This window comes from Notolepis coatsorum (genome assembly GCF_963971535.1).
Source record: "Notolepis coatsorum genome assembly, chromosome: 4".
NCBI classification, from domain to species: Eukaryota; Metazoa; Chordata; class Actinopteri; order Aulopiformes; family Paralepididae; genus Notolepis; species Notolepis coatsorum.
In genome coordinates, this window is record NC_140168.1 from 144,133,885 (window position 1) to 144,205,973 (window position 72,089).

A 72,089-nucleotide genomic window follows, 5' to 3' on the forward strand; every position below is an offset into this window, starting at 1 on the left:
AAGGCGTCTGACTTCGAATCAGAAGATTGAGGGTTCGAGTCCCTTCGTGGTTGATGTTCGATTTGGCTGATTCTTGGTCAAGTCCCAAAGTTTCTGTCTGTCATTGACTCATACACCGAAGAGCCCAATCTCAGCTTCCAATAGTTTGAAAGTTAGAAAAGAAACTGCATGCATGTTTTGAGAACCATGATGTAATTTCAGTTTCCATACAGGTGAAACAGTTCCTTATGTGCATGAAAGGCATCTTTCCAAAAGCCAGGAAATAGGTGATAGTAAGTGTTGAACCCCCCCCCCCCCCCCCCCCCCCCAAAACATGTGCCCATCGGTCCGAATTCATATAAATCCGGTAATATTGAAAAAGGATAGACTCTGGCAAAAAAACAAACAGCATTTGCTACTCACAGGACCACGTGGCCTGATGGATAAGGCGTCTGACTTCGAATCAGAAGATTGAGGGTTTGAGTCCCTTTGTGGTTGATGTTCGATTTGGCTGATCCTTGGTCAAGTCCCAAAGTTTCTGTCTGTCATTGACTTATACACCAAAGAGCCCAATCTCAGCCTCCAATAGTTTGAAAGTTAGAAAAGAAACTGCATGCATGTTTTGAGAACCATGATGTAATTTCAGTTTCCATACAGGAGCAACAGTTCCTCTTCCACAGAAATGTGCATGAAAGGCATCTTTCCAAAAGCCGGGAAATAGTTGATAGTAAGTGTTGAACCCCCCCCCAAAACATGTGCCCACCGGTCTGAATTCATATAAATCCAGTAATATTGAAAAAGGATAGACTCTGGCAAAAAACAAACAGCATTTGCTACTCACAGGACCACGTGGCCTAATGGATAAGGCGTCTGACTTTGAATCAGAAGTTTGAGGGTTCGAGTCCCTTCATGGTTGATGTTCGATTTGGCTGATTCTTGGTCAAGTCCCAAAGCTTCTGTCTGTCATTGACTCATACACCGAAGAGCCGAATCTCAGCTTCCAATAGTTTGAAAGTTAGAAAAGAAACTGCATGCATGTTTTGAGAACCATGATGTAATTTCAGTTTCCATACAGGAGCAACAGTTCCTCTTCCACAGAAATGTGCATGAAAGGCATCTTTCCAAAAGCCGGGAAATAGGTGATAGTAAGTGTTGAACCCCCCCCCCCCCCCCCCCTAAAACATGTGCCCTTCGGTCTGAATTCATATAAATCCAGTAATATTGAAAAAGGATAGACTCTGGCAAAAAAACAAACAGCATTTGCTACTCACAGGACCACGTGGCCTAATGGATAAGGCGTCTGACTTCGAATCAGAAGATTTAGGGTTCGAGTCCCTTCGTGGTTGATGTTGGATTTGGCTGATTCTTGGTCAAGTCCCAAAGTTTCTGTCTGTCATTGACTCATACACCGAAGAGCCCAATCTCAGCTTCCAATAGTTTGAAAGTTAGAAAAGTAACTGCATGCATGTTTTGAGAACCATGATGTAATTTCAGTTTCCATACAGGTGAAACAGTTCCTTATGTGCATGAAAGGCATCTTTCCAAAAGCCAGGAAATAGGTGATAGTAAGTGTTGAACCCCCTCCCCCAAACATGTGCCCATCGTTCCGAATTCATATACATCCGGTAATATTGAAAAAGGATAGACTCTGGCAAAAAAAACGCTACTCACAGGACCACGTGGCCTAATGGATAAGGCGTCTGACTTCGAATCAGAAGATTGAGGGCTCGAGTCCCTTCGTGGTTGATGTTTGATTTGGCAGATTTTTGGTCAAGTCCCAAAGTTTCTGTCTGTCATTGACTCATACACCAAAGAGCCCAATCTCAGCTTCCAATAGTTTGAAAGTTAGAAAAGAAACTGCATGCATGTTTTGAGAACCATGATGTAATTTCAGTTTCCATACAGGAGCAACAGTTCCTCTTCCACAGAAATGTGCATGAAAGGCATCTTTCCAAAAGCCGGGAAATAGTTGATAGTAAGTGTTGAACCCCCCCCCCCCCCCCCCAAAACATGTGCCCACCGGTCTGAATTCATATAAATCCAGTAATATTGAAAAAGGATAGACTCTGGCAAAAAACAAACAGCATTTGCCACTCACAGGACCGCGTGGCCTAATGGATAAGGCGTCTGACTTCGAATCAGAAGATTGAGGGTTCGAGTCCCTTTGTGGTTGATGTTCGATTTGGCTGATTCTTGGTCAAGTCCCAAAGTTTCTGTCTGTCATTGACTCATACACCGAAGAGCCCAATCTCAGCTTCCAATAGTTTGAAAGTTAGAAAAGAAACTGCATGCATGTTTTGAGAACCATGATGTAATTTCAGTTTCCATACAGGTGAAACAGTTCCTTATGTGCATGAAAGGCATCTTTCCAAAAGCCAGGAAATAGGTGATAGTAAGTGTTGAACCCCCCCCCCCCCCCCCAAAACATGTGCCCATCGGTCCGAATTCATATAAATCCGGTAATATTGAAAAAGGATAGACTCTGGCAAAAAAACAAACAGCATTTGCTACTCACAGGACCACGTGGCCTGATGGATAAGGCGTCTGACTTCGAATCAGAAGATTGAGGGTTCGAGTCCCTTTGTGGTTGATGTTCGATTTGGCTGATCCTTGGTCAAGTCCCAAAGTTTCTGTCTGTCATTGACTTATACACCAAAGAGCCCAATCTCAGCCTCCAATAGTTTGAAAGTTAGAAAAGAAACTGCATGCATGTTTTGAGAACCATGATGTAATTTCAGTTTCCATACAGGAGCAACAGTTCCTCTTCCACAGAAATGTGCATGAAAGGCATCTTTCCAAAAGCCGGGAAATAGTTGATAGTAAGTGTTGAACCCCCCCCCCCCCCCCCAAAACATGTGCCCACCGGTCTGAATTCATATAAATCCAGTAATATTGAAAAAGGATAGACTCTGGCAAAAAACAAACAGCATTTGCTACTCACAGGACCACGTGGCCTAATGGATAAGGCGTCTGACTTTGAATCAGAAGTTTGAGGGTTCTAGTCCCTTCATGGTTGATGTTCGATTTGGCTGATTCTTGGTCAAGTCCCAAAGCTTCTGTCTGTCATTGACTCATACACCGAAGAGCCGAATCTCAGCTTCCAATAGTTTGAAAGTTAGAAAAGAAACTGCATGCATGTTTTGAGAACCATGATGTAATTTCAGTTTCCATACAGGAGCAACAGTTCCTCTTCCACAGAAATGTGCATGAAAGGCATCTTTCCAAAAGCCGGGAAATAGGTGATAGTAAGTGTTGAACCCCCCCCCCCCCCCCCCCTAAAACATGTGCCCTTCGGTCTGAATTCATATAAATCCAGTAATATTGAAAAAGGATAGACTCTGGCAAAAAAACAAACAGCATTTGCTACTCACAGGACCACGTGGCCTAATGGATAAGGCGTCTGACTTCGAATCAGAAGATTTAGGGTTCGAGTCCCTTCGTGGTTGATGTTGGATTTGGCTGATTCTTGGTCAAGTCCCAAAGTTTCTGTCTGTCATTGACTCATACACCGAAGAGCCCAATCTCAGCTTCCAATAGTTTGAAAGTTAGAAAAGTAACTGCATGCATGTTTTGAGAACCATGATGTAATTTCAGTTTCCATACAGGTGAAACAGTTCCTTATGTGCATGAAAGGCATCTTTCCAAAAGCCAGGAAATAGGTGATAGTAAGTGTTGAACCCCCTCCCCCAAACATGTGCCCATCGGTCCGAATTCATATACATCCGGTAATATTGAAAAAGGATAGACTCTGGCAAAAAAACAAACAGCATTTGCTACTCACAGGACCACGTGGCCTAATGGATAAGGCGTCTGACTTCGAATCAGAAGATTGAGGGTTTGAGTCCTTTCGTGGTTGATGTTCGATTTGGCTGATTCTTGGTCAAGTCCCAAAGTTTCTGTCTGTCATTGACTCATACACCAAAGAGCCCAATCTCAGCCTCCAATAGTTTGAAAGTTAGAAAAGAAACTGCATGCATGTTTTGAGAACCATGATGTAATTTCAGTTTCCATACAGGGGCAACAGTTCCTCTTCCACAGAAATGTGCATGAAAGGCATCTTTCCAAAAGCCGGGGTAATAGTTGATAGTAAGTGTTGAACCCCCCCCCCCCCCCAAAACATGTGCCCACCGGTCTGAATTCATATAAATCCAGTAATATTGAAAAAGGATAGACTCTGGCAAAAAACAAACAGCATTTGCTACTCACAGGACCACGTGGCCTAATGGATAAGGCGTCTGACTTCGAATCAGAAGATTGAGGGTTTGAGTCTCTTCGTGGTTGATGTTCAATTTGGCTGATTCTTGGTCAAGTCCCAAAGTTTCTGTCTGTCATTGACTCATACACCGAAGAGCCCAATCTCAGCTTCCAACAGTTTGAAAGTTAGAAAAGAAACTGCATGCATGTTTTGAGAACCATGATGTAATTTCAGTTTCCATACAGGTGAAACAGTTCCTTATGTGCATGAAAGGCATCTTTCCAAAAGCCAGGAAATAGGTGATAGTAAGTGTTGAACCCCCCCCAAAACATGTGCCCATCGGTCCGAATTCATATAAATCCGGTAATATTGAAAAAGGATATACTCTGGCAAAAAAACAAACAGCATTTGCTACTCACAGGACCATGTGGCCTGATGGATAAGGCGTCTGACTTCGAATCAGAAGATTGAGGGTTCGAGTCCCTTCGTTGTTGATGTTCGATTTGGCTGATTCTTGGTCAAGTCCCAAAGTTTCTGTCTGTCATTGACTTATACACCAAAGAGCCCAATCTCAGCCTCCAATAGTTTGAAAGTTAGAAAAGAAACTGCATGCATGTTTTGAGAACCATGATGTAATTTCAGTTTCCATACAGGAGCAACAGTTCCTCTTCCACAGAAATGTGCATGAAAGGCATCTTTCCAAAAGCCGGGAAATAGTTGATAGTAAGTGTTGAACCCCCCCCCCCCCCCCCAAAACATGTGCCCACCGGTCTGAATTCATATAAATCCAGTAATATTGAAAAAGGATAGACTCTGGCAAAAAACAAACAGCATTTGCTACTCACAGGAACACGTGGCCTAATGGATAAGGCGTCTGACTTTGAATCAGAAGATTGAGGGTTCGAGTCTCCTTGTGGTTGATGTTCAATTTGGCTGATTCTTGGTCAAGTCCCAAAGTTTCTGTCTGTCATTGACTCATACACCAAAGAGCCCAATCTCAGCCTCCAATAGTTTGAAAGTTAGAAAAGAAACTGCATGCATGTTTTGAGAACCATGATGTAATTTCAGTTTCCATACAGGAGCAACAGTTCCTCTTCCACAGAAATGTGCATGAAAGGCATCTTTCCAAAAGTCGGGAAATAGTTGATAGTAAGTGTTGAACCCCCCCCCCCAAAACATGTGCCCACTGGTCTGAATTCATATAAATCCAGTAATATTGAAAAAGGGTAGACTCTGGCAAAAAACAAACAGCATTTGCTACTCACAGGAACACGTGGCCTAATGGATAAGGCGTCTGACTTCGAATCAGAAGATTGAGGGTTCGAGTCCCTTCGTGGTTGATGTTCGATTTGGCTGATTCTTGGTAAAGTCCCAAAGTTTCTGTCTGTCATTGACTCATACACCGAAGAGCCCAATCTCAGCTTCCAATAGTTTGAAAGTTAGAAAAGAAACTGCATGCATGTTTTGAGAACCATGATGTAATTTCAGTTTCCATACAGGTGAAACAGTTCCTTATGTGCATGAAAGGCATCTTTCCAAAAGCCAGGAAATAGGTGATAGTAAGTGTTGAACCCCCCCCCCCCCCCCCAAACATGTGCCCATCGGTCCGAATTCATATAAATCCGGTAATATTGAAAAAGGATAGACTCTGGCAAAAAAACAAACAGCATTTGCTACTCACAGGACCACGTGGCCTAATGGATAAGCGGATAAGGCGTCTGACTTCGAATCAGAAGATTGAGGGTTCGAGTCCCTTTGTGGTTGATGTTCGATTTGGCTGATTCTTGGTCAAGTCCGAAAGTTTCTGTCTGTCATTGACTCATACACCAAAGAGCCCAATCTCAGCCTCCAATAGTTTGAAAGTTAGAAAAGAAACTGCATGCATGTTTTGAGAACCATGATGTAGTTTCAGTTTCCATACAGGAGCAACAGTTCCTCTTCCACAGAAATGTGCATGAAAGGCATCTTTCCAAAAGCCGGGAAATAGTTGATAGTAAGTGTTGAACCCCCCCCCCCCCAAAACATGTGCTCACCGGTCTGAATTCATATAAATCCAGTAATATTGAAAAAGGATAGACTCTGGCAAAAAACAAACACCATTTGCTACTCACAGGACCACGTGGCCTAATGGATAAGGCGTCTGACTTCGAATCAGAAGTTTGAGTGTTCGAGTCCCTTCATGGTTGATGTTCGATTTGGCTGATTCTTGGTCAAGTCCCAAAGCTTCTGTCTGTCATTGACTCATACACCGAAGAGCCGAATCTCAGCTTCCAATAGTTTGAAAGTTAGAAAAGAAACTGCATGCATGTTTTGAGAACCATGATGTAATTTCAGTTTCCATACAGGAGCAACAGTTCCTCTTCCACAGAAATGTGCATGAAAGGCATTGTTGTATACTCATCTGGTTATTTAGTATAACATATAATAATGAGGAGACACGAGACACGGGTAAATTCCAGTTGACAGCTCTTTAGTGGAAAACTCAACACAGGTGATTACAATCACGGCAGTACTTATTAGCAGGGGGCGTAACGTTATCTAATAAGGGGCAAACTTAGAATGTCAATACACAACATATCCCTCCCCCTTAACTTTGAAGGTTCCCCTAAAAAGTAAGTACTTAAACATTAACAAAAAAACACTAAGTGTCACTGTGGTTTGGTATCCCTCATTCTATAATTAACTTAACAAATCATATTTAAACTTAAACTTTCATTGGCTAGTAACCTTTGCCTGAACTAGGGAAAGAGGGTAGACTACCTCAATTCCCAGACTGAACCCTGGGGATTATTCTGCCCCAATTGTAAGGGTTAGTCTATCAGGAGGGCGTCTGACTCTACTGGGGTAACGACCTGTAGGCAAGTCAGTTTCATTGTCTTTTGGGGAGGACTGTAGGAGTCCGGGTCTGGGAGAAGTGATGGCTGGGATAGGCCTAGGTGTGCCTGGGACAGGGGCCACTCTTGCAGGTTGCGTCTGGGGCTCTTCTGGTGATGAATGCTGCTCCTGGTAGGTCTCCTGCTCTGGAACAAAGGATGGCGGCTGAGGTGAGTCATCATGGAAACCAGCCGTGTGGAGCAGTTGATCGATGTGTCTTCTCCAGATGAGATTATCCCTGGTTTCTACTGTATATGACACAGGACCTGTTTTTGCAACAACTGTTGCAGGCATCCATTTGACCCCTTTTGTATAGTTCCGGGCGAGAACCCGGTCTCCAGCTGTGAAGCTCAGAAACTTTGCTTTCGCTCGCCTCTCCACTTGAGCTCTCTGTTGCATATGCACAATCTCCCTCGTCTTTTGGGGTCTCAGGAGGTCAAGTCGAGTGCGGAGTTGTCTCTTGAGCATAGCCGAGGCAGGCGAGACCTTTGTCGTAGCATGAGGTGTGTTTCGGTATGACAGCAGGAAAGCACTGAGGCGCCTGTTGATGGACTGTGTACCTTGAGAGGACTTAAGAGCTTGCTTCATGGTCTGTACGAACCTTTCAGCGAGCCCATTGGTAGCAGGGTGATAGGGTGCAGACTTGATGTGCTGAATACCATTCTCCTCCATGAATGTCTTGAACTCTTCAGACACTAGTTGTGGGCCATTATCACTAACCAGCTGTTGTGGTAGACCAAAGCGGCTGAAGATAGACCTTAGCTCTTCGATGGTCCTCATAGAGGAGGTGCCCGTCATGACGACAACCTCAGGCCATTTGCTATGAGCGTCGACTACGATTAAGAACATGTGGTTCTCCAATGGTCCAGCAAAGTCTATGTGGACTCTTTGCCATGGTTCTTCAGGCCAGTCCCACGGATGTAATGGAGCCAGCTGTGGGAGGTTTCTCACTCTCTGGCAGGCAGAACATGACTTTGCTTTCTCCTCTATAGCTGCATCCAGGCCTGGCCACCAGAAATAGCTGCGTGCAATTTCCTTCATACGCACGACCCCACAGTGTCCAGAGTGGAGCTCGTCAAGCACTTTCCCTCTCAGTGGTGCGGGAATAATGACACGATAGCCCCACAATAGGCATCCAGACTGGACCGACAACTCGTTTCGTCTCACCAGGTAAGGCTTCAAGCTTGGTGTCATCTCCCCTCCCCGTCCACGAGTGACGATGTCCATAACCTCAGACATGACCGGGTCCGTGTGTGTGTGTTTCTTCACATGAGTTGAGGTCACTGGAGCAGCGGTCACTTCCTTGAAGTAGAAGATCTCCGCTTGTGGTGTCCGATTATGTGTGACAGGCAACGGGAGCCTCGAGAGCCCGTCAGCATTCCCGTGCTGATCCGACTTCCTATACCTAATGTCATACCGGTGGGCAGACAGCAACAAAGCCCATCGCTGCATACGACTGGCCGCAAGCGATGGAATGCCTGTATGAGGACCGAAGATAGAGGTGAGAGGTCGATGGTCTGTCAGTAGCGTGAATTTCCTGCCGTAGAGATATTGATGACATTTCTTTATTCCAAACACTATAGACAGTGCTTCACGCTCAATCTGCGCATAATTGCTTTCCGCTTTGCTCAGCGTCCGTGATGCAAAGGCGATAGGTCTCTCTTCCCCTGATGGCATGATGTGCGATACTACTGCACCCACACCATAAGGTGAGGCGTCACACGCCAGCTGAAGTGACAAGGCGGGGTCAAAGTGGGTGAGGGCTTCAGACTGAGAGAGGGCTGTCTTTGCTCCTTTGAAAGCTGCCTCACATTTGTCTGTCCAATTCCATGTTTGGGCTTTGTGTAGCAGCTCATGGAGCGGTTTCAGCCTATTGGCAAGGTCAGGCACAAACTTCGCATAGTATGTCAGCAGGCCAAGGAATGATCTCAACTGACTCACATTCGTCGGAGATGGAGCCTCCACAATAGCCTTCACCTTTGACGGTGCTTTGTGGAGTCCAGTGCTGTCAATCACGTGCCCCAGGTACTCGACAGAAGGTTGGAAAAACTCGCATTTGTCTTCCCGGACTCTAAGACCATATTCCTCCAGTCTTTGCAGTGTGGCCCCCAGGTTCCTTAAGTGCGACTGCTCATCCGGTCCTGTGATAAGCAGGTCATCCAGGTAACACTGGACCCCTCGTAGCCCACTTAGGATCTGGTCCATTGCTCTTTGGAAAAGTGCTGGAGCAGAAGTAATCCCAAAAGGAAGCCTCTGGTACCTGAATAGCCCCTTGTGTGTCACTATGGTCAACAGTTCCTGTGACTCTGGATCTACATGCATCTGGAGATATGCCTGACACAAGTCTATCTTACTAAACTTCTGTCCCCCAGCTAAACCAGAAAAGAGTTCATCAATGAGGGGTAGTGGATACTGTTCTGCAATCAAGACAGGGTTCACAGTGACTTTAAAATCACCACAGAGTCTTAGACCCCCATCCTTCTTCATGACTGGAACAATCGGCGTGGCCCATTCACTGGTGCTCACTGGCGCCAATACCCCACTCTCCACCAATCTGTCTAGTTCTGCATCTACCCTGGGTTTGATGGCATACGGAACAGGTCTAGCCTTTAAACACCTCGGTGTGCTTCCTGGTTTGACTGTCAGCTTAACAGTAATGTCCTTCATGCTACCAAGGTCTCCACCAAAAACTTTGGAGTGCTTCTTCAAAATCTCCTGTAGGGGGCCTGTGTCTCCATCCTTAACCATGAACACTTCTTGCCAGTTCAGTCTGAGTTTCTCAAGCCATCGCCGTCCTAGCAGAGCTGGACGGTTTCCACGAATGATGTACAGTGGAAGAGTCTTCTTCCGCTTGTTGTGTTCCACTGTCACATTCACAACTCCTACCACTGGAACAGCCTCTCCAGTGTAGGTCCTTAACTTCAATTTGCTCACTCGAAGAGTCAGGTGCTGCAGCTTCTCTCTGAAAACAGCCTCTGATACCATGGACACACGTGTGAATAAGATGGAGCACGAACAGGACGAGCAGAGTGACTGTGAGTCTGATGATGATGATGATGATACTGTACATGTGTTATCTGTGCTGGACAGTGATGATGGATACTGGGTCACACCACTGTTGGACAATAAAGCAGTGCGGATGCAAGTGGAAAACTCAACACAGGTGATTACAATCACGGCAGTACTTATTAGCAGGGGGCGTAACGTTATCTAATAAGGGGCAAACTTAGAATGTCAATACACAACATATCCCTCCCCCTTAATCCCATCCTCGTCGCCAGTTTTGTTGTATACTCATCTGGTTATTTAGTATAACATATAATAATGAGGAGACACGAGACACGGGTAAATTCCAGTTGACAGCTCTTTAGTGGAAAACTCAACACAGGTGATTACAATCACGGCAGTACTTATTAGCAGGGGGCGTAACGTTATCTAATAAGGGGCAAACTTAGAATGTCAATACACAACAGGCATCTTTCCAAAAGCCGGGGTAATAGTTGATAGTAAGTGTTGAACCCCCCCCCCAAACATGTGCCCACCGGTCTGAATTCATATAAATCCAGTAATATTGAAAAAGGATAGACTCTGGCAAAAAAAAACAGCATTTGCTACTCACAGGACCACATGGCCTAATGGATAAGGCGTCTGACTTCGAATCATTAGATTGAGGGTTTGAGTCCTTTCGTGGTTGATGTTAGATTTGGCTGATTCTTGGTCAAGTCCCAAAGTTTCTGTCTGTCATTGACTTATACAACAAAGAGCCCAATCTCAGCCTCCAATAGTTTGAAAGTTAGAAAAGAAACTGCATGCATGTTTTGAGAACCATGATGTAATTTCAGTTTCCATACAGGAGCAACAGTTCCTCTTCCACAGAAATGTGCATGAAAGGCATCTTTCCAAAAGCCGGGAAATAGTTGATAGTAAGTGTTGAACCCCCCCCCCCCCCCCCCAAAACATGTGCCCACCGGTCTGAATTCATATAAATCCAGTAATATTGAAAAAGGATAGACTCTGGAAAAAAACAAACAGCATTTGCTACTCACAGGACCACGTGGCCTAATGGATAAGGCGTCTGACTTTGAATCAGAAGATTGAGGGTTCGAGTCTCCTTGTGGTTGATGTTCAATTTGGCTGATTCTTGGTCAAGTTCCAAAGTTTCTGTCTGTCATTGACTCATACACCAAAGAGCCCAATCTCAGCCTCCAATAGTTTGAAAGTTAGAAAAGAAACTGCATGCATGTTTTGAGAACCATGATGTAATTTCAGTTTCCATACAGGAGCAACAGTTCCTCTTCCACAGAAATGTGCATGAAAGGCATCTTTCCAAAAGTCGGGAAATAGTTGATAGTAAGTGTTGAACCCCCCCCCCCCAAAACATGTGCCCACCGGTCTGAATTCATATAAATCCAGTAATATTGAAAAAGGATAGACTCTGGCAAAAAACCAACAGCATTTGCTACTCACAGGAACACGTGGCCTAATGGATAAGGCGTCTGACTTCGAATCAGAAGATTGAGGGTTCGAGTCCCTTCGTGGTTGATGTTCGATTTGGCTGATTCTTGGTAAAGTCCCAAAGTTTCTGTCTGTCATTGACTCATACACCGAAGAGCCCAATCTCAGCTTCCAATAGTTTGAAAGTTAGAAAAGAAACTGCATGCATGTTTTGAGAACCATGATGTAATTTCAGTTTCCATACAGGTGAAACAGTTCCTTATGTGCATGAAAGGCATCTTTCCAAAAGCCAGGAAATAGGTGATAGTAAGTGTTGAACCCCCCCCCCCCCCAAACATGTGCCCATCGGTCCGAATTCATATAAATCCGGTAATATTGAAAAAGGATAGACTCTGGCAAAAAAACAAACAGCATTTGCTACTCACAGGACCACGTGGCCTAATGGATAAGGCGTCTGACTTCGAATCAGAAGATTGAGGGTTCGAGTCCCTTCGTGGTTGATGTTCGATTTGGCTGATTCTTGGTCAAGTCCCAAAGTTTCTGTCTGTCATTGACTCATACACCAAAGAGCCCAATCTCAGCCTCCAATAGTTTGAAAGTTAGAAAAGAAACTGCATGCATGTTTTGAGAACCATGATGTAATTTCAGTTTCCATACAGGAGCAACAGTTCCTCTTCCACAGAAATGTGCATGAAAGCCATCTTTCCAAAAGCCGGGAAATAGTTGATAGTAAGTGTTGAACCCCCCCCCCCCCCCCCCCCCCCAAACATGTGCCCATCGGTCCGAATTCATATAAATCCGGTAATATTGAAAAAGGATAGACTCTGGCAAAAAAACAAACAGCATTTGCTACTCACAGGACCACATGGCCTAATGGATAAGGCGTCTGACTTCGAATCAGAAGATTGAGGGTTCGAGTCCCTTTGTGGTTGATGTTCGATTTGGCTGATTCTTGGTCAAGTCCCAAAGTTTCTGTCTGTCATTGACTCATACACCAAAGAGCCCAATATCAGCCTCCAATAGTTTGAAAGTTAGAAAAGAAACTGCATGCATGTTTTGAGAACCATGATGTAATTTCAGTTTCCATACAGGAGCAACAGTTCCTCTTCCACAGAAATGTGCATGAAAGCCATCTTTCCAAAAGCCGGGAAATAGTTGATAGTAAGTGTTGAACCCCCCCCCCCCCCCCCCCAAACATGTGCCCATCGGTCCGAATTCATATAAATCCGGTAATATTGAAAAAGGATAGACTCTGGCAAAAAAACAAACAGCATTTGCTACTCACAGGACCACATGGCCTAATGGATAAGGCGTCTGACTTCGAATCAGAAGATTGAGGGTTCGAGTCCCTTTGTGGTTGATGTTCGATTTGGCTGATTCTTGGTCAAGTCCCAAAGTTTCTGTCTGTCATTGACTCATACACCAAAGAGCCCAATATCAGCCTCCAATAGTTTGAAAGTTAGAAAAGAAACTGCATGCATGTTTTGAGAACCATGATGTAATTTCAGTTTCCATACAGGAGCAACAGTTCCTCTTCCACAGAAATGTGCATGAAAGGCATCTTTCCAAAAGCCGGGAAATAGTTGATAGTAAGTGTTGAACCCCCCCCCCCCCCCCCAAAACATGTGCCCACCGGTCTGAATTCATATAAATCCGGTAATATTGAAAAAGGATAGACTCTGGCAAAAAACTAACAGCGTTTGCTACTCACAGGACCACGTGGCCTAATGGATAAGGTGTCTGACTTCGAATCAGAAGATTGAGAGGGTTCGAGTCCCTTCGTGGTTGATGTTCGATTTGGCTGATTCTTGGTCAAGTCCCAAAGCTTCTGTCTGTCATTGACTCATACACCGAAGAGCCGAATCTCAGCTTCCAATAGTTTGAAAGTTAGAAAAGAAACTGCATGCATGTTTTGAGAACCATGATGTAATTTCAGTTTCCATACAGGAGCAACAGTTCCTCTTCCACAGAAATGTGCATGAAAGGCATCTTTCCAAAAGCCGGGGTAATAGTTGATAGTAAGTGTTGAACCCCCCCCTCCCCAAACATGTGCCCACCGGTCTGAATTCATATAAATCCAGTAATATTGAAAAAGGATAGACTCTGGCAAAAAAAAACAGCATTTGCTACTCACAGGACCACATGGCCTAATGGATAAGGCGTCTGACTTCGAATCAGAAGATTGAGGGTTTGAGTCCTTTCGTGGTTGATGTTAGATTTGGCTGATTCTTGGTCAAGTCCCAAAGTTTCTGTCTGTCATTGACTCATACACCAAAGAGCCCAATCTCAGCCTCCAATAGTTTGAAAGTTAGAAAAGAAACTGCATGCATGTTTTGAGAACCATGATGTAATTTCAGTTTCCATACAGGAGCAACAGTTCCTCTTCCACAGAAATGTGCATGAAAGCCATCTTTCCAAAAGCCGGGAAATAGTTGATAGTAAGTGTTGAACCCCCCCCCCCCCCCCCCCCAAACATGTGCCCATCGGTCCGAATTCATATAAATCCGGTAATATTGAAAAAGGATAGACTCTGGCAAAAAAACAAACAGCATTTGCTACTCACAGGACCACATGGCCTAATGGATAAGGCGTCTGACTTCGAATCAGAAGATTGAGGGTTCGAGTCCCTTTGTGGTTGATGTTCGATTTGGCTGATTCTTGGTCAAGTCCCAAAGTTTCTGTCTGTCATTGACTCATACACCAAAGAGCCCAATATCAGCCTCCAATAGTTTGAAAGTTAGAAAAGAAACTGCATGCATGTTTTGAGAACCATGATGTAATTTCAGTTTCCATACAGGAGCAACAGTTCCTCTTCCACAGAAATGTGCATGAAAGGCATCTTTCCAAAAGCCGGGAAATAGTTGATAGTAAGTGTTGAACCCCCCCCCCCCCCCCCAAAACATGTGCCCACCGGTCTGAATTCATATAAATCCGGTAATATTGAAAAAGGATAGACTCTGGCAAAAAACTAACAGCGTTTGCTACTCACAGGACCACGTGGCCTAATGGATAAGGTGTCTGACTTCGAATCAGAAGATTGAGAGGGTTCGAGTCCCTTCGTGGTTGATGTTCGATTTGGCTGATTCTTGGTCAAGTCCCAAAGCTTCTGTCTGTCATTGACTCATACACCGAAGAGCCGAATCTCAGCTTCCAATAGTTTGAAAGTTAGAAAAGAAACTGCATGCATGTTTTGAGAACCATGATGTAATTTCAGTTTCCATACAGGAGCAACAGTTCCTCTTCCACAGAAATGTGCATGAAAGGCATCTTTCCAAAAGCCGGGGTAATAGTTGATAGTAAGTGTTGAACCCCCCCCCCCCCAAACATGTGCCCACCGGTCTGAATTCATATAAATCCAGTAATATTGAAAAAGGATAGACTCTGGCAAAAAAAAACAGCATTTGCTACTCACAGGACCACATGGCCTAATGGATAAGGCGTCTGACTTCGAATCAGAAGATTGAGGGTTTGAGTCCTTTCGTGGTTGATGTTAGATTTGGCTGATTCTTGGTCAAGTCCCAAAGTTTCTGTCTGTCATTGACTCATACACCAAAGAGCCCAATCTCAGCCTCCAATAGTTTGAAAGTTAGAAAAGAAACTGCATGCATGTTTTGAGAACCATGATGTAATTTCAGTTTCCATACAGGAGCAACAGTTCCTCTTCCACAGAAATGTGCATGAAAGGCATCTTTCCAAAAGCCGGGGTAATAGTTGATAGTAAGTGTTGAACCCCCCCCCCCAAACATGTGCCCACCGGTCTGAATTCATATAAATCCAGTAATATTGAAAAAGGATAGACTCTGGCAAAAAACTAACAGTGTTTGCTACTCACAGGTCCACGTGGCCTAATGGATAAGGCGTCTGACTTCGAATCAAAAGATTGAGGGTTCGAGTCCCTTCGTGGTTGATGTTCGATTTGGCTGATTCTTGGTCAAGTCCCAAAGCTTCTGTCTGTCATTGACTCATACACCGAAGAGCCGATTCTCAGCCTCCAATAGTTTGAAAGTTAGAAAAGAAACTGCATGCATGTTTTGAGAACCATCATGTAATTTCAGTTTCGATACAGGAGCAACAGTTCCTCTTCCACAGAAATGTGCATGAAAGGCATCTTTCCAAAAGTCGGGAAATAGTTGATAGTAAGTGTTGAATTCCCCCCCCCAAAACATGTGCCCACCGGTCTGAATTCATATAAATCCAGTAATATTGAAAAAGGATAGACTCTGGCAAAAAAAAAACAGCATTTGCTACTCACAGGACCACATGGCCTAATGGATAAGGCGTCTGACTTCGAATCAGAAGTTTGAGGGTTTGAGTCCTTTCGTGGTTGATGTTAGATTTGGCTGATTCTTGGTCAAGTCCCAAAGTTTCTGTCTGTCATTGACTTATACAACAAAGAGCCCAATCTCAGCCTCCAATAGTTTGAAAGTTAGAAAAGAAACTGCATGCATGTTTTGAGAACCATGATGTAATTTCAGTTTCCATACAGGAGCAACAGTTCCTCTTCCACAGAAATGTGCATGAAAGGCATCTTTCCAAAAGCCGGGAAATAGTTGATAGTAAGTGTTGAAACCCCCCCCCCCCCCCAAAACATGTGCCCACCGGTCTGAATTCATATAAATCCAGTAATATTGAAAAAGGATAGACTCTGGAAAAAAACAAACAGCATTTGCTACTCACAGGACCACGTGGCCTAATGGATAAGGCGTCTGACTTTGAATCAGAAGATTGAGGGTTCGAGTCTCCTTGTGGTTGATGTTCAATTTGGCTGATTCTTGGTCAAGTCCCAAAGTTTCTGTCTGTCATTGACTCATACACCAAAGAGCCCAATCTCAGCCTCCAATAGTTTGAAAGTTAGAAAAGAAACTGCATGCATGTTTTGAGAACCATGATGTAATTTCAGTTTCCATACAGGAGCAACAGTTCCTCTTCCACAGAAATGTGCATGAAAGGCATCTTTCCAAAAGTCGGGAAATAGTTGATAGTAAGTGTTGAACCCCCCCCCCCCCCAAAACATGTGCCCACCGGTCTGAATTCATATAAATCCAGTAATATTGAAAAAGGATAGACTCTGGCAAAAAACAAACAGCATTTGCTACTCACAGGAACACGTGGCCTAATGGATAAGGCGTCTGACTTCGAATCAGAAGATTGAGGGTTCGAGTCCCTTCGTGGTTGATGTTCGATTTGGCTGATTCTTGGTAAAGTCCCAAAGTTTCTGTCTGTCATTGACTCATACACCGAAGAGCCCAATCTCAGCTTCCAATAGTTTGAAAGTTAGAAAAGAAACTGCATGCATGTTTTGAGAACCATGATGTAATTTCAGTTTCCATACAGGTGAAACAGTTCCTTATGTGCATGAAAGGCATCTTTCCAAAAGCCAGGAAATAGGTGATAGTAAGTGTTGAACCCCCCCCCCCCCCAAACATGTGCCCATCGGTCCGAATTCATATAAATCCGGTAATATTGAAAAAGGATAGACTCTGGCAAAAAAACAAACAGCATTTGCTACTCACAGGACCACGTGGCCTAATGGATAAGGCGTCTGACTTCGAATCAGAAGATTGAGGGTTCGAGTCCCTTCGTGGTTGATGTTCGATTTGGCTGATTCTTGGTCAAGTCCCAAAGTTTCTGTCTGTCATTGACTCATACACCAAAGAGCCCAATCTCAGCCTCCAATAGTTTGAAAGTTAGAAAAGAAACTGCATGCATGTTTTGAGAACCATGATGTAATTTCAGTTTCCATACAGGAGCAACAGTTCCTCTTCCACAGAAATGTGCATGAAAGGCATCTTTCCAAAAGCCGGGAAATAGTTGATAGTAAGTGTTGAACCCCCCCCCCCCCCCCCCCAAAACATGTGCCCACCGGTCTGAATTCATATAAATCCGGTAATATTGAAAAAGGATAGACTCTGGCAAAAAACTAACAGCGTTTGCTACTCACAGGACCACGTGGCCTAATGGATAAGGTGTCTGACTTCGAATCAGAAGATTGAGAGGGTTCGAGTCCCTTCGTGGTTGATGTTCGATTTGGCTGATTCTTGGTCAAGTCCCAAAGCTTCTGTCTGTCATTGACTCATACACCGAAGAGCCGAATCTCAGCTTCCAATAGTTTGAAAGTTAGAAAAGAAACTGCATGCATGTTTTGAGAACCATGATGTAATTTCAGTTTCCATACAGGAGCAACAGTTCCTCTTCCACAGAAATGTGCATGAAAGGCATCTTTCCAAAAGCCTGGGTAATAGTTGATAGTAAGTGTTGAACCCCCCCCCCCAAACATGTGCCCACCGGTCTGAATTCATATAAATCCAGTAATATTGAAAAAGGATAGACTCTGGCAAAAAAAAACAGCATTTGCTACTCACAGGACCACATGGCCTAATGGATAAGGCGTCTGACTTCGAATCAGAAGATTGAGGGTTTGAGTCCTTTCGTGGTTGATGTTAGATTTGGCTGATTCTTGGTCAAGTCCCAAAGTTTCTGTCTGTCATTGACTCATACACCAAAGAGCCCAATCTCAGCCTCCAATAGTTTGAAAGTTAGAAAAGAAACTGCATGCATGTTTTGAGAACCATGATGTAATTTCAGTTTCCATACAGGAGCAACAGTTCCTCTTCCACAGAAATGTGCATGAAAGGCATCTTTCCAAAAGCCGGGGTAATAGTTGATAGTAAGTGTTGAACCCCCCCCCCCCAAACATGTGCCCACCGGTCTGAATTCATATAAATCCAGTAATATTGAAAAAGGATAGACTCTGGCAAAAAACTAACAGTGTTTGCTACTCACAGGTCCACGTGGCCTAATGGATAAGGCGTCTGACTTCGAATCAAAAGATTGAGGGTTCGAGTCCCTTCGTGGTTGATGTTCGATTTGGCTGATTCTTGGTCAAGTCCCAAAGCTTCTGTCTGTCATTGACTCATACACCGAAGAGCCGATTCTCAGCTTCCAATAGTTTGAAAGTTAGAAAAGAAACTGCATGCATGTTTTGAGAACCATGATGTAATTTCAGTTTCGATACAGGAGCAACAGTTCCTCTTCCACAGAAATGTGCATGAAAGGCATCTTTCCAAAAGCCGGGAAATAGTTGATAGTAAGTGTTGAATTCCCCCCCCCAAAACATGTGCCCACCGGTCTGAATTCATATAAATCCAGTAATATTGAAAAAGGATAGACTCTGGCAAAAAACAAACAGCATTTGCTACTCACAGGACCACGTGGCCTAATGGATAAGGCGTCTGACTTCGAATCAGAAGATTGAGGGTTCGAGTCCCTTCGTGGTTGATGTTCGATTTGGCTGATTCTTGGTCAAGTCCCAAAGTTTCTGTCTGTCATTGACTCATACACCAAAGAGCCCAATATCAGCCTCCAATAGTTTGAAAGTTAGAAAAGAAACTGCATGCATGTTTTGAGAACCATGATGTAATTTCAGTTTCCATACAGGAGCAACAGTTCCTCTTCCACAGAAATGTGCATGAAAGGCATCTTTCCAAAAGCCGGGAAATAGTTGATAGTAAGTGTTGAACCCCCCCCCCCCCCCAAAACATGTGCCCACCGGTCTGAGTTCATATAAATCCAGTAATATTGAAAAAGGATAGACTCTGGCAAAAAACAAACAGCATTTGCTACTCACAGGACCACGTGGCCTAATGGATAAGGTGTCTGACTTCGAATCAGAAGATTGAGGGTTCGAGTCCCTTTGTGGTTGATGTTCGATTTGGCTGATTCTTGGTCAAGTCCCAAAGTTTCTGTCTGTCATTGACTCATACACCGAAGAGCCCAATCTCAGCTTCCAATAGTTTGAAAGTTAGAAAAGAAACTGCATGCATGTTTTGAGAACCATGATGTAATTTCAGTTTCCATACAGGTGAAACAGTTCCTTATGTGCATGAAAGGCATCTTTCCAAAAGCCGGGAAATAGTTGATAGTAAGTGTTGAATTCCCCCCCCCAAAACATGTGCCCACCGGTCTGAATTCATATAAATCCAGTAATATTGAAAAAGGATAGACTCTGGCAAAAAACAAACAGCATTTGCTACTCACAGGACCACGTGGCCTAATGGATAAGGCGTCTGACTTCGAATCAGAAGTTTGAGTGTTCGTCTCCCTTCATGGTTGATGTTCGATTTGGCTGATTATTGGTCAAGTCCCAAAGCTTCTGTCTGTCATTGACTCATACACCGAAGAGCCGAATCTCAGCTTCCAATAGTTTGAAAGTTAAAAAAGAAACTGCATGCATGTTTTGAGAACCATGATGTAATTTCAGTTTCCATACAGGAGCAACAGTTCCTCTTCCACAGAAATGTGCATGAAAGGCATCTTTCCAAAAGCCGGGGTAATAGTTGATAGTAAGTGTTGAACCCCCCCCCCCAAACATGTGCCCACCGGTCTGAATTCATATAAATCCAGTAATATTGAAAAAGGATAGACTCTGGCAAAAAACTAACAGCGTTTGCTACTCACAGGTCCACGTGGCCTAATGGATAAGGCGTCTGACTTCGAATCAGAAGATTGAGGGTTCGAGTCCCTTCGTGGTTGATGTTCGATTTGGCTGATTCTTGGTCAAGTCCCAAAGCTTCTGTCTGTCATTGACTCATACACCGAAGAGCCGATTCTCAGCTTCCAATAGTTTGAAAGTTAGAAAAGAAACTGCATGCATGTTTTGAGAACCATGATGTAATTTCAGTTTCGATACAGGAGCAACAGTTCCTCTTCCACAGAAATGTGCATGAAAGGCATCTTTCCAAAAGCCGGGAAATAGTTGATAGTAAGTGTTGAATTCCCCCCCCCAAAACATGTGCCCACCGGTCTGAATTCATATAAATCCAGTAATATTGAAAAAGGATAGACTCTGGCAAAAAACAAACAGCATTTGCTACTCACAGGACCACGTGGCCTAATGGATAAGGCGTCTGACTTCGAATCAGAAGATTGAGGGTTCGAGTCCCTTCGTGGTTGATGTTCGATTTGGCTGATTCTTGGTCAAGTCCCAAAGTTTCTGTCTGTCATTGACTCATATCTCAGCTTCCAATAGTTTGAAAGTTAGAAAAGAAACTGCATGCATGTTTTGAGAACCATGATGTAATTTCAGTTTCCATACAGGAGCAACAGTTCCTCTTCCACAGAAATGTGCATGAAAGCCATCTTTCCAAAAGCCGGGAAATAGTTGATAGTAAGTGTTGAACCCCCCCCCCCCCCAAACATGTGCCCATCGGTCCGAATTCATATAAATCCGGTAATATTGAAAAAGGATAGACTCTGGCAAAAAACAAACAGCATTTGCTACTCACAGGACCACGTGGCCTAATGGATAAGGCGTCTGACTTCGAATCAGAAGATTGAGGGTTCGAGTCCCTTCGTGGTTGATGTTCGATTTGGCTGATTCTTGGTCAAGTCCCAAAGTTTCTTTCTGTCATTGACTCATATCTCAGCTTCCAATAGTTTGAAAGTTAGAAAAGAAACTGCATGCATGTTTTGAGAACCATGATGTAATTTCAGTTTCCATAGAGGTGAAACAGTTCCTTATGTGCATGAAAGGCATCTTTCCAAAAGCCAGGAAATAGGTGATAGTAAGTGTTGAACCCCCCCCCCCCCCCCCCCCCCCCCCAAACATGTGCCCATCGGTCCGAATTCATATAAATCCGGTAATATTGAAAAAGGATAGACTCTGGCAAAAAAACAAACAGCATTTGCTACTCACAGGACCACGTGGCCTAATGGATAAGGCGTCTGACTTCGAATCAGAAGATTGAGGGTTCGAGTCCCTTCGTGGTTGATGTTCGATTTGGCTGATTCTTGGTCAAGTCCCAAAGTTTCTGTCTGTCATTGACTCATACACCAAAGAGCCCAATCTCAGCCTCCAATAGTTTGAAAGTTAGAAAAGAAACTGCATGCATGTTTTGAGAACCATGATGTAATTTCAGTTTCCATACAGGAGCAACAGTTCCTCTTCCACAGAAATGTGCATGAAAGGCATCTTTCCAAAAGTCGGGAAATAGTTGATAGTAAGTGTTGAACCCCCCCCCCCCAAAACATGTGCCCACCGGTCTGAATTCATATAAATCCAGTAATATTGAAAAAGGATAGACTCTGGCAAAAAACAAACAGCATTTGCTACTCACAGGAACACGTGGCCTAATGGATAAGGCGTCTGACTTCGAATCAGAAGATTGAGGGTTCGAGTCCCTTCGTGGTTGATGTTTGATTTGGCTGATTCTTGGTAAAGTCCCAAAGTTTCTGTCTGTCATTGACTCATACACCGAAGAGCCCAATCTCAGCTTCCAATAGTTTGAAAGTTAGAAAAGAAACTGCATGCATGTTTTGAGAACCATGATGTAATTTCAGTTTCCATACAGGTGAAACAGTTCCTTATGTGCATGAAAGGCATCTTTCCAAAAGCCAGGAAATAGGTGATAGTAAGTGTTGAACCCCCCGCCCCCCCCCAAACATGTGCCCATCGGTCCGAATTCATATAAATCCGGTAATATTGAAAAAGGATAGACTCTGGCAAAAAAACAAACAGCATTTGCTACTCACAGGACCACGTGGCCTAATGGATAAGCGGATAAGGCGTCTGACTTCGAATCAGAAGATTGAGGGTTCGAGTCCCTTTGTGGTTGATGTTCGATTTGGCTGATTCTTGGTCAAGTCCCAAAGCTTCTGTCTGTCATTGACTCATACACCGAAGAGCCGAATCTCAGCTTCCAATAGTTTGAAAGTTAGAAAAGAAACTGCATGCATGTTTTGAGAACCATGATGTAATTTCAGTTTCCATACAGGAGCAACAGTTCCTCTTCCACAGAAATGTGCATGAAAGGCATCTTTCCAAAAGCCGGGGTAATAGTTGATAGTAAGTGTTGAACCCCCCCCCCCAAACATGTGCCCACCGGTCTGAATTCATATAAATCCAGTAATATTGAAAAAGGATAGACTCTGGCAAAAAAAAACAGCATTTGCTACTCACAGGACCACATGGCCTAATGGATAAGGCGTCTGACTTCGAATCAGAAGATTGAGGGTTTGAGTCCTTTCGTGGTTGATGTTAGATTTGGCTGATTCTTGGTCAAGTCCCAAAGTTTCTGTCTGTCATTGACTTATACACCAAAGAGCCCAATCTCAGCCTCCAATAGTTTGAAAGTTAGAAAAGAAACTGCATGCATGTTTTGAGAACCATGATGTAATTTCAGTTTCCATACAGGAGCAACAGTTCCTCTTCCACAGAAATGTGCATGAAAGGCATCTTTCCAAAAGCCGGGAAATAGTTGATAGTAAGTGTTGAACCCCCCCCCCCCCCCCCCAAAACATGTGCCCACCGGTCTGAATTCATATAAATCCAGTAATATTGAAAAAGGATAGACTCTGGAAAAAAAAAAACAGCATTTGCTACTCACAGGACCACGTGGCCTAATGGATAAGGCGTCTGACTTTGAATCAGAAGTTTGAGGGTTCGAGTCTCCTTGTGGTTGATGTTCAATTTGGCTGATTCTTGGTCAAGTCCCAAAGTTTCTGTCTGTCATTGACTCATACACCAAAGAGCCCAATCTCAGCCTCCAATAGTTTGAAAGTTAGAAAAGAAACTGCATGCATGTTTTGAGAACCATGATGTAATTTCAGTTTCCATACAGGAGCAACAGTTCCTCTTCCACAGAAATGTGCATGAAAGGCATCTTTCCAAAAGTCGGGAAATAGTTGATAGTAAGTGTTGAACCCCCCCCCCCCCAAAACATGTGCCCACCGGTCTGAATTCATATAAATCCAGTAATATTGAAAAAGGATAGACTCTGGCAAAAAACAAACAGCATTTGCTACTCACAGGAACACGTGGCCTAATGGATAAGGCGTCTGACTTCGAATCAGAAGATTGAGGGTTCGAGTCCCTTCGTGGTTGATGTTCGATTTGGCTGATTCTTGGTAAAGTCCCAAAGTTTCTGTCTGTCATTGACTCATACACCGAAGAGCCCAATCTCAGCTTCCAATAGTTTGAAAGTTAGAAAAGAAACTGCATGCATGTTTTGAGAACCATGATGTAATTTCAGTTTCCATACAGGAGCAACAGTTCCTCTTCCACAGAAATGTGCATGAAAGGCATCTTTCCAAAAGCCGGGGTAATAGTTGATAGTAAGTGTTGAACCCCCCCCCCCAAACATGTGCCCACCGGTCTGAATTCATATAAATCCAGTAATATTGAAAAAGGATAGACTCTGGCAAAAAAAACAGCATTTGCTACTCACAGGACCACATGGCCTAATGGATAAGGCGTCTGACTTCGAATCAGAAGATTGAGGGTTTGAGTCCTTTCGTGGTTGATGTTAGATTTGGCTGATTCTTGGTCAAGTCCCAAAGTTTCTGTCTGTCATTGACTCATACACCAAAGAGCCCAATCTCAGCCTCCAATAGTTTGAAAGTTAGAAAAGAAACTGCATGCATGTTTTGAGAACCATGATGTAATTTCAGTTTCCATACAGGAGCAACAGTTCCTCTTCCACAGAAATGTGCATGAAAGGCATCTTTCCAAAAGCCGGGGTAATAGTTGATAGTAAGTGTTGAACCCCCCCCCCCAAACATGTGCCCACCGGTCTGAATTCATATAAATCCAGTAATATTGAAAAAGGATAGACTCTGGCAAAAAACTAACAGCATTTGCTACTCACAGGTCCACGTGGCCTAATGGATAAGGCGTCTGACTTCGAATCAGAAGATTGAGGGTTCGAGTCCCTTCGTGGTTGATGTTCGATTTGGCTGATTCTTGGTCAAGTCCCAAAGTTTCTGTCTGTCATTGACTCATATCTCAGCTTCCAATAGTTTGAAAGTTAGAAAAGAAACTGCATGCATGTTTTGAGAACCATGATGTAATTTCAGTTTCCATACAGGTGAAACAGTTCCTTATGTGCATGAAAGGCATCTTTCCAAAAGCCAGGAAATAGGTGATAGTAAGTGTTGAACCCCCCCCCCCCCCCCCCCCCCCCCCAAACATGTGCCCATCGGTCCGAATTCATATAAATCCGGTAATATTGAAAAAGGATACACTCTGGCAAAAAAACAAACAGCATTTGCTACTCACAGGACCACGTGGCCTAATGGATAAGGCGTCTGACTTCGAATCAGAAGATTGATGGTTCGAGTCCCTTCGTGGTTGATGTTCGATTTGGCTGATTCTTGGTCAAGTCCCAAAGTTTCTGTCTGTCATTGACTCATACACCAAAGAGCCCAATCTCAGCCTCCAATAGTTTGAAAGTTAGAAAAGAAACTGCATGCATGTTTTGAGAACCATGATGTAATTTCAGTTTCCATACAGGAGCAACAGTTCCTCTTCCACAGAAATGTGCATGAAAGCCATCTTTCCAAAAGCCGGGAAATAGTTGATAGTAAGTGTTGAACCCCCCCCCCCCCCCCAAACATGTGCCCATCGGTCCGAATTCATATAAATCCGGTAATATTGAAAAAGGATAGACTCTGGCAAAAAAACAAACAGCATTTGCTACTCACAGGACCACGTGGCCTAATGGATAAGGCGTCTGACTTCGAATCAGAAGATTGAGGGTTCGAGTCCCTTCGTGGTTGATGTTCGATTTGGCTGATTCTTGGTCAAGTCCCAAAGTTTCTGTCTGTCATTGACTCATACACCAAAGAGCCCAATCTCAGCCTCCAATAGTTTGAAATTTAGAAAAGAAACTGCATGCATGTTTTGAGAACCATGATGTAATTTCAGTTTCCATACAGGAGCAACAGTTCCTCTTCCACAGAAATGTGCATGAAAGGCATCTTTCCAAAAGCCGGGAAATAGTTGATAGTAAGTGTTGAACCCCCCCCCCCCCCCAAAACATGTGCCCACCGGTCTGAATTCATATAAATCCAGTAATATTGAAAAAGGATAGACTCTGGCAAAAAACAAACAGCATTTGCTACTCACAGGACCACGTGGCCTAATGGATAAGGCGTCTGACTTCGAATCAGAAGATTGAGGGTTCGAGTCCCTTCGTGGTTGATGTTCGATTTGGCTGATTCTTGGTCAAGTCCCAAAGTTTCTGTCTGTCATTGACTCATACACCGAAGAGCCCAATCTCAGCTTCCAATAGTTTGAAAGTTAGAAAAGAAACTCCATGCATGTTTTGAGAACCATGATGTAATTTCAGTTTCCATACAGGTGAAACAGTTCCTTATGTGCATGAAAGGCATCTTTCCAAAAGCCGGGAAATAGTTGATAGTAAGTGTTGAATTCCCCCCCCCCCCAAACATGTGCCCACCGGTCTGAATTCATATAAATCCAGTAATATTGAAAAAGGATAGACTCTGGCAAAAAACAAACAGCATTTGCTACTCACAGGACCACGTGGCCTAATGGATAAGGCGTCTGACTTCGAATCAGAAGATTGAGGGTTTGAGTCCCTTTGTGGTTGATGTTCGATTTGGCTGATTCTTGGTCAAGTCCCAAAGTTTCTGTCTGTCATTGACTCATACACCAAAGAGCCCAATCTCAGCCTCCAATAGTTTGAAATTTAGAAAAGAAACTGCATGCATGTTTTGAGAACCATGATGTAATTTCAGTTTCCATACAGGAGCAACAGTTCCTCTTCCACAGAAATGTGCATGAAAGGCATCTTTCCAAAAGCCGGGAAATAGTTGATAGTAAGTGTTGAACCCCCCCCCCCCCCCCCCAAAACATGTGCCCACCGGTCTGAATTCATATAAATTCAGTAATATTGAAAAAGGATAGACTCTGGCAAAAAACAAACAGCATTTGCTACTCACAGGACCACGTGGCCTAATGGATAAGGCGTCTGACTTTGAATCAGAAGATTGAGGGTTCGAGTCCCTTCGTGGTTGATGTTCGATTTGGCTGATTCTTGGTCAAGTCCCAAAGTTTCTGTCTGTCATTGACTCATACACCGAAGAGCCCAATCTCAGCTTCCAATAGTTTGAAAGTTAGAAAAGAAACTCCATGCATGTTTTGAGAACCATGATGTAATTTCAGTTTCCATACAGGTGAAACAGTTCCTTATGTGCATGAAAGGCATCTTTCCAAAAGCCGGGAAATAGTTGATAGTAAGTGTTGAATTCCCCCCCCCCCCCAAACATGTGCCCACCGGTCTGAATTCATATAAATCCAGTAATATTGAAAAAGGATAGACTCTGGCAAAAAACAAACAGCATTTGCTACTCACAGGACCACGTGGCCTAATGGATAAGGTGTCTGACTTCGAATCAGAAGATTGAGGGTTTGAGTCCCTTTGTGGTTGATGTTCGATTTGGCTCATTCTTGGTCAAGTCACAAAGTTTCTGTCTGTCATTGACTCATACACCGAAGAGCCCAATCTCAGCTTCCAATAGTTTGAAAGTTAGAAAAGAAACTGCATGCATGTTTTGAGAACCATGATGTAATTTCAGTTTCCATACAGGTGAAACAGTTCCTTATGTGCATGAAAGGCATCTTTCCAAAAGCCAGGAAATAGGTGATAGTGAGTGTTGAACCCCCCCCCCCCAAAACATGTGCCCATCGGTCCGAATTCATATAAATCCGGTAATATTGAAAAAGGATAGACTCTGGCAAAAAAACAAACAGCATTTGCTACTCACAGGACCACGTGGCCTAATGGATAAGGCGTCTGACTTCGAATCAGAAGATTGAGGGTTCGAGTCCCTTCGTGGTTGATGTTCGATTTGGCTGATTCTTGGTCAAGTCCCAAAGTTTCTGTCTGTCATTGACACATACACCAAAGAGCCCAATCTCAGCCTCCAATAGTTTGAAATTTAGAAAAGAAACTGCATGCATGTTTTGAGAACCATGATGTAATTTCAGTTTCCATACAGGAGCAACAGTTCCTCTTCCACAGAAATGTGCATGAAAGGCATCTTTCCAAAAGCCGGGAAATAGTTGATAGTAAGTGTTGAACCCCCCCCCCCCCCCCCCAAAACATGTGCCCACCGGTCTGAATTCATATAAATCCAGTAATATTGAAAAAGGATAGACTCTGGCAAAAAACAAACAGCATTTGCTACTCACAGGACCACGTGGCCTAATGGATAAGGTGTCTGACTTCGAATCAGAAGATTGAGGGTTTGAGTCCCTTTGTGGTTGATGTTCGATTTGGCTGATTCTTGGTCAAGTCCCAAAGTTTCTGTCTGTCATTGACTCATACACCGAAGAGCCCAATCTCAGCTTCCAATAGTTTGAAAGTTAGAAAAGAAACTGCATGCATGTTTTGAGAACCATGATGTAATTTCAGTTTCCATACAGGTGAAACAGTTCCTTATGTGCATGAAAGGCATCTTTCCAAAAGCCAGGAAATAGGTGATAGTGAGTGTTGAACCCCCCCCCCCCAAAACATGTGCCCATCGGTCCGAATTCATATAAATCCGGTAATATTGAAAAAGGATAGACTCTGGCAAAAAAACAAACAGCATTTGCTACTCACAGGACCACGTGGCCTAATGGATAAGGCGTCTGACTTCGAATCAGAAGATTGAGGGTTCGAGTCCCTTCGTGGTTGATGTTCGATTTGGCTGATTCTTGGTCAAGTCCCAAAGTTTCTGTCTGTCATTGACACATACACCAAAGAGCCCAATCTCAGCCTCCAATAGTTTGAAATTTAGAAAAGAAACTGCATGCATGTTTTGAGAACCATGATGTAATTTCAGTTTCCATACAGGAGCAACAGTTCCTCTTCCACAGAAATGTGCATGAAAGGCATCTTTCCAAAAGCCGGGAAATAGTTGATAGTAAGTGTTGAACCCCCCCCCCCCCCCCCCCAAAACATGTGCCCACCGGTCTGAATTCATATAAATCCAGTAATATTGAAAAAGGATAGACTCTGGCAAAAAACAAACAGCATTTGCTACTCACAGGACCACGTGGCCTAATGGATAAGGCGTCTGACTTCGAATCAGAAGATTGAGGGTTCGAGTCCCTTCGTGGTTGATGTTCGATTTGGCTGATTCTTGGTCAAGTCCCAAAGTTTCTGTCTGTCATTGACTCATACACCGAAGAGCCCAATCTCAGCTTCCAATAGTTTGAAAGTTAGAAAAGTAACTCCATGCATGTTTTGAGAACCATGATGTAATTTCAGTTTCCATACAGGTGAAACAGTTCCTTATGTGCATGAAAGGCATCTTTCCAAAAGCCGGGAAATAGTTGATAGTAAGTGTTGAATTCCCCCCCCCCCAAACATGTGCCCACCGGTCTGAATTCATATAAATCCAGTAATATTGAAAAAGGATAGACTCTGGCAAAAAACAAACAGCATTTGCTACTCACAGGACCACGTGGCCTAATGGATAAGGTGTCTGACTTCGAATCAGAAGATTGAGGGTTTGAGTCCCTTTGTGGTTGATGTTTGATTTGGCTGATTCTTGGTCAAGTCCCAAAGTTTCTGTCTGTCATTGACTCATACACCAAAGAGCCCAATCTCAGCCTCCAATAGTTTGAAATTTAGAAAAGAAACTGCATGCATGTTTTGAGAACCATGATGTAATTTCAGTTTCCATACAGGAGCAACAGTTCCTCTTCCACAGAAATGTGCATGAAAGGCATCTTTCCAAAAGCCGGGAAATAGTTGATAGTAAGTGTTGAACCCCCCCCCCCCCCCCCCCCAAAACATGTGCCCACCGGTCTGAATTCATATAAATCCAGTAATATTGAAAAAGGATAGACTCTGGCAAAAAACAAACAGCATTTGCTACTCACAGGACCACGTGGCCTAATGGATAAGGCGTCTGACTTCGAATCAGAAGATTGAGGGTTCGAGTCCCTTCGTGGTTGATGTTCGATTTGGCTGATTCTTGGTCAAGTCCCAAAGTTTCTGTCTGTCATTGACTCATACACCGAAGAGCCCAATCTCAGCTTCCAATAGTTTGAAAGTTAGAAAAGAAACTCCATGCATGTTTTGAGAACCATGATGTAATTTCAGTTTCCATACAGGTGAAACAGTTCCTTATGTGCATGAAAGGCATCTTTCCAAAAGCCGGGAAATAGTTGATAGTAAGTGTTGAATTCCCCCCCCCCCCCAAACATGTGCCCACCGGTCTGAATTCATATAAATCCAGTAATATTGAAAAAGGATAGACTCTGGCAAAAAACAAACAGCATTTGCTACTCACAGGACCACGTGGCCTAATGGATAAGGCGTCTGACTTCGAATCAGAAGATTGAGGGTTCGAGTCCCTTCGTGGTTGATGTTCGATTTGGCTGATTCTTGGTCAAGTCCCAAAGTTTCTTTCTGTCATTGACTCATATCTCAGCTTCCAATAGTTTGAAAGTTAGAAAAGAAACTGCATGCATGTTTTGAGAACCATGATGTAATTTCAGTTTCCATACAGGTGAAACAGTTCCTTATGTGCATGAAAGGCATCTTTCCAAAAGCCAGGAAATAGGTGATAGTAAGTGTTGAACCCCCCCCCCCCCCCCCCCCCCCCCCAAACATGTGCCCATCGGTCTGAATTCATATAAATCCAGTAATATTGAAAAAGGATAGACTCTGGCAAAAAACAAACAGCATTTGCTACTCACAGGACCACGTGGCCTAATGGATAAGGCGTCTGACTTCGAATCAGAAGATTGAGGGTTTGAGTCCCTTTGTGGTTGATGTTCGATTTGGCTGATTCTTGGTCAAGTCCCAAAGTTTCTGTCTGTCATTGACTCATACACCAAAGAGCCCAATCTCAGCCTCCAATAGTTTGAAATTTAGAAAAGAAACTGCATGCATGTTTTGAGAACCATGATGTAATTTCAGTTTCCATACAGGAGCAACAGTTCCTCTTCCACAGAAATGTGCATGAAAGGCATCTTTCCAAAAGCCGGGAAATAGTTGATAGTAAGTGTTGAACCCCCCCCCCCCCCCCAAAACATGTGCCCACCGGTCTGAATTCATATAAATCCAGTAATATTGAAAAAGGATAGACTCTGGCAAAAAACAAACAGCATTTGCTACTCACAGGACCACGTGGCCTAATGGATAAGGCGTCTGACTTCGAATCAGAAGATTGAGGGTTCGAGTCCCTTCGTGGTTGATGTTCGATTTGGCTGATTCTTGGTCAAGTCCCAAAGTTTCTGTCTGTCATTGACTCATACACCGAAGAGCCCAATCTCAGCTTCCAATAGTTTGAAAGTTAGAAAAGTAACTCCATGCATGTTTTGAGAACCATGATGTAATTTCAGTTTCCATACAGGTGAAACAGTTCCTTATGTGCATGAAAGGCATCTTTCCAAAAGCCGGGAAATAGTTGATAGTAAGTGTTGAATTCCCCCCCCCCCAAACATGTGCCCACCGGTCTGAATTCATATAAATCCAGTAATATTGAAAAAGGATAGACTCTGGCAAAAAACAAACAGCATTTGCTACTCACAGGACCACGTGGCCTAATGGATAAGGTGTCTGACTTCGAATCAGAAGATTGAGGGTTTGAGTCCCTTTGTGGTTGATGTTTGATTTGGCTGATTCTTGGTCAAGTCCCAAAGTTTCTGTCTGTCATTGACTCATACACCAAAGAGCCCAATCTCAGCCTCCAATAGTTTGAAATTTAGAAAAGAAACTGCATGCATGTTTTGAGAACCATGATGTAATTTCAGTTTCCATACAGGAGCAACAGTTCCTCTTCCACAGAAATGTGCATGAAAGGCATCTTTCCAAAAGCCGGGAAATAGTTGATAGTAAGTGTTGAACCCCCCCCCCCCCCCCCAAAACATGTGCCCACCGGTCTGAATTCATATAAATCCAGTAATATTGAAAAAGGATAGACTCTGGCAAAAAACAAACAGCATTTGCTACTCACAGGACCACGTGGCCTAATGGATAAGGCGTCTGACTTCGAATCAGAAGATTGAGGGTTCGAGTCCCTTCGTGGTTGATGTTCGATTTGGCTGATTCTTGGTCAAGTCCCAAAGTTTCTGTCTGTCATTGACTCATACACCGAAGAGCCCAATCTCAGCTTCCAATAGTTTGAAAGTTAGAAAAGAAACTCCATGCATGTTTTGAGAACCATGATGTAATTTCAGTTTCCATACAGGTGAAACAGTTCCTTATGTGCATGAAAGGCATCTTTCCAAAAGCCGGGAAATAGTTGATAGTAAGTGTTGAATTCCCCCCCCCCCCCAAACATGTGCCCACCGGTCTGAATTCATATAAATCCAGTAATATTGAAAAAGGATAGACTCTGGCAAAAAACAAACAGCATTTGCTACTCACAGGACCACGTGGCCTAATGGATAAGGCGTCTGACTTCGAATCAGAAGATTGAGGGTTCGAGTCCCTTCGTGGTTGATGTTCGATTTGGCTGATTCTTGGTCAAGTCCCAAAGTTTCTTTCTGTCATTGACTCATATCTCAGCTTCCAATAGTTTGAAAGTTAGAAAAGAAACTGCATGCATGTTTTGAGAACCATGATGTAATTTCAGTTTCCATACAGGTGAAACAGTTCCTTATGTGCATGAAAGGCATCTTTCCAAAAGCCAGGAAATAGGTGATAGTAAGTGTTGAACCCCCCCCCCCCCCCCCCCCCCCCCCAAACATGTGCCCATCGGTCTGAATTCATATAAATCCAGTAATATTGAAAAAGGATAGACTCTGGCAAAAAACAAACAGCATTTGCTACTCACAGGACCACGTGGCCTAATGGATAAGGCGTCTGACTTCGAATCAGAAGATTGAGGGTTTGAGTCCCTTTGTGGTTGATGTTCGATTTGGCTGATTCTTGGTCAAGTCCCAAAGTTTCTGTCTGTCATTGACTCATACACCAAAGAGCCCAATCTCAGCCTCCAATAGTTTGAAATTTAGAAAAGAAACTGCATGCATGTTTTGAGAACCATGATGTAATTTCAGTTTCCATACAGGAGCAACAGTTCCTCTTCCACAGAAATGTGCATGAAAGGCATCTTTCCAAAAGCCGGGAAATAGTTGATAGTAAGTGTTGAACCCCCCCCCCCCCCCAAAACATGTGCCCACCGGTCTGAATTCATATAAATCCAGTAATATTGAAAAAGGATAGACTCTGGCAAAAAACAAACAGCATTTGCTACTCACAGGACCACGTGGCCTAATGGATAAGGCGTCTGACTTCGAATCAGAAGATTGAGGGTTCGAGTCCCTTCGTGGTTGATGTTCGATTTGGCTGATTCTTGGTCAAGTCCCAAAGTTTCTGTCTGTCATTGACTCATACACCGAAGAGCCCAATCTCAGCTTCCAATAGTTTGAAAGTTAGAAAAGAAACTCCATGCATGTTTTGAGAACCATGATGTAATTTCAGTTTCCATACAGGTGAAACAGTTCCTTATGTGCATGAAAGGCATCTTTCCAAAAGCCGGGAAATAGTTGATAGTAAGTGTTGAATTCCCCCCCCCCCCCCCAAACATGTGCCCACCGGTCTGAATTCATATAAATCCAGTAATATTGAAAAAGGATAGACTCTGGCAAAAAACAAACAGCATTTGCTACTCACAGGACCACGTGGCCTAATGGATAAGGCGTCTGACTTCGAATCAGAAGATTGAGGGTTCGAGTCCCTTCGTGGTTGATGTTCGATTTGGCTGATTCTTGGTCAAGTCCCAAAGTTTCTTTCTGTCATTGACTCATATCTCAGCTTCCAATAGTTTGAAAGTTAGAAAAGAAACTGCATGCATGTTTTGAGAACCATGATGTAATTTCAGTTTCCATACAGGTGAAACAGTTCCTTATGTGCATGAAAGGCATCTTTCCAAAAGCCAGGAAATAGGTGATAGTAAGTGTTGAACCCCCCCCCCCCCCCCCCCCCCCAAACATGTGCCCATCGGTCCGAATTCATATAAATCCGGTAATATTGAAAAAGGATAGACTCTGGCAAAAAAACAAACAGCATTTGCTACTCACAGGACCACGTGGCCTAATGGATAAGGCGTCTGACTTCGAATCAGAAGATTGAGGGTTCGAGTCCCTTCATGGTTGATGTTCGATTTGGCTGATTCTTGGTCAAGTCCCAAAGTTTCTGTCTGTCATTGACTCATACACCAAAGAGCCCAATATCAGCCTCCAATAGTTTGAAAGTTAGAAAAGAAACAGCATGCATGTTTTGAGAACCATGATGTAATTTCAGTTTCCATACAGGAGCAACAGTTCCTCTTCCACAGAAATGTGCATGAAAGGCATCTTTCCAAAAGCCGGGAAATAGTTGATAGTAAGTGTTGAACCCCCCCCAAAACATGTGCCCACCGGTCTGAATTCATATAAATCCAGTAATATTAAAAAAGGATAGACTCTGGCAAAAAACAAACAGCATTTGCTACTCACAGGACCACGTGGCCTAATGGATAAGGTGTCTGACTTCGAATCAGAAGATTGAGGGTATCGAGTCCCTTTGTGGTTGATGTTCGATTTGGCTGATTCTTGGTCAAGTCCCAAAGTTTCTGTCTGTCATTGACTCATACACCGAAGAGCCCAATCTCAGCTTCCAATAGTTTGAAAGTTAGAAAAGAAACTGCATGCATGTTTTGAGAACCATGATGTAATTTCAGTTTCCATACAGGTGAAACAGTTCCTTATGTGCATGAAAGGCATCTTTCCAAAAGCCAGGAAATAGGTGATAGTGAGTGTTGAACCCCCCCCCCCCCCAAAACATGTGCCCATCGGTCCGAATTCATATAAATCCGGTAATATTGAAAAAGGATAGACTCTGGCAAAAAAAAAACAGCATTTGCTACTCACAGGACCACGTTGCCTGATGGATAAGGCGTCTGACTTCGAATCAGAAGATTGATGGTTCGAGTCCCTTCGTGGTTGATGTTCGATTTGGCTGATTCTTGGTCAAGTCCCAAAGTTTCTGTCTGTCATTGACTTATACACCAAAGAGCCCAATCTCAGCCTCCAATAGTTTGAAAGTTAGAAAAGAAACTGCATGCATGTTTTGAGAACCATGATGTAATTTCAGTTTCCATACAGGAGCAACAGTTCCTCTTCCACAGAAATGTGCATGAAAGGCATCTTTCCAAAAGCCGGGAAATAGTTGATAGTAAGTGTTGAACCCCCCCCCCCCCCCCAAAACATGTGCCCACCGGTCTGAATTCATATAAATCCAGTAATATTGAAAAAGGATAGACTCTGGCAAAAAACAAACAGCATTTGCTACTCACAGGACCACGTGGCCTAATGGATAAGGCGTCTGACTTTGAATCAGAAGATTGAGGGTTCGAGTCTCCTTGTGGTTGATGTTCAATTTGGCTGATTCTTGGTCAAGTCCCAAAGTTTCTGTCTGTCATTGACTCATACACCAAAGAGCCCAATCTCAGCCTCCAATAGTTTGAAAGTTAGAAAAGAAACTGCATGCATGTTTTGAGAACCATGATGTAATTTCAGTTTCCATACAGGAGCAACAGTTCCTCTTCCACGGAAATGTGCATGAAAGGCATCTTTCCAAAAGCCGGGGTAATAGTTGATAGTAAGTGTTGAACCCCCCCCCAAACATGTGCCCACCGGTCTGAATTCATATAAATCCAGTAATATTGAAAAAGGATAGACTCTGGCAAAAAAAAACAGCATTTGCTACTCACAGGACCACATGGCCTAATGGATAAGGCGTCTGACTTCGAATCAGAAGATTGAGGGTTTGAGTCCTTTCGTGGTTGATGTTAGATTTGGCTGATTCTTGGTCAAGTCCCAAAGTTTCTGTCTGTCATTGACTCATACACCAAAGAGCCCAATCTCAGCCTCCAATAGTTTGAAAGTTAGAAAAGAAACTGCATGCATGTCTTGAGAACCATGATGTAATTTAAGTTGCCATACAGGAGCAACAGTTCCTCTTCCACAGAAATGTGCATGAAAAGCATCTTTCTAAAAGCCGGGAAATAGGTGATAGTAAGTGTTGAACCCCCCCCCCCCCTAAAACATGTGCCCTTCGGTCTGAATTCATATAAATCCAGTAATATTGAAAAAGGATAGACTCTGGCAAAAAACTAACAGCGTTTGCTACTCACAGGTCCACGTGGCCTAATGGATATGGCGTCTGACTTCGAATCAGAAGATTGAGGGTTCGAGTCCCTTCGTGGTTGATGTTCGATTTGGCTGATTCTTGGTCAAGTCCCAAAGCTTCTGTCTGTCCTTGACTCATACACCGAAGAGCCGAATCTCAGCTTCCAATAGTTTGAAAGTTAGAAAAGAAACTGCATGCATGTTTTGAGAACCATGATGTAATTTCAGTTTCGATACAGGAGCAACAGTTCCTCTTCCACAGAAATGTGCATGAAAGGCATCTTTCCAAAAGCCGGGAAATAGTTGATAGTAAGTGTTGAATTCCCCCCCCCAAAACATGTGCCCACCGGTCTGAATTCATATAAATCCAGTAATATTGAAAAAGGATAGACTCTGGCAAAAAACAAACAGCATTTGCTACTCACAGGACCACGTGGCCTAATGGATAAGGCGTCTGACTTCGAATCAGAAGATTGAGGGTTCGAGTCCCTTCGTGGTTGATGTTCGATTTGGCTGATTCTTGGTCAAGTCCCAAAGTTTCTGTCTGTCATTGACTCATATCTCAGCTTCCAATAGTTTGAAAGTTAGAAAAGAAACTGCATGCATGTTTTGAGAACCATGATGTAATTTCAGTTTCCATACAGGTGAAACAGTTCCTTATGTGCATGAAAGGCATCTTTCCAAAAGCCAGGAAATAGGTGATAGTAAGTGTTGAACCCCCCCCCCCCCCCAAACATGTGCCCATCGGTCCGAATTCATATACATCCGGTGATATTGAAAAAGGATAGACTCTGGCAAAAAAACAAACAGCATTTGCTACTCACAGGACCACGTGGCCTAATGGATAAGGCGTCTGACTTCGAATCAGAAGATTGAGGGTTCGAGTCCCTTCGTGGTTGATGTTCGATTTGGCTGATTCTTGGTCAAGTCCCAAAGTTTCTGTCTGTCATTGACTCATACACCAAAGAGCCCAATCTCAGCCTCCAATAGTTTGAAAGTTAGAAAGGAAACTGCATGCATGTTTTGAGAACCATGATGTAATTTCAGTTTCCATACAGGAGCAACAGTTCCTCTTCCACAGAAATGTGCATGAAAGCCATCTTTCCAAAAGCCGGAAATAGTTGATAGTAAGTGTTGAACCCCCCCCCCCCCCCCCCCCCCAAAACATGTGCCCATCGGTCTGAATTCATATAAATCCAGTAATATTGAAAAAGGATAGACTCTGGCAAAAAACTAACAGCATTTGCTACTCACAGGACCACGTGGCCTAATGGATAAGGTGTCTGACTTCGAATCAGAAGATTGAGGGTTCGAGTCCCTTCGTGGTTGATGTTCGACTTGGCTGATTCTTGGTCAAGTCCCAAAGCTTCTGTCTGTCATTGACTCATACACCGAAGAGCCGAATCTCAGCTTCCAATAGTTTGAAAGTTAGAAAAGAAACTGCGTGCATGTTTTGAGAACCATGATGTCATTTCAGTTTCCATACAGGAGCAACAGTTCCTCTTCCACAGAAATATGCATGAAAGGCATCTTTCCAAAAGCCGGGGTAATAGTTGATAGTAAGTGTTGAACCCCCCCCCCCCCCCCAAAACATGTGCCCACCGGTCTGAATTCATTTAAATCCAGTAATATTGAAAAAGGATAGACTCTGGCAAAAAACAAACAGCATTTGCTACTCACAGGACCACGTGGCCTAATGGATAAGGCGTCTGACTTTGAATCTGAAGATTGAGGGTTCGAGTCCCTTCGTGGTTGATGTTCGATTTGGCTGATTCTTGGTCAAGTCCCAAAGTTTCTGTCTGTCATTGACTCATACACCGAAGAGCCCAATCTCAGCTTCCAATAGTTTGAAAGTTAGAAAAGAAACTGCATGCATGTCTTGAGAACCATGATGTAATTTAAGTTGCCATACAGGAGCAACAGTTCCTCTTCCACAGAAATGTGCATGAAAGGCATCTTTCCAAAAGCCGGGAAATAGTTGATAGTAAGTGTTGAACCCCCCCCCAAAACATGTGCCCACCGGTCTGAATTCATATAAATCCAGTAATATTGAAAAAGGATAGACTCTGGCAAAAAACAAACAGCTTTTGCTACTCACAGGACCACGTGGCCTAATGGATAAGGCGTCTGACTTCGAATCAGAAGATTGAGGGTTCGAGTCCTTTCGTGGTTGATGTTAGATTTGGCTGATTCTTGGTCAAGTCCCAAAGTTTCTGTCTATCATTGACTCATACACCAAAGAGCCCAATCTCAGCCTCCAATAGTTTGAAAGTTAGAAAAGAAACTGCATGCATGTTTTGAGAACCATGATGTAATTTCAGTTTCCATACAGGAGCAACAGTTCCTCTTCCACAGAAATGTGCATGAAAGGCATCTTTCCAAAAGCCGGGAAATAGTTGATAGTAAGTGTTGAACCCCCCCCAAAACATGTGCCCACCGGTCTGAATTCATATAAATCCAGTAATATTGAAAAAGGATAGACTCTGGCAAAAAACAAACAGCATTTGCTACTCACAGGACCACGTGGCCTAATGGATAAGGCGTCTGACTTTGAATCAGAAGATTGAGGGTTCGAGTCCCTTTGTGGTTGATGTTCAATTTGGCTGATTCTTGGTCAAGTCCCAAAGTTTCTGTCTGTCATTGACTCATACACGGAAGAGCCCAATCTCAGCTTCCAATAGTTTGAAAGTTAGAAAAGAAACTGCATGCATGTTTTGAGAACCATGATGTAATTTCAGTTTCCATACAGGTGAAACAGTTCCTTATGTGCATGAAAGGCATCTTTCCAAAAGCCAGGAAATAGGTGATAGTAAGTGTTGAACCCCCCCCCCCCCCCCCCCCCCAAACATGTGCCCGTCGGTCCGAATTCATATAAATCCGGTAATATTGAAAATGAATAGACTCTGGCAAAAAAACAAACAGCATTTGCTACTCACAGGACCACGTGTCCTAATGGATAAGGCGTCTGACTTCGAATCAGAAGATTGAGGGTTCGAGTCCCTTCGTGGTTGATGTTCGATTTGGCTGATTCTTGGTCAAGTCCCAAAGTTTCTGTCTGTCATTGACTCATACACCGAAGAGCCAAATCTCAGCTTCCAATAGTTTGAAAGTTAGAAAAGAAACTGCATGCATGTTTTGAGAACCATGATGTAATTTCAGTTTCCATACAGGTGAAACAGTTCCTTATGTGCATGAAAGGCATCTTTCCAAAAGCCAGGAAATAGGTGATAGTAAGTGTTGAACCCCCCCCCCCCCAAACATGTGCCCATCGGTCCGAATTCATATAAATCCGGTAATATTGAAAAAGGATAGACTCTGGCAAAAAAAAAAAAACATTTGCTACTCACAGGACCACGTGGCCTAATGGATAAGGCGTCTGACTTCGAATCAGAAGATTGAGGGTTCGAGTCCCTTCGTGGTTGATGTTCGATTTGGCTGATTCTTGGTCAAGTCCCAAAGTTTCTGTCTGTCATTGACTCATACACCAAAGAGCCCAATCTCAGCCTCCAATAGTTTGAAAGTTAGAAAAGAAACTGCATGCATGTTTTGAGAACCATGATGTAATTTCAGTTTCCATACAGGGGCAACAGTTCCTCTTCCACAGAAATGTGCATGAAAGGCATCTTTCCAAAAGCCGGGGTAATAGTTGATAGTAAGTGTTGAACCCCCCCCCCCCCCCAAAACATGTGCCCACCGGTCTGAATTCATATAAATCCAGTAATATTGAAAAAGGATAGACTCTGGCAAAAAACAAACAGGATTTGCTACTCACAGGACCACGTGGCCTAATGGATAAGGCGTCTGACTTCGAATCAGAAGATTGAGGGCTCGAGTCCCTTCGTGGTTGATGTTTGATTTGGCAGATTTTTGGTCAAGTCCCAAAGTTTCTGTCTGTCATTGACTCATACACCGAAGAGCCCAATCTCAGCTTCCAATAGTTTGAAAGTTAGAAAAGAAACTGCATGCATGTTTTGAGAACCATGATGTAATTTCAGTTTCCATACAGGTGAAACAGTTCCTTATGTGCATGAAAGGCATCTTTCCAAAAGCCAGGAAATAGGTGATAGTAAGTGTTGAACCCCCCCCCCCCCCCCCAAACATGTGCCCATCGGTCCGAATTCATATACATCCGGTAATATTGAAAAAGGATAGACTCTGGCAAAAAAAAAACAGTATTTCCTACTCACAGGACCACATGGCCTAATGGATAAGGCGTCTGACTTCGAATCAGAAGATTGAGGGTTCGAGTCCTTTCGTGGTTGATGTTAGATTTGGCTGATTCTTGGTCAAGTCCCAAAGTTTCTGTCTGTCATTGACTCATACACCAAAGAGCCCAATCTCAGCCTCCAATAGTTTGAAAGTTAGAAAAGAAACTGCATGCATGTTTTGAGAACCATGATGTAATTTCAGTTTCCATACAGGTGAAACAGTTCCTTATGTGCATGAAAGGCATCTTTCCAAAAGCCAGGAAATAGGTGATAGTAAGTGTTGAACCCCCCCCCCCCAAAACATGTGTCCATCGGTCCGAATTCATATAAATCCGGTAATATTGAAAAAGGATAGACTCTGGCAAAAAAACAAACAGCATTTGCTACTCACAGGACCACGTGGCCTGATGGATAAGGCGTCTGACTTTGAATCAGAAGATTGAGGGTTCGAGTCCCTTCGTGGTTGATGTTCGATTTGGCTGATTCTTGGTCAAGTCCCAAAGTTTCTGTCTGTCATTGACTTATACACCAAAGAGCCCAATCTCAGCCTCCAATAGTCTGAAAGTTAGAAAAGAAACTGCATGCATGTTTTGAGAACCATGATGTAATTTCAGTTTCCATACAGGAGCAACAGTTCCTCTTCCACAGAAATGTGCATGAAAGGCATCTTTCCAAAAGCCGGGAAATAGTTGATAGTAAGTGTTGAACCCCCCCCCCCAAAACATGTGCCCACCGGTCTGAATTCATATAAATCCAGTAATATTGAAAAAGGATAGACTCTGGCAAAAAACAAACAGCATTTGCTACTCACAGGACCACGTGGCCTAATGGATAAGGCGTCTGACTTTGAATCAGAAGATTGAGGGTTCGAGTCTCCTTGTGGTTGATGTTCAATTTGGCTGATTCTTGGTCAAGTCCCAAAGTTTCTGTCTGTCATTGACTCATACACCAAAGAGCCCAATCTCAGCCTCCAATAGTTTGAAAGTTAGAAAAGAAACTGCATGCATGTTTTGAGAACCATGATGTAATTTCAGTTTCCATACAGGAGCAACAGTTCCTCTTCCACAGAAATGTGCATGAAAGGCATCTTTCCAAAAGTCGGGAAATAGTTGATAGTAAGTGTTGAACCCCCCCCCCCCCCCCAAAACATGTGCCCACCGGTCTGAATTCATATAAATCCAGTAATATTGAAAAAGGATAGACTCTGGCAAAAAACAAACAGCATTTGCTACTCACAGGAACACGTGGCCTAATGGATAAGGCGTCTGACTTCGAATCAGAAGATTGAGGGTTCGAGTCCCTTCGTGGTTGATGTTCGATTTGGCTGATTCTTGGTCAAGTCCCAAAGTTTCTGTCTGTCATTGACTCATACACCGAAGAGCCCAATCTCAGCTTCCAATAGTTTGAAAGTTAGAAAATAAACTGCATGCATGTTTTGAGAACCATGATGTAATTTCAGTTTCCATACAGGTGAAACAGTTCCTTATGTGCATGAAAGGCATCTTTCCAAAAGCCAGGAAATAGGTGATAGTAAGTGTTGAAACCCCCCCCCCCCCAAACATGTGCCCATCGGTCCGAATTCATATAAATCCGGTAATATTGAAAAAGGATAGACTCTGGCAAAAAAAAAACAGTATTTCCTACTCACAGGACCACATGGCCTAATGGATAAGGCGTCTGACTTCGAATCAGAAGATTGAGGGTTCGAGTCCTTTCGTGGTTGATGTTAGATTTGGCTGATTCTTGGTCAAGTCCCAAAGTTTCTGTCTGTCATTGACTCATACACCAAAGAGCCCAATCTCAGCCTCCAATAGTTTGAAAGTTAGAAAAGAAACTGCATGCATGTTTTGAGAACCATGATGTAATTTCAGTTTCCATACAGGTGAAACAGTTCCTTATGTGCATGAAAGGCATCTTTCCAAAAGCCAGGAAATAGGTGATAGTAAGTGTTGAACCCCCCCCCCCCAAAACATGTGCCCATCGGTCCGAATTCATATAAATCCGGTAATATTGAAAAAGGATAGACTCTGGCAAAAAAACAAACAGCATTTGCTACTCACAGGACCACGTGACCTGATGGATAAGGCGTCTGACTTCGAATCAGAAGATTGAGGGTTCGAGTCCCTTCGTGGTTGATGTTCGATTTGGCTGATTCTTGGTCAAGTCCCAAAGTTTCTGTCTGTCATTGACTTATACACCAAAGAGCCCAATCTCAGCCTCCAATAGTCTGAAAGTTAGAAAAGAAACTGCATGCATGTTTTGAGAACCATGATGTAATTTCAGTTTCCATACAGGAGCAACAGTTCCTCTTCCACAGAAATGTGCATGAAAGGCATCTTTCCAAAAGCCGGGAAATAGTTGATAGTAAGTGTTGAACCCCCCCCCCCCCCCCCAAAACATGTGCCCACCGGTCTGAATTCATATAAATCCAGTAATATTGAAAAAGGATAGACTCTGGCAAAAAACAAACAGCATTTGCTACTCACAGGACCACGTGGCCTAATGGATAAGGCGTCTGACTTTGAATCAGAAGATTGAGGGTTCGAGTCTCCTTGTGGTTGATGTTCAATTTGGCTGATTCTTGGTCAAGTCCCAAAGTTTCTGTCTGTCATTGACTCATACACCAAAGAGCCCAATCTCAGCCTCCAATAGTTTGAAAGTTAGAAAAGAAACTGCATGCATGTTTTGAGAACCATGATGTAATTTCAGTTTCCATACAGGAGCAACAGTTCCTCTTCCACAGAAATGTGCATGAAAGGCATCTTTCCAAAAGTCGGGAAATAGTTGATAGTAAGTGTTGAACCCCCCCCCCCCCAAAACATGTGCCCACCGGTCTGAATTCATATAAATCCAGTAATATTGAAAAAGGATAGACTCTGGCAAAAAACAAACAGCATTTGCTACTCACAGGAACACGTGGCCTAATGGATAAGGCGTCTGACTTTGAATCAGAAGATTGAGGGTTCGAGTCCCTTCGTGGTTGATGTTCGATTTGGCTGATTCTTGGTCAAGTCCCAAAGTTTCTGTCTGTCATTGACTCATACACCGAAGAGCCCAATCTCAGCTTCCAATAGTTTGAAAGTTAGAAAATAAACTGCATGCATGTTTTGAGAACCATGATGTAATTTCAGTTTCCATACAGGAGCAACAGTTCCTCTTCCACAGAAATGTGCAAGAAAGGCATCTTTCCAAAAGCCGGGGTAATAGTTGATAGTAAGTGTTGAACCCCCCCCCAAACATGTGCCCACCGGTCTGAATTCATATAAATCCAGTAATATTGAAAAAGGATAGACTCTGGCAAAAAACAAACAGCATCTGCTACTCACAGGACCACGTGGCCTAATGGATAAGGCGTCTCACTTTGAATCAGAAGATTGAGGGTTCGAGTCTCCTTGTGGTTGATGTTCGATTTGGCTGATTCTTGGTCAAGTCCCAAAGCTTCTGTCTGTCATTGACTCATACACCGAAGAACCGAATCTCAGCTTCCAATAGTTTGAAAGTTAGAAAAGAAACTGCATGCATGTTTTGAGAACCATGATGTAATTTCAGTTTCGATACAGGAGCAACAGTTCCTCTTCCACAGAAATGTGCATGAAAGGCATCTTTCCAAAAGCCGGGAAATAGTTGATAGTAAGTGTTGAATTCCCCCCCCCCAAAACATGTGCCCACCGGTCTGAATTCATATAAATCCAGTAATATTGAAAAAGGATAGACTCTGGCAAAAAACAAACAGCATTTGCTACTCACAGGACCACGTGGCCTAATGGATAAGGCATGTGACTTCGAATCAGAAGATTGAGGGTTCGAGTCCCTTTGTGGTTGATGTTTGATTTGGCTGATTCTTGGTCAAGTCCCAAAGTTTCTGTCTGTCATTGACTCATATCTCAGCTTCCAATAGTTTGAAAGTTAGAAAAGAAACTGCATGCATGTTTTGAGAACCATGATGTAATTTCAGTTTCCATACAGGTGAAACAGTTCCTTATGTGCATGAAAGGCATCTTTCCAAAAGCCAGGAAATAGGTGATAGTAAGTGTTGAACCCCCCCCCCCCCCCCCCCAAACATGTGCCCATCGGTCCGAATTCATATAAATCCGGTGATATTGAAAAAGGATAGACTCTGTCAAAAAAACAAACAGCATTTGCTACTCACAGGACCACGTGGCCTAATGGATAAGGCGTCTGACTTCGAATCAGAAGATTGAGGGTTCGAGTCCCTTCGTGGTTGATGTTCCATTTGGCTGATTCTTGGTCAAGTCCCAAAGCTTCTGTCTGTCATTGACTCATACACCGAAGAACCGAATCTCAGCTTCCAATAGTTTGAAAGTTAGAAAGGAAACTGCATGCATGTTTTGAGAACCATGATGTAATTTCAGTTTCCATACAGGAGCAACAGTTCCTCTTCCACAGAAATGTGCATGAAAGGCATCTTTCCAAAAGCCGGGAAATAGTTGATAGTAAGTGTTGAATTCCCCCCCCCAAAACATGTGCCCACCGGTCTGAATTCATATAAATCCAGTAATATTGAAAAAGGATAGACTCTGGCAAAAAACAAACAGCATTTGCTACTCACAGGACCATGTGGCCTAATGGATAAGGCGCCTGACTTCGAATCAGAAGATTGAGGGTTCGAGTCCCTTCGTGGTTGATGTTCGATTTGGCTGATTCTTGGTCAAGTCCCAAAGTTTCTGTCTGTCATTGACTCATATCTCAGCTTCCAATAGTTTGAAAGTTAGAAAAGAAACTGCATGCATGTTTTGAGAACCATGATGTAATTTCAGTTTCCATACAGGTGAAACAGTTCCTTATGTGCATGAAAGGCATCTTTCCAAAAGCCGGGAAATAGGTGATAGTAAGTGTTGAACCCCCCCCCCCCCCCCTAAAACATGTGCCCTTCGGTCTGAATTCATATAAATCCAGTAATATTGAAAAAGGATAGACTCTGGCAAAAAACTAACAGCGTTTGCTACTCACAGGTCCACGTGGCCTAATGGATAAGGCGTCTGACTTCGAATCAGAAGATTGAGGGTTCGAGTCCCTTTGTGGTTGATGTTCGAATTGGCTGATTCTTGGTCAAGTCCCAAAGCTTCTGTCTGTCATTGACTCATACACCGAAGAGCCGAATCTCAGCTTCCAATAGTTTGAAAGTTAGAAAAGAAACTGCATGCATGTTTTGAGAACCATGATGTAATTTCAGTTTCGATACAGGAGCAACAGTTCCTCTTCCACAGAAATGTGCATGAAAGGCATCTTTCCAAAAGCCGGGAAATAGTTGATAGTAAGTGTTGAATTCCCCCCCCCCAAAACATGTGCCCACCGGTCTGAATTCATATAAATCCAGTAATATTGAAAAAGGATAGACTCTGGCAAAAAACAAACAGCATTTGCTACTCACAGGACCACGTGGCCTAATGGATAAGGCGTCTGACTTCGAATCAGAAGATTGTGGGTTCGAGTCCCTTCGTGGTTGATGTTCGATTTGGCTGATTCTTGGTCAAGTCCCAAAGTTTCTGTCTGTCATTGACTCATATCTCAGCTTCCAATAGTTTGAAAGTTAGAAAAGAAACTGCATGCATGTTTTGAGAACCATGATGTAATTTCAGTTTCCATACAGGTGAAACAGTTCCTTATGTGCATGAAAGGCATCTTTCCAAAAGCCAGGAAATAGGTGATAGTAAGTGTTGAACCCCCCCCCCCCCCCCCCCCCCCCCCCAAACATGTGCCCATCGGTCCGAATTCATATAAATCCGGTAATATTGAAAAAGGATAGACTCTGGCAAAAAAACAAACAGCATTTGCTACTCACAGGACCACGTGGCCTAATGGATAAGGCGTCTGACTTCGAATCGGAAGATTGAGGGTTCGAGTCCTTTCGTGGTTGATGTTCGATTTGGCTGATTCTTGGTCAAGTCCCAAAGTTTCTGTCTGTCATTGACTCATACACCAAAGAGCCCAATCTCAGCCTCCAATAGTTTGAAAGTTAGAAAAGAAACTGCATGCATGTTTTGAGAACCATGATGTAATTTCAGTTTCCATACAGGAGCAACAGTTCCTCTTCCACAGAAATGTGCATGAAAGGCGTCTTTCCAAAAGCCGGGGTAATAGTTGATAGTAAGTGTTGAACCCCCCCCCAAACATGTGCCCACCGGTCTGAATTCATATAAATCCAGTAATATTGAAAAAGGATAGACTCTGGCAAAAAAAAACAGCATTTGCTACTCACAGGACCACATGGCCTAATGGATAAGGCGTCTGACTTCGAATCAGAAGATTGAGGGTTTGAGTCCTTTCGTGGTTGATTTTAGATTTGGCTGATTCTTGGTCAAGTCCCAAAGTTTCTGTCTGTCATTGACTCATACACCAAAGAGCCCAATCTCAGCCTCCAATAGTTTGAAAGTTAGAAAAGAAACTGCATGCATGTCTTGAGAACCATGATGTAATTTAAGTTGCCATACAGGAGCAACAGTTCCTCTTCCACAGAAATGTGCATGAAAAGCATCTTTCTAAAAGCCGGGAAATAGGTGATAGTAAGTGTTGAACCCCCCCCCCCCCCCCCCCCCCCCCAAAACATGTGCCCATCGGTCTGAATTCATATAAATCCAGTAATATTGAAAAAGGATAGACTCTGGCAAAAAACGAACAGCATTTGCTACTCTCAGGAACACGTGGCCTAATGGATAAGGTGTCTGACTTCGAATCAGAAGATTGAGGGTTCAAGTCCCTTCGTGGTTGATGTTCGATTTGGCTGATTCTTGGTCAAGTCCCAAAGTTTCTGTCTGTCATTGACTCATACACCAAAGAGCCCAATCTCAGCCTCCAATAGTTTGAAAGTTAGAAAAGAAACTGCATGCATGTTTTGAGAACCATGATGTAATTTCAGTTTCCATACAGGAGCAACAGTTCCTCTTCCACAGAAATGTGCATGAAAGGCGTCTTTCCAAAAGCTGGGGTAATAGTTGATAGTAAGTGTTGAACCCCCCCCCAAACATGTGCCCACCGGTCTGAATTCATATAAATCCAGTAATATTGAAAAAGGATAGACTCTGGCAAAAAAAAACAGCATTTGCTACTCACAGGACCACATGGCCTAATGGATAAGGCGTCTGACTTCGAATCAGAAGATTGAGGGTTTGAGTCCTTTCGTGGTTGATTTTAGATTTGGCTGATTCTTGGTCAAGTCCCAAAGTTTCTGTCTGTCATTGACTCATACACCAAAGAGCCCAATCTCAGCCTCCAATAGTTTGAAAGTTAGAAAAGAAACTGCATGCATGTCTTGAGAACCATGATGTAATTTAAGTTGCCATACAGGAGCAACAGTTCCTCTTCCACAGAAATGTGCATGAAAAGCATCTTTCTAAAAGCCGGGAAATAGGTGATAGTAAGTGTTGAACCCCCCCCCCCCCCAAAACATGTGCCCATCGGTCTGAATTCATATAAATCCAGTAATATTGAAAAAGGATAGACTCTGGCAAAAAACGAACAGCATTTGCTACTCTCAGGAACACGCGGCCTAATGGATAAGGTGTCTGACTTCGAATCAGAAGATTGAGGGTTCGAGTCCCTTCGTGGTTGATGTTCGATTTGGCTGATTCTTGGTCAAGTCCCAAAGCTTCTGTCTGTCATTGACTCATACACCGAAGAGCCGAATCTCAGCTTCCAATAGTTTGAAAGTTAGAAAAGAAACTGCGTGCATGTTTTGAGAACCATGATGTCATTTCAGTTTCCATACAGGAGCAACAGTTCCTCTTCCACAGAAATATGCATGAAAGGCATCTTTCCAAAAGCCGGGGTAATAGTTGATTGTAAGTGTTGAACCCCCCCCCCCCCCCCCCCCCCAAAACATGTGCCCACCGGTCTGAATTCATATAAATCCAGTAATATTGAAAAAGGATAGACTCTGGCAAAAAACAAACAGCATTTGCTACTCACAGGACCACGTGGGCTAATGGATAAGGCGTCTGACTTTGAATCGGAAGATTGAGGGTTCGAGTCCCTTCGTGGTTGATGTTCGATTTGGCTGATTCTTGTCAAGTCCCAAAGTTTCTGTCTGTCATTGACTCATACACCGAAGAGCCCAATCTCAGCTTCCAATAGTTTGAAAGTTAGAAAAGAAACTGCATGCATGTTTTGAGAACCATGATGTAATTTCAGTTTCCATACAGGTGAAACAGTTCCTTATGTGCATGAAAGGCATCTTTCCAAAAGCCAGGAAATAGGTGATAGTAAGTGTTGAACCCCCCCCAAACATGTGCCCATCGGTCCGAATTCATATAAATCCGGTAATATTGAAAAAGGATAGACTCTGGCAAAAAAAAAAAAAAAAGGCATTTGCTACTCACAGGACCACGTGGCCTAATGGATAAGGCGTCTGACTTCGAATCAGAAGATTGAGGGTTCGAGTCCCTTCGTGGTTGATGTTCGATTTGGCTGATTGTTGGTCAAGTCCCAAAGTTTCTGTCTGTCATTGACTCATACACCGAAGAGCCCAATCTCAGCTTCCAATAGTTTGAAAGTTAGAAAAGAAGCTGCATGCATGTTTTGAGAACCATGATGTAATTTAAGTTGCCATACAGGAGCAACAGTTCCTCTTCCACAGAAATGTGCATGAAAAGCATCTTTCTAAAAGCCGGGAAATAGGTGATAGTAAGTGTTGAACCCCCCCCCCCCCCCCCCCTAAAACATGTGCCCATCGGTCTGAATTCATATAAATCCAGTAATATTGAAAAAGGATAGACTCTGGCAAAAAACTAACAGCGTTTGCTACTCACAGGTCCACGTGGCCTAATGGATAAGGCGTCTGACTTCGAGTCAGAAGATTGAGGGTTCGAGTCCCTTCGTGGTTGATGTTCGATTTGGCTGATTCTTGGTCAAGTCCCAAAGCTTCTGTCTGTCATTGACTCATACACCGAAGAGCCGAATCTCAGCTTCCAATAGTTTGAAAGTTAGAAAAGAAACTGCATGCATGTTTTGAGAACCATGATGTAATTTCAGTTTCCATACAGGAGCAACAGTTCCTCTTCCACAGAAATGTGCATGAAAGGCATCTTTCCAAAAGCCGGGAAATAGTTGATAGTAAGTGTTGAACCCCCCCCAAAACATGTGCCCACCGGTCTGAATTCATATAAATCCAGTAATATTGAAAAAGGATAGACTCTGGCAAAAAACAAACAGCATTTGCTACTCACAGGACCACGTGGCCTAATGGATAAGGCGTCTGACTTTGAATCAGAAGATTGAGGGTTCGAGTTCCTTTGTGGTTGATGTTCGATTTGGCTGATTCTTGGTCAAGTCCCAAAGTTTCTGTCTGTCATTGACTCATACACGGAAGAGCCCAATCTCAGCTTCCAATAGTTTGAAAGTTAGAAAAGAAACTGCATGCATGTTTTGAGAACCATGATGTAATTTCAGTTTCCATACAGGTGAAACAGTTCCTTATGTGCATGAAAGGCATCTTTCCAAAAGCCAGGAAATAGGTGATAGTAAGTGTTGAACCCCCCCCAAACATGTGCCCATCGGTCAGAATTCATATAAATCCGGTAATATTGAAAAAGGATATACTCTGGCAAAAAAAAAAAAAAGCATTTGCTACTCACAGGACCACGTGGCCTAATGGATAAGGCGTCTGACTTCGAATCAGAAGATTGAGGGTTCGAGTCCCTTCGTGGTTGATGTTCGATTTGGCTGATTGTTGGTCAAGTCCCAAAGTTTCTGTCTGTCATTGACTCATACACCGAAGAGCCCAATCTCAGCTTCCAATAGTTTGAAAGTTAGAAAAGAAGCTGCATGCATGTTTTGAGAACCATGATGTAATTTAAGTTGCCATACAGGAGCAACAGTTCCTCTTCCACAGAAATGTGCATGAAAAGCATCTTTCTAAAAGCCGGGAAATAGGTGATAGTAAGTGTTGAACCCCCCCCCCCCCCCCCCTAAAACATGTGCCCATCGGTCTGAATTCATATAAATCCAGTAATATTGAAAAAGGATAGACTCTGGCAAAAAACTAACAGCGTTTGCTACTCACAGGTCCACGTGGCCTAATGGATAAGGCGTCTGACTTCGAGTCAGAAGATTGAGGGTTCGAGTCCCTTCGTGGTTGATGTTCGATTTGGCTGATTCTTGGTCAAGTCCCAAAGCTTCTGTCTGTCATTGACTCATACACCGGAAGAGCCGAATCTCAGCTTCCAATAGTTTGAAAGTTAGAAAAGAAACTGCATGCATGTTTTGAGAACCATGATGTAATTTCAGTTTCCATACAGGAGCAACAGTTCCTCTTCCACAGAAATGTGCATGAAAGGCATCTTTCCAAAAGCCGGGAAATAGTTGATAGTAAGTGTTGAACCCCCCCCAAAACATGTGCCCACCGGTCTGAATTCATATAAATCCAGTAATATTGAAAAAGGATAGACTCTGGCAAAAAACAAACAGCGTTTGCTACTCACAGGACCATGTGGCCTAATGGATAAGGCGTCTGACTTCGAATCAGAAGATTGAGGGTTCGAGTCCCTTCGTGGTTGATGTTCGATTTGGCTGATTCTTGGTCAAGTCCCAAAGTTTCTGTCTGTCATTGACTCATACACGGAAGAGCCCAATCTCAGCTTCCAATAGTTTGAAAGTTAGAAAAGAAACTGCATGCATGTTTTGAGAACCATGATGTAATTTCAGTTTCCATACAGGTGAAACAGTTCCTTATGTGCATGAAAGGCATCTTTCCAAAAGCCAGGAAATAGGTGATAGTAAGTGTTGAACCCCCCCCCCCCCCCCCAAACATGTGCCCATCGGTCCGAATTCATATAAATCCGGTAATATTGAAAAAGGATAGACTCTGGCAAAAAAAAAAACAGCATTTGCTACTCACAGGACCACGTGGCCTAATGGATTAGGCGTCTGACTTCGAATCAGAAGATTGAGGGTTCGAGTCCCTTCGTGGTTGATGTTCGATTTGGCTGATTCTTGGTCAAGTCCCAAAGTTTCTGTCTGTCATTGACTCATACACCGAAGAGCCCAATCTCAGCTTCCAATAGTTTGAAAGTTAGAAAAGAAACTGCATGCATGTTTTGAGAACCATGATGTAATTTCAGTTTCCATACAGGAGCAACAGTTCCTCTTCCACAGAAATGTGCATGAAAAGCATCTTTCTAAAAGTCGGGAAATAGGTGATAGTAAGTGTTGAACCCCCCCCCCCCCCCCAAACATGTGCCCATCGGTCCGGGTAATATTGAAAAAGGATAGACTCTGGCAAAAAAACAAACAGCATTTGCTACTCACAGGACCACGTGGCCTAATGGATAAGGCGTCTGACTTCGAATCAGGAGATTTAGGGTTCGAGTCCCTTTGTGGTTGATGTTCGATTTGGCTGATTCTTGGTCAAGTCCCAAAGTTTCTGTCTGTCATTGACTCATACACCGAAGAGCCCAATCTCAGCTTCAAATAGTTTGAAAGTTAGAAAAGTAACTCCATGCATGTTTTGAGAACCATGATGTAATTTCAGTTTCCATACAGGTGAAACAGTTCCTTATGTGCATGAAAGGCATCTTTCCAAAAGCCAGGAAATAGGTGATAGTAAGTGTTGAACCCCCTCCCCCAAACATGTGCCCATCGGTCCGAATTCATATACATCCGGTAATATTGAAAAAGGATAGACTCTGGCAAAAAAACAAACAGCATTTGCTACTCACAGGACCACGTGGCCTAATGGATAAGGCGTCTGACTTCGAATCAGAAGATTGAGGGTTCGAGTCCCTTCGTGGTTGATGTTCGATTTGGCTGATTCTTGGTCAAGTCCCAAAGTTTCTGTCTGTCATTGACTCATACACCAAAGAGCCCAATCTCAGCCTCCAATAGTTTGAAAGTTAGAAAAGAAACTGCATGCATGTTTTGAGAACCATGATGTAATTTCAGTTTCCATACAGGGGCAACAGTTCCTCTTCCACAGAAATGTGCATGAAAGGCATCTTTCCAAAAGCCGGGGTAATAGTTGATAGTAAGTGTTGAACCCCCCCCCCCCCCCCCCCCCAAAACATGTGCCCACCGGTCTGAATTCATATAAATCCAGTAATATTGAAAAAGGATAGACTCTGGCAAAAAACAAACAGGATTTGCTACTCACAGGACCACGTGGCCTAATGGATAAGGCGTCTGACTTCGAATCAGAAGATTGAGGGCTTGAGTCCCTTCGTGGTTGATGTTTGATTTGGCAGATTTTTGGTCAAGTCCCAAAGTTTCTGTCTGTCATTGACTCATACACCGAAGAGCCCAATCTCAGCTTCCAATAGTTTGAAAGTTAGAAAAGAAACTGCATGCATGTTTTGAGAACCATGATGTAATTTCAGTTTCCATACAGGAGCAACAGTTCCTCTTCCACAGAAATGTGCATGAAAGGCATCTTTCCAAAAGCCGGGAAATAGTTGATAGTAAGTGTTGAACCCCCCCCCCCCCCCCCCCCCAAAACATGTGCCCACCGGTCTGAATTCATATAAATCCAGTAATATTGAAAAAGGATAGACTCTGGCAAAAAACAAACAGCATTTGCTACTCACAGGACCACGTGGCCTAATGGATAAGGCGTCTGACTTCGAATCAGAAGATTGAGGGTTTGAGTCTCTTCGTGGTTGATGTTCGATTTGGCTGATTCTTGGTCAAGTCCCAAAGTTTCTGTCTGTCATTGACTCATACACCGAAGAGCCCAATCTCAGCTTCCAATAGTTTGAAAGTTAGAAAAGAAACTGCATGCATGTTTTGAGAACCATGATGTAATTTCAGTTTCCATAAAGGTGAAACAGTTCCTTATGTGCATGAAAGGCATCTTTCCAAAAGCCAGGAAATAGGTGATAGTAAGTGTTGAAACCCCCCCCCCCCCCAAACATGTGCCCATCGGTCCGAATTCATATACATCCGGTAATATTGAAAAAGGATAGACTCTGGCAAAAAAACAAACAGCATTTGCTACTCACAGGACCACGTGGCCTAATGGATAAGGCGTCTGACTTCGAATCAGAAGATTGAGGGTTCGAGTCCCTTCGTGGTTGATGTTTGATTTGGCTGATTCTTGGTCAAGTCCCAAAGTTTCTGTCTGTCATTGACTCATACACCAAAGAGCCCAATCTCTGCCTCCAATAGTTTGAAAGTTAGAAAAGAAACTGCATGCATGTTTTGAGAACCATGATGTAATTTCAGTTTCCATACAGGGGCAACAGTTCCTCTTCCACAGAAATGTGCATGAAAGGCATCTTTCCAAAAGCCGGGGTAATAGTTGATAGTAAGTGTTGAACCCCCCCCCCAAAACATGTGCCCACCGGTCTGAATTCATATAAATCCAGTAATATTGAAAAAGGATAGACTCTGGCAAAAAACAAACAGGATTTGCTACTCACAGGACCACGTGGCCTAATGGATAAGGCGTCTGACTTCGAATCAGAAGATTGAGGGCTCGAGTCCCTTCGTGGTTGATGTTTGATTTGGCAGATTTTTGGTCAAGTCCCAAAGTTTCTGTCTGTCATTGACTCATACACCGAAGAGCCCAATCTCAGCTTCCAATAGTTTGAAAGTTAGAAAAGAAACTGCATGCATGTTTTGAGAACCATGATGTAATTTCAGTTTCCATACAGGAGCAACAGTTCCTCTTCCACAGAAATGTGCATGAAAGGCATCTTTCCAAAAGCCGGGAAATAGTTGATAGTAAGTGTTGAACCCCCCCCCCTCCCCCAAAACATGTGCCCACCGGTCTGAATTCATATAAATCCAGTAATATTGAAAAAGGATAGACTCTGGCAAAAAACAAACAGCATTTGCTACTCACAGGACCACGTGGCCTAATGGATAAGGCGTCTGACTTCGAATCAGAAGATTGAGGGTTTGAGTCTCTTCGTGGTTGATGTTCGATTTGGCTTATTCTTGGTCAAGTCCCAAAGTTTCTGTCTGTCATTGACTCATACACCGAAGAGCCCAATCTCAGCTTCCAATAGTTTGAAAGTTAGAAAAGAAACTGCATGCATGTTTTGAGAACCATGATGTAATTTCAGTTTCCATAAAGGTGAAACAGTTCCTTATGTGCATGAAAGGCATCTTTCCAAAAGCCAGGAAATAGGTGATAGTAAGTGTTGAAACCCCCCCCCCCCCCCCAAACATGTGCCCATCGGTCCGAATTCATATAAATCCGGTAATATTGAAAAAGGATAGACTCTGGCAAAAAAAAACAGCATTTCCTACTCACAGGACCACATGGCCTAATGGATAAGGCGTCTGACTTCGAATCAGAAGATTGAGGGTTCGAGTCCTTTCGTGGTTGATGTTAGATTTGGCTGATTCTTGGTCAAGTCCCAAAGTTTCTGTCTGACATTGACTCATACACCGAAGAGCCGAATCTCAGCTTCCAATAGTTTGAAAGTTAGAAAAGAAACTGCATGCATGTTTTGAGAACCATGATGTAATTTAAGTTGCCATACAGGAGCAACAGTTCCTCTTCCACAGAAATGTGCATGAAAAGCATCTTTCTAAAAGCCGGGAAATAGGTGATAGTAAGTGTTGAACCCCCCCCCCCCCCCCCCTAAAACATGTGCCCATCGGTCTGAATTCATATAAATCCAGTAATATTGAAAAAGGATAGACTCTGGCAAAAAACGAACAGCGTTTGCTACTCACAGGTCCACGTGGCCTAATGGATAAGGCGTCTGACTTCGAGTCAGAAGATTGAGGGTTCGAGTCCCTTCGTGGTTGATGTTCGATTTGGCTGATTCTTGGTCAAGTCCCAAAGCTTCTGTCTGTCATTCACTCATACACCGAAGAGCCGAATCTCAGCTTCCAATAGTTTGAAAGTTAGAAAAGAAACTGCATGCATGTTTTGAGAACCATGATGTAATTTCAGTTTCCATACAGGAGCAACAGTTCCTCTTCCACAGAAATGTGCATGAAAGGCATCTTTCCAAAAGCCGGGAAATAGTTGATAGTAAGTGTTGAACCCCCCCCAAAACATGTGCCCACCGGTCTGAATTCATATAAATCCAGTAATATTGAAAAAGGATAGACTCTGGCAAAAAACAAACAGCATTTGCTACTCACAGGACCACGTGGCCTAATGGATAAGGCGTCTGACTTTGAATCAGAAGATTGAGGGTTCGAGTCCCTTTGTGGTTGATGTTCGATTTGGCTGATTCTTGGTCAAGTCCCAAAGTTTCTGTCTGTCATTGACTCATACACGGAAGAGCCCAATCTCAGCTTCCAATAGTTTGAAAGTTAGAAAAGAAACTGCATGCATGTTTTGAGAACCATGATGTAATTTCAGTTTCCATACAGGTGAAACAGTTCCTTATGTGCATGAAAGGCATCTTTCCAAAAGCCAGGAAATAGGTGATAGTAAGTGTTGAACCCCCCCCCAAACATGTGCCCATCGGTCCGAATTCATATAAATCCGGTAATATTGAAAAAGGATATACTCTGGCAAAAAAAAAAAAAAGCATTTGCTACTCACAGGACCACGTGGCCTAATGGATAAGGCGTCTGACTTCGAATCAGAAGATTGAGGGTTCGAGTCCCTTCGTGGTTGATGTTCGATTTGGCTGATTGTTGGTCAAGTCCCAAAGTTTCTGTCTGTCATTGACTCATACACCGAAGAGCCCAATCTCAGCTTCCAATAGTTTGAAAGTTAGAAAAGAAGCTGCATGCATGTTTTGAGAACCATGATGTAATTTAAGTTGCCATACAGGAGCAACAGTTCCTCTTCCACAGAAATGTGCATGAAAAGCATCTTTCTAAAAGCCGGGAAATAGGTGATAGTAAGTGTTGAACCCCCCCCCCCCCCCTAAAACATGTGCCCATCGGTCTGAATTCATATAAATCCAGTAATATTGAAAAAGGATAGACTCTGGCAAAAAACTAACAGCGTTTGCTACTCACAGGTCCACGTGGCCTAATGGATAAGGTGTCTGACTTCGAGTCAGAAGATTGAGGGTTCGAGTCCCTTCGTGGTTGATGTTCGATTTGGCTGATTCTTGGTCAAGTCCCAAAGCTTCTGTCTGTCATTGACTCATACACCGGAAGAGCCGAATCTCAGCTTCCAATAGTTTGAAAGTTAGAAAAGAAACTGCATGCATGTTTTGAGAACCATGATGTAATTTCAGTTTCCATACAGGGGCAACAGTTCCTCTTCCACAGAAATGTGCATGAAAGGCATCTTTCCAAAAGCCGGGGTAATAGTTGATAGTAAGTGTTGAACCCCCCCCCCAAAACATGTGCCCACCGGTCTGAATTCATATAAATCCAGTAATATTGAAAAAGGATAGACTCTGGCAAAAAACAAACAGGATTTGCTACTCACAGGACCACGTGGCCTAATGGATAAGGCGTCTGACTTTGAATCAGAAGATTGAGGGTTCGAGTCCCTTCGTGGTTGATGTTCGATTTGGCTGATTCTTGGTCAAGTCCCAAAGCTTCTGTCTGTCATTGACTCATACACCGAAGAGCCGAATCTCAGCTTCCAATAGTTTGAAAGTTAGAAAAGAAACTGCATGCATGTTTTGAGAACCATGATGTCATTTCAGTTTCCATACAGGAGCAACAGTTCCTCTTCCACAGAAATATGCATGAAAGGCATCTTTCCAAAAGCCGGGGTAATAGTTGATAGTAAGTGTTGAACCCCCCCCCCCCCCCCAAAACATGTGCCCACCGGTCTGAATTCATATAAATCCAGTAATATTGAAAAAGGATAGACTCTGGCAAAAAACAAACAGCATTTGCTACTCACAGGACCACGTGGCCTAATTGATAAGGCGTCTTACTTCGAATCGGAAGATTGAGGGTTCGAGTCCCTTTGTGGTTGATGTTCGATTTGGCTGATTCTTGGTCAAGTCCCAAAGTTTCTGTCTGTCATTGACTCATACACCGAAGAGCCCAATCTCAGCTTCCAATAGTTTGAAAGTTAGAAAAGTAACTGCATGCATGTTTTGAGAACCATGATGTAATTTCAGTTTCCATACAAGTGAAACAGTTCCTTATGTGCATGAAAGGCATCTTTCCAAAAGCCAGGAAATAGGTGATAGTACAGTAAGTGTTGAACCCCCCCCCCCCCCCAAACATGTGCCCATCGGTCCGGGTAATATTGAAAAAGGATAGACTCTGGCAAAAAAACAAACAGCATTTGCTACTCACAGGACCACGTGGCCTAATGGATAAGGCGTCTGACTTCGAATCAGAAGATTTAGGGTTTGAGTCCCTTCATGGTTGATGTTCGATTTGGCTGATTCTTGGTCAAGTCCAAAAGTTTCTGTCTGTCATTGACTCATACACCAAAGAGCCCAATCTAAGCTTCCAATAGTTTGAAAGTTAGAAAAGAAACTGCATGCATGTTTTGAGAACCATGATGTAATTTCAGTTTCCATACAGGTGAAACAGTTCCTTATGTGCATGAAAGGCATCTTTCCAAAAGCCAGGAAATAGGTGATAGTAAGTGTTGAACCCCCCCCCCCCCAAACATGTGCCCATCGGTCCGAATTCATATACATCCGGTAATATTGAAAAAGGATAGACTCTGGCAAAAACACAAACAGCATTTGCTACTCACAGGACCACGTGGCCTAATGGATAAGGTGTCTGACTTCGAATCAGAAGATTGAGGGTTTGAGTCCCTTCGTGGTTGATGTTCGATTTGGCTGATTCTTGGTCAAGTCCCAAAGCTTCTGTCTGTCATTGACTCATACACCGAAGAGCCGAATCTCAGCTTCCAATAGTTTGAAAGTTAGAAAAGAAACTGCATGCATGTTTTGAGAACCATGATGTCATTTCAGTTTCCATACAGGAGCAACTGTTCCTCTTCCACAGAAATATGCATGAAAGGCATCTTTCCAAAAGCCGGGGTAATAGTTGATAGTAAGTGTTGAACACCCCCCCCCCCCAAAACATGTGCCCACCGGTCTGAATTCATATAAATCCAGTAATATTGAAAAAGGATAGACTCTGGCAAAAAAACAAACAGCATTTGCTACTCACAGGACCACGTGGCCTAATGGATAAGGTGTCTGACTTCGAATCAGAAGATTTAGGGTTTGAGTCCCTTCATGGTTGATGTTCGATTTGGCTGATTCTTGGTCAAGTCCCAAAGTTTCTGTCTGTCATTGACTCATACACCAAAGAGCCCAATCTCAGCTTCCAATAGTTTGAAAGTTAGAAAAGAAACTGCATGCATGTTTTGAGAACCATGATGTAATTTCAGTTTCCATACAGGTGAAACAGTTCCTTATGTGCATGAAAGGCATCTTTCCAAAAGCCAGGAAATAGGTGATAGTAAGTGTTGAACCCCCCCCCCAAACATGTGCCCATCGGTCCGGGTAATATTGAAAAAGGATAGACTCTGGCAAAAAAACAAACAGCATTTGTTACTCACAGGACCACGTGGCTTAATGGATAAGGCGTCTGACTTCGAATCAGAAGATTTAGGGTTCGAGTCCCTTCGTGGTTGATGTTCCATTTGGCTGATTCTTGGTCAAGTCCCAAAGTTTCTGTCTGTCATTGACTCATACACCGAAGAGCCCAATCTCAGCTTCCAATAGTTTGAAAGTTAGAAAAGTAACTGCATGCATGTTTTGAGAACCATGATGTAATTTCAGTTTCCATACAAGTGAAACAGTTCCTTATGTGCATGAAAGGCATCTTTCCAAAAGCCAGGAAATAGGTGATAGTACAGTAAGTGTTGAACCCCCCCCCCCCAAACATGTGCCCATCGGTCCGGGTAATATTGAAAAAGGATAGACTCTGGCAAAAAAACAAACAGCATTTGCTACTCACAGGACCACGTGGCCTAATGGATAAGGCGTCTGACTTCGAATCAGAAGATTTAGGGTTTGAGTCCCTTCATGGTTGATGTTCGATTTGGCTGATTCTTGGTCAAGTCCCAAAGTTTCTGTCTGTCATTGACTCATACACCAAAGAGCCCAATCTCAGCTTCCAATAGTTTGAAAGTTAGAAAAGTAACTGCATGCATGTTTTGAGAACCATGATGTAATTTCAGTTTCCATACAGGTGAAACAGTTCCTTATGTGCATGAATGGCGTCTTTCCAAAAGCCAGGAAATAGGTGATAGTAAGTGTTGAACCCCCCCCCCCCCCAAACATGTGCCCATCGGTCCGAATTCATATACATCCGGTAATATTGAAAAAGGATAGACTCTGGCAAAAACACAAACAGCATTTGCTACTCACATGACCACGTGGCCTAATGGATAAGGTGTCTGACTTCGAATCAGAAGATTGAGGGTTCGAGTCCCTTCGTGGTTGATGTTCGATTTGGCTGATTCTTGGTCAAGTCCCAAAGCTTCTGTCTGTCATTGACTCATACACCGAAGAGCCGAATCTCAGCTTCCAATAGTTTGAAAGTTAGAAAAGAAACTGCATGCATGTTTTGAGAACCATGATGTCATTTCAGTTTCCATACAGGAGCAACTGTTCCTCTTCCACAGAAATATGCATGAAAGGCATCTTTCCAAAAGCCGGGGTAATAGTTGATAGTAAGTGTTGAATCCCCCCCCCCCAAAACATGTGCCCACCGGTCTGAATTCATATAAATCCAGTAATATTGAAAAAGGATACTCTGGCAAAAAACAAACAGCATTTGCTACTCACAGGACCACGTGGCCTAATGGATAAGGCGTCTGACTTCGAATCGGAAGATTGAGCGGTCGAGTCCCTTTGTGGTTGATGTTCGATTTGGCTGATTCTTGGGCAAGTCCCAAAGTTTTTGTCTGTCATTGACTCATACACCGAAGAGCCCAATCTCAGCTTCCAATAGTTTGAAAGTTAGAAAAGAAACTGCATGCATGTTTTGAGAACCATGATGTAATTTCAGTTTCCATACAGGTGAAACAGTTCCTTATGTGCATGAAAGGCATCTTTCCAAAAGCCAGGAAATAGGTGATAGTAAGTGTTGAAACCCCCCCCCCCCCACCAAACATGTGCCCATCTGTCCGAATTCATATAAATCCGGTAATATTGAAAAAGGATAGACTCTGGCAAAAAAAACAGCATTTGCTACTCACAGGACCACATGGCCTAATGAATAAGGCGTCTGACTTCGAATCAGAAGATTGAGGGTTCGAGTCCCTTTGTGGTTGATGTTCGTTTTGGCTGATTCTTGGTCAAGTCCCAAAGCTTCTGTCTGTCATTGACTCATACACCGAAGAGCCGAATCTCAGCTTCCAATAGTTTGAAAGTTAGAAAAGAAACTGCATGCATGTTTTGAGAACCATGATGTCATTTCAGTTTCCATACAGGAGCAACAGTTCCTCTTCCACAGAAATATGCATGAAAGGCATCTTTCCAAAAGCTGGGGTAATAGTTGATAGTAAGTGTTGAACACCCCCCCCCCCCCCCAAAACATGTGCCCACCGGTCTGAATTCATATAAATCCAGTAATATTGAAAAAGGATAGACTCTGGCAAAAAAACAAACAGCATTTGCTACTCACAGGACCACGTGGCCTAATGGATAAGGCGTCTGACTTTGAATCAGAAGATTTAGGGTTTGAGTCCCTTCATGGTTGATGTTCGATTTGGCTGATTCTTGGTCAAGTCCCAAAGTTTCTGTCTGTCATTGACTCATACACCAAAGAGCCCAATCTCAGCTTCCAATAGTTTGAAAGTTAGAAAAGAAACTGCATGCATGTTTTGAGAACCATGATGTAATTTCAGTTTCCATACAGGTGAAACAGTTCCTTATGTGCATGAAAGGCATCTTTCCAAAAGCCAGGAAATAGGTGATAGTAAGTGTTGAACCCCCCCCCCCCAAACATGTGCCCATCGGTCCGGGTAATATTGAAAAAGGATAGACTCTGGCAAAAAAAAAAACAGCATTTGCTACTCACAGGACCACGTGGCTTAATGGATAAGGCGTCTGACTTCGAATCAGAAGATTTAGGGTTCGAGTCCCTTCGTGGTTGATGTTCCATTTGGCTGATTCTTGGTCAAGTCCCAAAGTTTCTGTCTGTCATTGACTCATACACCGAAGAGCCCAATCTCAGCTTCCAATAGTTTGAAAGTTAGAAAAGTAACTGCATGCATGTTTTGAGAACCATGATGTAATTTCAGTTTCCATACAAGTGAAACAGTTCCTTATGTGCATGAAAGGCATCTTTCCAAAAGCCAGGAAATAGGTGATAGTACAGTAAGTGTTGAACCCCCCCCCCCCAAACATGTGCCCATCGGTCCGGGTAATATTGAAAAAGGATAGACTCTGGCAAAAAAACAAACAGCATTTGCTACTCACAGGACCACGTGGCCTAATGGATAAGGCGTCTGACTTCGAATCAGAAGATTTAGGGTTTGAGTCCCTTCATGGTTGATGTTCGATTTGGCTGATTCTTGGTCAAGTCCCAAAGTTTCTGTCTGTCATTGACTCATACACCAAAGAGCCCAATCTCAGCTTCCAATAGTTTGAAAGTTAGAAAAGTAACTGCATGCATGTTTTGAGAACCATGATGTAATTTCAGTTTCCATACAGGTGAAACAGTTCCTTATGTGCATGAAAGGCATCTTTCCAAAAGCCAGGAAATAGGTTATAGTAAGTGTTGAACCCCCCCCCCCCCAAACATGTGCCCATCGGTCCGAATTCATATACATCCGGTAATATTGAAAAAGGATAGACTCTGGCAAAAACACAAACAGCATTTGCTACTCACAGGACCACGTGGCCTAATGGATAAGGTGTCTGACTTCGAATCAGAAGATTGAGGGTTCGAGTCCCTTCGTGGTTGATGTTCGAATTGGCTGATTCTTGGTCAAGTCCCAAAGCTTCTGTCTGTCATTGACTCATACACCGAAGAGCCGCATCTCAGCTTCCAATAGTTTGAAAGTTAGAAAAGAAACTGCATGCATGTTTTGAGAACCATGATGTCATTTCAGTTTCCATACAGGAGCAACTGTTCCTCTTCCACAGAAATATGCATGAAAGGCATCTTTCCAAAAGCCGGGGTAATAGTTGATAGTAAGTGTTGAATCCCCCCCCCCCAAAACATGTGCCCACCGGTCTGAATTCATATAAATCCAGTAATATTGAAAAAGGATACTCTGGCAAAAAACAAACAGCATTTGCTACTCACAGGACCACGTGGCCTAATGGATAAGGCGTCTGACTTCGAATCGGAAGATTGAGCGGTCGAGTCCCTTTGTGGTTGATGTTCGATTTGGCTGATTCTTGGGCAAGTCCCAAAGTTTTTGTCTGTCATTGACTCATACACCGAAGAGCCCAATCTCAGCTTCCAATAGTTTGAAAGTTAGAAAAGAAACTGCATGCATGTTTTGAGAACCATGATGTAATTTCAGTTTCCATACAGGTGAAACAGTTCCTTATGTGCATGAAAGGCATCTTTCCAAAAGCCAGGAAATAGGTGATAGTAAGTGTTGAAACCCCCCCCCCCCACCAAACATGTGCCCATCTGTCCGAATTCATATAAATCCGGTAATATTGAAAAAGGATAGACTCTGGCAAAAAAAACAGCATTTGCTACTCACAGGACCACATGGCCTAATGAATAAGGCGTCTGACTTCGAATCAGAAGATTGAGGGTTCGAGTCCCTTTGTGGTTGATGTTCGTTTTGGCTGATTCTTGGTCAAGTCCCAAAGCTTCTGTCTGTCATTGACTCATACACCGAAGAGCCGAATCTCAGCTTCCAATAGTTTGAAAGTTAGAAAAGAAACTGCATGCATGTTTTGAGAACCATGATGTCATTTCAGTTTCCATACAGGAGCAACAGTTCCTCTTCCACAGAAATATGCATGAAAGGCATCTTTCCAAAAGCCGGGGTAATAGTTGATAGTAAGTGTTGAACACCCCCCCCCCCCCCAAAACATGTGCCCACCGGTCTGAATTCATATAAATCCAGTAATATTGAAAAAGGATAGACTCTGGCAAAAAAACAAACAGCATTTGCTACTCACAGGACCACGTGGCCTAATGGATAAGGCGTCTGACTTTGAATCAGAAGATTTAGGGTTTGAGTCCCTTCATGGTTGATGTTCGATTTGGCTGATTCTTGGTCAAGTCCCAAAGTTTCTGTCTGTCATTGACTCATACACCAAAGAGCCCAATCTCAGCTTCCAATAGTTTGAAAGTTAGAAAAGAAACTGCATGCATGTTTTGAGAACCATGATGTAATTTCAGTTTCCATACAGGTGAAACAGTTCCTTATGTGCATGAAAGGCATCTTTCCAAAAGCCAGGAAATAGGTGATAGTAAGTGTTGAACCCCCCCCCCCCAAACATGTGCCCATCGGTCCGGGTAATATTGAAAAAGGATAGACTCTGGCAAAAAAAAAAACAGCATTTGCTACTCACAGGACCACGTGGCTTAATGGATAAGGCGTCTGACTTCGAATCAGAAGATTTAGGGTTCGAGTCCCTTCGTGGTTGATGTTCCATTTGGCTGATTCTTGGTCAAGTCCCAAAGTTTCTGTCTGTCATTGACTCATACACCGAAGAGCCCAATCTCAGCTTCCAATAGTTTGAAAGTTAGAAAAGTAACTGCATGCATGTTTTGAGAACCATGATGTAATTTCAGTTTCCATACAAGTGAAACAGTTCCTTATGTGCATGAAAGGCATCTTTCCAAAAGCCAGGAAATAGGTGATAGTACAGTAAGTGTTGAACCCCCCCCCCCCCAAACATGTGCCCATCGGTCCGGGTAATATTGAAAAAGGATAGACTCTGGCAAAAAAACAAACAGCATTTGCTACTCACAGGACCACGTGGCCTAATGGATAAGGCGTCTGACTTCGAATCGGAAGATTGAGCGGTCGAGTCCCTTTGTGGTTGATGTTCGATTTGGCTGATTCTTGGGCAAGTCCCAAAGTTTTTGTCTGTCATTGACTCATACACCGAAGAGCCCAATCTCAGCTTCCAATAGTTTGAAAGTTAGAAAAGAAACTGCATGCATGTTTTGAGAACCATGATGTAATTTCAGTTTCCATACAGGTGAAACAGTTCCTTATGTGCATGAAAGGCATCTTTCCAAAAGCCAGGAAATAGGTGATAGTAAGTGTTGAAACCCCCCCCCCCCACCAAACATGTGCCCATCTGTCCGAATTCATATAAATCCGGTAATATTGAAAAAGGATAGACTCTGGCAAAAAAAACAGCATTTGCTACTCACAGGACCACATGGCCTAATGAATAAGGCGTCTGACTTCGAATCAGAAGATTGAGGGTTCGAGTCCCTTTGTGGTTGATGTTCGTTTTGGCTGATTCTTGGTCAAGTCCCAAAGCTTCTGTCTGTCATTGACTCATACACCGAAGAGCCGAATCTCAGCTTCCAATAGTTTGAAAGTTAGAAAAGAAACTGCATGCATGTTTTGAGAACCATGATGTCATTTCAGTTTCCATACAGGAGCAACAGTTCCTCTTCCACAGAAATATGCATGAAAGGCATCTTTCCAAAAGCTGGGGTAATAGTTGATAGTAAGTGTTGAACACCCCCCCCCCCCCCCAAAACATGTGCCCACCGGTCTGAATTCATATAAATCCAGTAATATTGAAAAAGGATAGACTCTGGCAAAAAAACAAACAGCATTTGCTACTCACAGGACCACGTGGCCTAATGGATAAGGCGTCTGACTTTGAATCAGAAGATTTAGGGTTTGAGTCCCTTCATGGTTGATGTTCGATTTGGCTGATTCTTGGTCAAGTCCCAAAGTTTCTGTCTGTCATTGACTCATACACCAAAGAGCCCAATCTCAGCTTCCAATAGTTTGAAAGTTAGAAAAGAAACTGCATGCATGTTTTGAGAACCATGATGTAATTTCAGTTTCCATACAGGTGAAACAGTTCCTTATGTGCATGAAAGGCATCTTTCCAAAAGCCAGGAAATAGGTGATAGTAAGTGTTGAACCCCCCCCCCCCAAACATGTGCCCATCGGTCCGGGTAATATTGAAAAAGGATAGACTCTGGCAAAAAAAAAAACAGCATTTGCTACTCACAGGACCACGTGGCTTAATGGATAAGGCGTCTGACTTCGAATCAGAAGATTTAGGGTTCGAGTCCCTTCGTGGTTGATGTTCCATTTGGCTGATTCTTGGTCAAGTCCCAAAGTTTCTGTCTGTCATTGACTCATACACCGAAGAGCCCAATCTCAGCTTCCAATAGTTTGAAAGTTAGAAAAGTAACTGCATGCATGTTTTGAGAACCATGATGTAATTTCAGTTTCCATACAAGTGAAACAGTTCCTTATGTGCATGAAAGGCATCTTTCCAAAAGCCAGGAAATAGGTGATAGTACAGTAAGTGTTGAACCCCCCCCCCCCAAACATGTGCCCATCGGTCCGGGTAATATTGAAAAAGGATAGACTCTGGCAAAAAAACAAACAGCATTTGCTACTCACAGGACCACGTGGCCTAATGGATAAGGCGTCTGACTTCGAATCAGAAGATTTAGGGTTTGAGTCCCTTCATGGTTGATGTTCGATTTGGCTGATTCTTGGTCAAGTCCCAAAGTTTCTGTCTGTCATTGACTCATACACCAAAGAGCCCAATCTCAGCTTCCAATAGTTTGAAAGTTAGAAAAGTAACTGCATGCATGTTTTGAGAACCATGATGTAATTTCAGTTTCCATACAGGTGAAACAGTTCCTTATGTGCATGAAAGGCATCTTTCCAAAAGCCAGGAAATAGGTTATAGTAAGTGTTGAACCCCCCCCCCCCCAAACATGTGCCCATCGGTCCGAATTCATATACATCCGGTAATATTGAAAAAGGATAGACTCTGGCAAAAACACAAACAGCATTTGCTACTCACAGGACCACGTGGCCTAATGGATAAGGTGTCTGACTTCGAATCAGAAGATTGAGGGTTCGAGTCCCTTCGTGGTTGATGTTAGAATTGGCTGATTCTTGGTCAAGTCCCAAAGCTTCTGTCTGTCATTGACTCATACACCGAAGAGCCGCATCTCAGCTTCCAATAGTTTGAAAGTTAGAAAAGAAACTGCATGCATGTTTTGAGAACCATGATGTCATTTCAGTTTCCATACAGGAGCAACTGTTCCTCTTCCACAGAAATATGCATGAAAGGCATCTTTCCAAAAGCCGGGGTAATAGTTGATAGTAAGTGTTGAATCCCCCCCCCCCAAAACATGTGCCCACCGGTCTGAATTCATATAAATCCAGTAATATTGAAAAAGGATACTCTGGCAAAAAACAAACAGCATTTGCTACTCACAGGACCACGTGGCCTAATGGATAAGGCGTCTGACTTCGAATCGGAAGATTGAGCGGTCGAGTCCCTTTGTGGTTGATGTTCGATTTGGCTGATTCTTGGGCAAGTCCCAAAGTTTTTGTCTGTCATTGACTCATACACCGAAGAGCCCAATCTCAGCTTCCAATAGTTTGAAAGTTAGAAAAGAAACTGCATGCATGTTTTGAGAACCATGATGTAATTTCAGTTTCCATACAGGTGAAACAGTTCCTTATGTGCATGAAAGGCATCTTTCCAAAAGCCAGGAAATAGGTGATAGTAAGTGTTGAAACCCCCCCCCCCCCACCAAACATGTGCCCATCTGTCCGAATTCATATAAATCCGGTAATATTGAAAAAGGATAGACTCTGGCAAAAAAAACAGCATTTGCTACTCACAGGACCACATGGCCTAATGAATAAGGCGTCTGACTTCGAATCAGAAGATTGAGGGTTCGAGTCCCTTTGTGGTTGATGTTCGTTTTGGCTGATTCTTGGTCAAGTCCCAAAGCTTCTGTCTGTCATTGACTCATACACCGAAGAGCCGAATCTCAGCTTCCAATAGTTTGAAAGTTAGAAAAGAAACTGCATGCATGTTTTGAGAACCATGATGTCATTTCAGTTTCCATACAGGAGCAACAGTTCCTCTTCCACAGAAATATGCATGAAAGGCATCTTTCCAAAAGCCGGGGTAATAGTTGATAGTAAGTGTTGAACACCCCCCCCCCCCCCAAAACATGTGCCCACCGGTCTGAATTCATATAAATCCAGTAATATTGAAAAAGGATAGACTCTGGCAAAAAAACAAACAGCATTTGCTACTCACAGGACCACGTGGCCTAATGGATAAGGCGTCTGACTTTGAATCAGAAGATTTAGGGTTTGAGTCCCTTCATGGTTGATGTTCGATTTGGCTGATTCTTGGTCAAGTCCCAAAGTTTCTGTCTGTCATTGACTCATACACCAAAGAGCCCAATCTCAGCTTCCAATAGTTTGAAAGTTAGAAAAGAAACTGCATGCATGTTTTGAGAACCATGATGTAATTTCAGTTTCCATACAGGTGAAACAGTTCCTTATGTGCATGAAAGGCATCTTTCCAAAAGCCAGGAAATAGGTGATAGTAAGTGTTGAACCCCCCCCCCCCAAACATGTGCCCATCGGTCCGGGTAATATTGAAAAAGGATAGACTCTGGCAAAAAAAAAAACAGCATTTGCTACTCACAGGACCACGTGGCTTAATGGATAAGGCGTCTGACTTCGAATCAGAAGATTTAGGGTTCGAGTCCCTTCGTGGTTGATGTTCCATTTGGCTGATTCTTGGTCAAGTCCCAAAGTTTCTGTCTGTCATTGACTCATACACCGAAGAGCCCAATCTCAGCTTCCAATAGTTTGAAAGTTAGAAAAGTAACTGCATGCATGTTTTGAGAACCATGATGTAATTTCAGTTTCCATACAAGTGAAACAGTTCCTTATGTGCATGAAAGGCATCTTTCCAAAAGCCAGGAAATAGGTGATAGTACAGTAAGTGTTGAACCCCCCCCCCCCCAAACATGTGCCCATCGGTCCGGGTAATATTGAAAAAGGATAGACTCTGGCAAAAAAACAAACAGCATTTGCTACTCACAGGACCACGTGGCCTAATGGATAAGGCGTCTGACTTCGAATCAGAAGATTTAGGGTTTGAGTCCCTTCATGGTTGATGTTCGATTTGGCTGATTCTTGGTCAAGTCCCAAAGTTTCTGTCTGTCATTGACTCATACACCAAAGAGCCCAATCTCAGCTTCCAATAGTTTGAAAGTTAGAAAAGTAACTGCATGCATGTTTTGAGAACCATGATGTAATTTCAGTTTCCATACAGGTGAAACAGTTCCTTATGTGCATGAAAGGCATCTTTCCAAAAGCCAGGAAATAGGTTATAGTAAGTGTTGAACCCCCCCCCCCCCCAAACATGTGCCCATCGGTCCGAATTCATATACATCCGGTAATATTGAAAAAGGATAGACTCTGGCAAAAACACAAACAGCATTTGCTACTCACAGGACCACGTGGCCTAATGGATAAGGTGTCTGACTTCGAATCAGAAGATTGAGGGTTCGAGTCCCTTCGTGGTTGATGTTCGAATTGGCTGATTCTTGGTCAAGTCCCAAAGCTTCTGTCTGTCATTGACTCATACACCGAAGAGCCGCATCTCAGCTTCCAATAGTTTGAAAGTTAGAAAAGAAACTGCATGCATGTTTTGAGAACCATGATGTCATTTCAGTTTCCATACAGGAGCAACTGTTCCTCTTCCACAGAAATATGCATGAAAGGCATCTTTCCAAAAGCCGGGGTAATAGTTGATAGTAAGTGTTGAACCCCCCCCCCCAAAAAGGATACTCTGGCAAAAAACAAACAGCAATTGCTACTCACAGGACCACGTGGCCTAATGGATAAGGCATCTGACTTTGAATCGGAAGATTGAGCGGTCGAGTCCCTTTGTGGTTGATGATCGATTTGGCTGATTCTTGGTCAAGTCCCAAAGTTTTTGTCTGTCATTGACTCATACACCGAAGAGCCCAATCTCAGCTTCCAATAGTTTGAAAGTTAGAAAAGAAACTGCATGCATGTTTTGAGAACCATGATGTAATTTCAGTTTCCATACAGGTGAAACAGTTCCTTATGTGCATGAAAGGCATCTTTCCAAAAGCCAGGAAATAGGTGATAGTAAGTGTTGAACCCCCCCCCCCCAAACATGTGCCCATCGGTCCGGGTAATATTGAAAAAGGATAGACTCTGGCAAAAAAACAAACAGCATTTGCTACTCACAGGACCACGTGGCCTAATGGATAAGGCATCTGACTTCGAATCAGAAGATTTAGGGTTCGAGTCCCTTCGTGGTTAATGTTGGATTTGGGTGATTCTTGGTCAAGTCCCAAAGTTTCTGTCTGTCATTGACTCATACACCGAAGAGCCCAATCTCAGCTTCCAATAGTTTGAAAGTTAGAAAAGTAACTGCATGCATGTTTTGAGAACCATGATGTAATTTCAGTTTCCATACAGGTGAAACAGTTCCTTATGTGCATGAAAGGCATCTTTCCAAAAGCCAGGAAATAGGTGATAGTAAGTGTTGAACCCCCCCCCCCCCAAACATGTGCCCATCAGTCCGAATTCATATACATCCGGTAATATTGAAAAAGGATAGACTCTGGCAAAAACACAAACAGCATTTGCTACTCACAGGACCACGTGGCCTAATGGATAAGGTGTCTGACTTGGAATCAGAAGATTGAGGGCTCAAGTCCCTTCGTGGTTGATGTTTGATTTGGCTGATAATTGGTCAAGTCCCAAAGTTTCTGTCTGTCATTGACTCATACACCGAAGAGCCCAATCTCAGCTTCCAATAGTTTGAAAGTTAGAAAAGAAACTGCATGCATGTTTTGAGAACCATGATGTAATTTCAGTTTCCATACAGGAGCAACAGTTCCTCTTCCACAGAAATGTGCATGAAAGGCATCTTTCCAAAAGCCGGGAAATAGTTGATAGTAAGTGTTGAACCCCCCCCCCCCCCCCCCCCCCCCAAAACATGTGCCCACCGGTCTGAATTCATATAAATCCAGTAATATTGAAAAAGGATAGACTCTGGCAAAAAACAAACAGCATTTGCTACACACAGGACCAACTGGCCTAATGGATAAGGCGTCAGCCTCCGAATCAGAAGATTGAGGGTTCGAGTCCCTTCGTGGATGATGTTCGATTTGGCTGATTCTTGGTCAAGTCCCAAAGTTTCTGTCTGTCATTGACTCATACACCGAAGAGCCCAATCTCAGCTTCCAATAGTTTGAAAGTTAGAAAAGAAACTGCATGCATGTTTTGAGAACCATGATGTAATTTCAGTTTCCATACAGGTGAAACAGTTCCTTATGTGCATGAAAGGCATCTTTCCAAAAGCCAGGAAATATGTGATAGTAAGTGTTGAAACCCCCCCCCCCCCCCCCAAACATGTGCCCATCGGTCCGAATTCATATAAATCCGGTAATATTGAAAAAGGATAGACTCTGGCAAAAAAAACAGCATTTGCTACTCACAGGACCACATGGCCTAATGAATAAGGCGTCTGACTTCGAATCAGAAGATTGAGGGTTCGAGTCCCTTTGTGGTTGATGTTCGTTTTGGCTGATTCTTGGTCAAGTCCCAAAGCTTCTGTCTGTCATTGACTCATACACCGAAGAGCCGAATCTCAGCTTCCAATATTTTGAAAGTTAGAAAAGAAACTGCATGCATGTTTTGAGAACCATGATGTCATTTCAGTTTCCATACAGGAGCAACAGTTCCTCTTCCACAGAAATATGCATGAAAGGCATCTTTCCAAAAGCCGGGGTAATAGTTGATAGTAAGTGTTGACCCCCCCCCCCCCCCCCCAAACATGTGCCCACCGGTCTGAATTCATATAAATCCAGTAATATTGAAAAAGGATAGACTCTGGCAAAAAACAAACAGCATTTGCTACTCACAGGACCACCTGGCCTAATGGATAAAGCGTCTTACTTCGAATCAGAAGATTGAGGGTTCGAGTCCCTTTGTAGTTGATGTTCGATTTGGCTGATTCTTGGTCAAGTCCCAAAGCTTCTGTCTGTCATTGACTCATACACCGAAGAGCCGAATCTCAGCTTCCAATAGTTTGAACGTTAGAAAAGAAACTGCATGCATGTTTTGAGAACCATGATGTAATTTCAGTTTCCATACAGGAGCAACAGTTCCTCTTCCACAGAAATGTGCATGAAAGGCATCTTTCCAAAAGCCGGGGTAATAGTTGATAGTAAGTGTTGAACCCCCCCCCCCCCCCAAAAAACATGTGCCCACCGGTCTGAATTCATATAAATCCAGTAATATTGAAAAAGGATAGACTCTGGCAAAAACAAACAGCATTTGCTACTCACAGGACCACGTGGCCTAATGGATAAGGCGTCTGACTTCGAATCAGAAGATTGAGGGTTCGAGTCCCTTTGTGGTTGATGTTCGAATTGGCTGATTCTTGGTCAAGTCCCAAAGCTTCTGTCTGTCATTGACTCATACACCGAAGAGCCAAATCTCAGCTTCCAATAGTTTGAAAGTTAGAAAAGAAACTGCATGCATGTTTTGAGAACCATGATGTAATTTCAGTTTCCATACAGGAGCAACAGTTCCTCTTCCACAGAAATGTGCATGAAAGGCATCTTTCCAAAAGCCGGGGTAATAGTTGATAGTAAGTGTTGAACCCCCCCCCCAAACATGTGCCCACCGGTCTGAATTCATATAAATCCAGTAACATTGAAAAAGGATAGACTGGCAAAAAACAAACAGCATTTGCTACTCACAGGACCCCCTGGCCTAATGGATAAGGCGTCTGACTTCGAATCAGAAGATTGAGGGTTCGAGTCCCTTTGTGGTTGATGTTCAATTTGGCTGATTATTGGTCAAGTCCCAAAGCTTCTGTCTGTCATTGACTCATACACGAAGAGCCGAATCTCAGCTTCCAATAGTTTGAAAGTTAGAAAAGAAACTGCATGCATGTTTTGAGAACCATGATGTAATTTCAGTTTCCATACAGGAGCAACAGTTCCTCTTCCACAGAAATGTGCATGAAAGGCATCTTTCCAAAAGCCGGGAAATAGTTGATAGTAAGTGTTGAACCCCCCCCCCCCCCCCAAAACATGTGCCCACCGGTCTGAATTCATATAAATCCAGTAATATTGAAAAAGGATACTCTGGCAAAAAACAAACAGCATTTGCTACTCACAGGACCACGTGGCCTAATGGATAAGGCGTCTGACTTCGAATCGGAAGATTGATCGTTCGAGTCCCTTTGTGGTTGATGTTCGATTTGGCTGATTCTTGGTCAAGTCCCAAAGTTTTTGTCTGTCATTGACTCATACACCGAAGAGCCCAATCTCAGCTTCCAATAGTTTGAAAGTTAGAAAAGAAACTGCATGCATGTTTTGAGAACCATGATGTAATTTCAGTTTCCATACAGGTGAAACAGTTCCTTATGTGCATGAAAGGCATCTTTCCAAAAGCCAGGAAATAGGTGATAGTAAGTGTTGAACCCCCCCCCCAAACATGTGCCCATCGGTCCGGGTAATATTGAAAAAGGATAGACTCTGGCAAAAAAACAAACAGCATTTGCTACTCACAGGACCACGTGGCCTAATGGATAAGGCATCTGACTTCGAATCAGAAGATTTAGGGTTCGAGTCCCTTCGTGGTTAATGTTTGATTTGGGTGATTCTTGGTCAAGTCCCAAAGTTTCTGTCT